This window comes from Cuculus canorus, chromosome 7, assembly GCF_017976375.1.
Source record: "Cuculus canorus isolate bCucCan1 chromosome 7, bCucCan1.pri, whole genome shotgun sequence".
In the NCBI taxonomy this organism is placed as follows: Eukaryota; Metazoa; Chordata; class Aves; order Cuculiformes; family Cuculidae; genus Cuculus; species Cuculus canorus.
The window spans coordinates 6324454-6396265 of NC_071407.1; the positions used below are offsets into that span (position 1 = coordinate 6324454).

The window sequence follows — 71812 nt, forward strand, 5'->3', positions numbered from 1 at the left end:
GTTTTGTTGGAAATACTGTGGGAAATGCTTGTCTTCCTCATGTGGCACCATGTCGGTGTCTTATGTTCAACTTGAGTGGCTCTGTTTAACTTAAACCCCAAGATTATTTTTTCTCCACTTTGAACTAATGACAATTTATAGGGAAAATGTTAGTTTCTAGGTGCACTCTTGCATATGATCTCTTTTCTATTACTTTGGTCCCCAAGAACACCCCATTTTTCCTTTGATCACCATTTCATTTGCAGAAATATCACAGGTGAAAATGTGCAGAAAGTTCTTTTATGAAAAAAGCTGGTGGGGAAACATCACTCAGCTTGAGGAGTGGAACTGTTGGATCTTGGAGACACTGTAGTAGCACAGGTAGAAAATGAAAAGAAAACTTTTGGTAGGAAGACTCTCAGGCAGATGCATGCTCAGTATATTCTCACCACCAACGCGTATTCAAAGTGCCTGCTTTTTATTCAAAAGGCTTGCTTTTCTATTGCATAAAATCAGACTGCTGCAGTCAATCCAGGACACTGAAAATCAGAAGTTCAGTCACAAAATGCCCAAGTGGTATCAATAGTTGACTAGGGTTTTTTTTACAGTTTCTTAGAAGAAATAAGACACAGTTGCTTCAAGAGGCTTCTTATCTTGCCTTCAAACCTGAATTCTATCACCCATTGTGCCAATTTTGTTTTACTCAAGCAGCTGCGACACTTTCGGTAAATCATGATGAAGGAGAGATGCTCAAATTTGCCCACTTTTTTATGCTGGTTGAAATGTTTTTTTTTTACTATTTCTGTAACTTTGTGTCTCTGAAAGACAGGCATTTTAAAAGCAAAAGCTGATAAAACCTTCCCTTGTACTTCAGGTTAAGTTGATTAGTGCCCTAATGGAAGGCACCAATCATTTCTCTTCCCCAAAAGACCTGCCTCAAAACATCTCTGTCCTACAGCCTAGGGCACTTCGCTGCAGGGAATGTGTAGTCTAATCTCTCGCTGCAGGTGAAAGCAAAGCAAATAAGAACCCTCCAGAAATTACTGTTGCTTTACCCCTCCTACAGAGAGAATGAAAGGGGAAAGTGCAGTAAAAATAAACAAGACATGTATGATCCTGAATTATGCTAAATCTGAAAGAGCTGTGAAGTGACTCAGTCCTATGCTCACAAATAGCTTTAAGAAACCACCTTGTCTTGCTATTCCCCATGTAATTTTCCTGAGGCAGTGTTTGGTCATGTGTGAAATAGCAAGTTAGTAATAAGCACTGTTCTTTTATAAAGAGGAAAGGCTAGAGCTGCAAAACCATCCTCTCTGAGCAAAAGATGACATCCTTTTCAAGACTTCTGTCATTCCAGGTGTTCTATTCCCGGAATACTTAAGCAATTTAATAGTTCAGGCTACACACATAAAAATATTTCTGCTTTCACCAAGGTAAAAGGTTCTTGGGAAAGTATTAGGTTATGTTTCAAACAGTTAAAAAAACAACCAACCCAGTTAAGCAGGATTTTATGTTGTGAGTTGAATATCTGTTATTTAGTAACAGAAAGGTAAGCTTTTGCCTGGTCAATCGGTATCATTTTGCTTAAATGATCACTTAGAGTTTGTGAAATCTAGCACCGCAATATAATGGTTGGCCAGGTCTTAGGACATAAACAAAGATATTTTTCCTGCAGTTCCCAGATCAAGGAGACACATAAGTGGGAGTGGAAAAAAATGCTTTAGTTTGGGAAACATGCTGTGGGAAAATTACTCAACGTGATTTGAATGTCAGAATTGGAATGTAACAACTGGTGTAGCCAGATTAGTGCAAGAGAAGGCCAAAGGCAAAAAATCACTTTTGTCAGGGTTCTCAATTAGGTTTGCCATGCAGAAACAAAATTTATAGTTTACTTCTTGTTGATTGTGTTCTTAGAGAAAATTTCAGCTACATAAAGTTAATTTTATATATCTATGATAAACTAAAGCCTGGAGACCTCATATTTTTAGTGAGACTGACTTTTTCAAATGGTCCATATTGCCCTCAGCTCTCATATTTCTTTATTTCTGTCCCCTGGTTGGTTATTCGGAGGGATAGAAAGCAGCTCTGCATGCTGAACCAGATGAGAAGAAACTCTTGTGTCTGTCTTCCGCAGGGAAGCTGGCAAGAAGTCCACTGGCTTGACATAAAATAAAGTCATTATTGAAACTTGAAATATCTGCAAACACAAACCTAGGTTTATCTTTTTTTATAACCAGAGTTCCCACACATGCTGATTTTTAAAGTTTTACATCTGGATAACATCTTTGAGTTATCCAACAGAATTTAGGGCCTGTATACAGTAAATTAGTTGTTTCATCTGTGTTATTTTTCAGATAAAATCAACCCTTAGATAAAACAGCAGCTTTGCAAATACAGTCAACAAACAAAAGCAGAGAACTAAAATTACTGCCCTTACAAAATGCATCCTGATTCACAGCAGGTGTAGGGAAGTTTGCATGGTTATGGCAGATAATTACTTGTGGTCTGAATATGGGAGAATTTTGTTCCAAATTCTGTCATTCGATATTCCTAAATTAAAAATGCTGGCAAATTCCTTTGGATAGTTAAGATTTTCCAATTTGTATGTAATACAAGTATGTGTAATTGCTTGATAGATAAATGGTGCTAAGTTTGCAAGTATAAAAGTTAGTTTTACTGGTTTTAACCCAGTAGTGCTTTCTATTAGAACAAAAGCCTCTTCTTGTGCTCATGTGAGCAACAAGTTCAAGGGAAAATTTAGGAACAGCTTGGGCTGAAATGCCCTTAACTTTTCAAAATCACAGTGATAAATATGATATTTGAATGAGAAGTCATTACAGAGACACAATGTGCTGTATTACATAGGAGAGAGTCACTGTACTCTTAATGAATTTTGCATTTGTTCTCAAGATAAGGGAGATGAAATAGAAGAAATAATTTGTCTGGAAAGGAGATGAAAGTATACCCTCATCATTTCTATGTACAATCTTATCAGTCCGTTTCATGGCTACTTGCCACCCTCAGATGCTCTTAAGATATTGTATACCAAAGGCAATACTGCTGACACCGAGCTCTGCAACTGCCAAACTGCATATTCATTATTGTTCATAGTCGTGTGAGGTCGAGTTCGGTCACTGCAGACAGAAAAACTTTTGTCTGGATCTTTACTCCCTCCTCAAGCCTTTTTTGGTTTCCTAACTTTTGTAGCACTCCCTGGGTTGAAAGTTTCTTTTTAAAGAGGATGCTGTGTACTCTTTTGTAAACATATCTCCATTATGAAAAGTGACATCATGGGAATCACTAGAAGCGAGCTGGGAGCACAGACCGGGGTAAAGGCGATGGAAAAGAAGCCTCCTCATCTCTTCTCCCTCCTCCTCCCCACTTCATTGTCTAGCAAACTTTGTTGCGCTCTGTTGGAAGCAGCCCGAGGAATTTAAACATAGAAAGGACTAATTATTATTATTTTTTACAAAAAAAAAAACAAAACAAAAAAGGAGTTCTGCCAGCTCTTTCTCATTTGCAGGCTGCTACGCACGATGCGGCCAGCAGCTTGTTCACACAAAGCCAGGGTTCCACTGATTTGCCATCACATGCAAATGAACGCCCTGGACTCATTGGCATGGCAAACACCTCTGTTTAAGAAGTTTAAAAAGATGGATTGCAAAACTTAGCCATGCTCCCGCTCCTACTGAGATCAGTGGCAAGCCTCCCACTGAATTCAATGGAAGCAGGATAGAGTCTTCTCTTTTCTGCAAGCGAAATCCAGAGGTATTTGAGTTTTTCAGAGTGCCTGTAGTTCTGAAAGTCCGTTCCTTTAGTGCATTCCAAATTTTTTTTCCATTTGCTTGATTCCATGGCAACACAACATCACCACCAAGCTCTCAATACTGAAATGAGATTTTACTACTAAGCCTGAGGATTTATGTAAGTGTATCCTGTAAAAAGATCTTGCTGAGCTGCAATTGCTATCAAACTCAGTCTGCATCGTTTACAGATGAGTGACAAAATTATCTCTGGATTTATTTTATACTGAGCAAAGAATTTATGAAGGATAGAAAAACAAGAAAACTGCTTTACAGTCCTACCAGAAACTACCACTGAGGCTTTAGTTGTGATTTTTGTATTACTTGCATCACAGAAATAACTACTTTGCATTCTGAAAAACAGACCAGTGTAAAAGCATGCAAGGAAAAAACATATAAAAAGATCCATATTAGATTCTGAAGGTACTGCAGTTCATCTTTTATAGTGGGAAGCAAAGCAGACAAGCTTGCTTTACACTTGGTGGCTGAGAGGTTGCTCTGAGTTACATTGCAGCCTGCTGAAACTGAGTGCACTGTTTGATTCCCTATTTTTATGCGTGAAACGGGAGGGAGAATCAAAGCCATTCCCTAGCTGGAGAAGGTAAAGTTGCCCGTAAGCAATATCAATGGTTCTTTATAATGTAAAGTACTTACTAAGAACTTTCCACGTAACAACACGAATGCAATGGAGCAATGAAATCAGACAGCACTAATAAAAAAATTAACTGGCTTACGTTTCATGGACTTTCTTAGACTCTAGATGTAACCATTCACTGCCATCTCTGTTACATTCAGTTTTCACTTTATCCAGTTGTTGAATTTTCTCCCCAGTATGATTTCTGAAATCAGTTTTGGCACTTCGCTCACAGGTCTGTGTTCTACCATTGCACATCATCTCATTCATGCAGACAGACCCATCCTAGAAGCAACGAGGGCTGCAGAATTTTATTGAGGCTTTGACTACTTTTGTGATCTGCTCTTTCTGCAAAGAGAGTTACAAAAATACATGATGTAACACTAGATTTCACTTTTCTGAGTGGAGCACTGAGATTCCACTTCTGATGCTTCCGATGCACCTAGGACAAACTCCATGCAGGATCAGAGGCAGATGTCTCCTTCTCTGGCCTCCACAACTCCACCAAGTCAATGAGATTCAAGCAAAGCTGAGATGAGGATGTAATAACTGAGATCACACAAATCTGACAGTAGCATTGTGACTCTCTGCTGGCAAAACCTTTATGTATTTTCTTTCCATATAGATGGCCTCCCAGGCTAGGCTCTGATCAGCAAAGCAGTTACAAATCCACTTAGCTGCAGTAGACCCAGATGAAAGCAGAATCTGCTCCCTCTTTCCTGGCTGACCTCCAGTAAATCAGTTCAAGGAAAAGTTGATATTAAGTCAAAAGCTTTGTTATAAAGCTGGACAGTTATGGGCTTCTATTTAAGAAGTGGCCAGAGGTTCTGGCTATGATGCTTTCCAAACCCAAAACTTGAAAGTAGGTGTTTGGCACTGATGAACTCTCCTTCATCAGAACTGACACAGCGACTGCTAATCAAATTTGAAATTTGTGACCCAGACGATGTGAAAACCGGAAGAATACATCAGTATGTGAATGTGCTGTAAGAAGTACAATTAGAGATTGTCCTTCTTCTATATAAAATATGATGCCCTACAAACTGATGATGTGCTCTACACTGTGCACAAGTGCCGCACTGTATATTATGCTGAAATACAAACTTCGTTCTACATTTCACAAGAGCGCATCTTAATGTGATTTGAAAAGTAGATGTCTGATATTCCGAAGTCCACCTTGCAACAAAATGGAATAAATTTTCTTGCTACATAGAGGAAAACTCACATCCAAAATTTCTTCTGACTCATGAACTGCATAACGCTCTTAATAAAGCATCTGCTCTAGTGCCCCAGTGGCATTGACCGGGAAGCACTCAGTTGTGGGAAGCAGGGCAACTCACCTGTGCATGTAGCGGTTTGATTTTTTGTCCATCAAATCACATGCATTTTCTTTTATGTGTGAAAAGTCTTCGTAATTCTTACTTAACAATTCTCTTTTGTAAATAATTCAAAATGACATCTAGAAGTGTGACCCCCTTGGAGGAGAATACCTGGTTGGGTTACTTAAGTTTGTAGGCAGGCTATTTCCATCAACATAAATGATGTCACTTCCATATAGAAAGCTGGGAAGGGGTTCTTTATCAGGGAGTGCAGGGATCGGATGACGGGGAATGGTTTTAAGCTGAAAGAGGGGAGATTTAGATTAAATATTAGAAAGATTTTTTTCCTGTGAGGATAGTGAGGCCCTGGCACAGGTTGGCCAGCGAAGCTGTGGCTGCCCCATCCCTGGAGGTGTTCAAGGCCAGGTTGGTTGGGGCTGTGATCAACCTGATCCAGTGGGAGGTGTCCCTGTTCATGGCAGGGCAGGTGGAACAGGATAATCTTTAAGGTCTCTTTGGACCCAAATAATTCTATGATTCAATGATTTTGTCACTTTATTCTGGTGTTGCATTAAGAAACAGGGAAGACTTGGACGTTCAAAAAAACCGTAGCGCTAGCCTTTCCATAGATCTGTAACTCAACTCAAGCCACCAACCTAGAGGTGACTGTCCTGCTCTAGCCCACACTGGCGCAGCCCTGCCTTGAGTACTGGGAGCGGTTTGGGGCACCCAAGTAGAAAAAGGAAAGCTACTGGAGAGCATCCAGAGGAGGCCACAAAGTTGGTGAAGGGGTTAGAGGGGAAGCTGTATGAGGAACAGCTGAAATCAGTTGATCTGTTCAGCCTGGAGGAGACTGAGGGGAGAGCTCATCACAGCCTGCAGGTTCCTCACAAGGGGAGAAGGAGCAGGTGCTGAGCTCTTCTCTCTGACAACCAATGACAGGATCCAAGGGAACGGCAGGAACGTGTGTTGGGGAGGTTTAGGTTGGACATTAGGAAAAGGTTCTTCTTCCACTGGGTGGTGGAGAACTGGCACAGCCCCCGGGAAGCAGGCGCAGCACAGCCTGACAATACTCAAGAAGCATTTGGACAATGCTCTCAGACCCACGGTGGGAATGTCGGGGTTGTCCTGCGCAGGGACAGGAGCTGCACTCCATGATCCCGGTGGGTCCCTTCCAGCTCAGGACGTTCTATGATCTTTAAATAGCTCCAAACCGCCAAAGCCAAAACATACTCTCGCCCCATGTTTGTTGATACGCAGGAACCTCTTTCATCATTCGCTCTTACACTCGGCAAAGGGCAAACTGGCACGGCGGCAAGGCCGGGCGGATCGATACTCGTCCCGAATTTTCCGCAACTGTTCCAATTCCAGCCGCTCAGAGCCGCCGTCAGCGCCTGCGAGCACCACTTCGCCTCTCCTTAGAGCAGAGCATCCCGGCACCGCCCCGGCACAGGGGTCGGCGGTGGGAAAGGCTCTGCTTAGCGGCTGCCCACGGGCTCGGCGGGCACCGACCGGCGGAAAGCAGCCCGTGGCGGTGCAGAGGAGCCGCCGGGCGCTCAGGAAGTCGCGTCAGGAGCGGCGCAGCCGCGTGGCTCTGCGAACGGGGGCGGCAGCTGCGGAGCCGGCGGGGCTGGGGGGGGCAGCAGAGCCCGCCGGGCAGGTAGGGGCCGGCGGGGCAGCAGCCGCTGCGGAGCGGGGCGTGCGGGTAGGGGCTGGCGCGGAGCTCCGAGCCGGCGGGGCAGGCGGAGTCCAGCGTGTGCGTAGGGGCTGGCGGGAGGCGGGCAGTGGGGCAGGAACAGCTGCAGAGCGTGGCGGGCGCGGAGCTCGGAGCCGGCGGGGCTTGGGGGGCAGCAGAGCCCGCCGTGCAGGTAGGGGCCGGCGCGGAGCCCGGGGCCGGCGGGGCGGGGGGAGCAGGCGGAGTCCGGCGTGTGCGTAGGGGCTGGCGGGAGGCGGGCAGCGGGACAGCAGCCGCTGCGGAGCGTGGCGTGCAGGTAGGGGCGGGCGCGGAGCTCGGAGCCGGCGGGGCAGGGGGAGCAGCGGAGCCCGCCGTGCGGGTAGGGGCCGGCGCGGAGCTCGGAGCCGGCGGGGCGGGGGGAGCAGCGGGCGCTGCGGGGCTTGGAGCGGGCGGCCCGGATGCGGGGAGCCGCGTCCCTGCGGGGGCTGCAGGGGGCGGGGAGGGCGCCTGACTGCGCGGCTTTGAAAGCTCATCGTTGCTCGGCGGTGCAGGCAAGGTCACCTTGAGCACAGCTGGAGAGCGCGGCTGTGAGCCCGTGCTTTGGGTGCTTTCGGCGTTAATTTGCATGAGCGCTAATTAAAAAAAAAAAAGAAGGGATTAAATGTAAGAGCTAGCAGGAAAAAAAAAAGAGGAGAGCTTCTGCGCTGAGGCTGCGTGAGGAGGAGTGTGTGCGTGGATGTGACCGTGTGTCCCGTAGCAGCTCGGGCTCCTGTGGCCGGAGCTCTGTCCGGGATCTGCGTCTGCTCAGGAGACGGGTGGAATGTTGGACTCAGGTCTCAGGCCTTGCTTTTGCCCATCGTAGCCCACGAGCTGGAAGAGTCACCTGTGCGGGCGGCTGTGCAGTGGCTGAGGCGGCGTTGGTGCCGCTTTGCGGTATCTCTAAAGGATGAAGCCACGATTCCTGCTTTGGTGGCTCTCCGGATCCAAGCTGTTGGCTTTGTAGACTTTGGCAGATAAGCAAGAAAGCGCTAAGTTCTTCTAATACGTTTGGCCGCTGTGCTTGTTATGTGAACCCTAGAACTAGTGAGAGTTTCAACTCCTGTGCTGCTTTTTAATGCTATTTACATCAAGAACATGTTGAGATTTAAGTGTGTGCTTTTGTATGGAGCACTCCTTCCGCCGAGGAGTTTGCAAACTGACTGTTTTGCGGATGACACTAAGCTGTGAGGAAGTGTGGATCTGCTGGAGGGTAGGGAGGCTCCAAAGGGATCTGGACAGGCTGGACCGCTGGGCTGAGACCAATGGCAGGAGGTTTAACAAGACCAAATGCCGGGTCCTGCACTTGGGGCAGACTTGCAGCTGTGCAGTGCTACAGACTGGGGGAAGAGTGGCTGGAGAGCTGCACAGAGGAGAAGGACCTGGGGGTAATGGTTGACAGTGACTGAACATGAGCCAGCAGTGTGCCCAGGGGGCCAAGAAAGCCAATGGCATCTTGGCTTAGATCAGAAACGGCATGATCAGCAGGTCCAGGGAGGTTATTCTCCCTCTGTACTCGGCACTGGTGAGACTGCACCTGGAATACTGTGTTCAGTTCTGGACCCCCTCACCACAAGAAGGATGTTGAGGCTCTGGAGTGTGTCCAGAGAAGAGCAACAAAGCTGGTGAGGGGGCTGGAGAACAAGTCTTATGAGGAGCGGCTGAGAGAGCTGGGGTTGTTTAGCCTGGAGAAGAGGAGGCTGAGGGGAGACCTTATTGTTCTCTACAACTACCTGAATGGTTGTGGAGAGGAGGGAGCTGGGCTCTTCTCCCAAGTGACAGAGGACAGGACAAGGGGGAATGGCCTCAAGCTCCACCGGGGAAGGTTCAGGCTGGACATCAGAAAAAATCTTTTCACAGAAGGGGTCATTGGGCACTGGCAGAGGCTGCCCAGGTTGGTGGTCAAGTCGCCTTCCCTGGAGTTGTTTAAGGAATGGGTGGATGAGGACATGGTTTAAGGGAGTGTTAGGAATAGTTGGACTTGATGATCCAGTGGGTCCTTTCCAACCTGGTGGTTCTATGATCCAGGGACATGGTGTAATGGTTCACAGGAGTGGTTGGACTTGATAATCCTGGTGGTCTTTTCCAGCCTAGTGATTCTATGATTCCATGACTACAACTGGATCAGATGCTTAAAATGTATTGAGATAGGATTGGAAGAGAACATTAATGACATTTTTTGATAGGTAATAGGTGTCCTTGGGAAGCAAATCATGAAAGAGTAAGATCACGGAGTGCAAGAGAATAGTAAACTTTAGAAAGTGGGTGCAACGTGTATCCTTGGGGCTGAATGGTTTAAACCATGCAGTGAAGAACAGTGGGAAAGCAGAAAGGGACTGTACTGAGCTGTAGTGGGAAGAAGAGCAGGGAGGGAAAAACATGCAGTTGGATGATTGGCATGTGTTTAAGGAAATTAAACGTGCTGCTTTTTTGATCGTGCTAAAATCATGCTGATTTCTGATTGCAGTGAAACTTCTTCAGAACCTAACTTTTACTGAGGGGTATCCATCACTAACATTGTGTGTGCATCTGAGTTTGTGTGTGTACATATACGTGTATGTTATTATTTTGCAGCTTCTGATCTTCAGTTCAAGTCGTGTGTCATGGATGAAACTGCTTTGTCCCTTGGAACAATAGATGTTTCCTATTTGTCCACCTCAGCAGAGTGCAGCATCAGTAGATGTAAGCATTCCAGTGAAGAATGGGTAAGTAAAAATTGTGAATATGGCTGGCTGTTATGTACCTTATTTTTTCTTCAATTTGAAGATGAACTTTTCTTCATTTATTTTGAAGAATAAAGGTAAGGCATCATCTCTCTCCTGCTTGGTTGCAGCTTGATTGTACTTTAATTTGAAATGGAAGGATGACCCAACAGTTCAGTGCTGTGCCAAAGACTAACATTCCTAGAAAAGAAAAACCTTCCTATCAGAAACTATTGGTAGTCTTACAGTCTTCTGGTGTGATGTTATCAATTGTTTTACGTAGAAGTAAATGTGCAGAATCCCATTCTGTAATAGACTGAGGTCAAACAGAAACTCAAATAGAAAGCTTATTGCTTTTCTGAAGGATGTAGTTTGAAGTGCACAAGGAAAAAGGAGCGTAAGGATAGAGGTGTGTGGTCACGTAGCTGTCACGGCTGGAACTATTCCTGCAATGCAGGAAGCAGAGAAAATTTGGTGGATACAATTAGGAAGCCCATTGAAAGTCTGTGTCCTCTGTTTAGTGAGTCTTGGGATATGGAGGCTACAAAGTGAGCAGAGAGGGCTGGGTGGTGCGAAGGAGCCACGTGGGAACCAGGCTGGCACTGGTTGGTTTGGAAACATAGAGGAGGAGTTTGAACTTCATACAGAAGAAGAGCTGGAAACTTGGTCAGGCTGAGGGAAATGACAGCTGTCCTGTCAGCTGGCTTTTCTGTCTAGCTGAGCGTTGGGTACGTGGGACAGCAGGCTGCGGGAACTGAAAGAGCTGAGGGAGAATGGGATAAAGGTGGGCATGGCAAAAAAGATGGGAAGGAGATTTTGTAAGAAAGTGATCATTCGGGGCTTGGAGGCGAGTGGAAGGAAGACAGTGTTATTACAAAGTTGATTAATTTTGGAGGTAGTGTTATGGAAGGTGACAGAGGAGGGATTGGGCTAGGTTTAGCATCCTGATGCTTGTTCATTTCAGATGGAAGACTTAGTCTTGGGATAGCTGCCAATTCATACCACTTGCCAGAAGTGATATGTGCACATTTTAGTTTTCAGTCATCCTCAGCTTTGCTTTTGACTTTCTGGTTGTTTCTCACTGGGCTGGCTTTCTAGCTGGGTATGTGATGGTCTGTATTTGTGTTTTCTGACCCTAACACTGGCTTGATGTATTGATTCTACTCTGCTTCCCCTCCACTTAAATGTGTTATTTTATACATATTTCAGTTTATCTTGCCATCATTTCAATTTTGTTTTGATTTGTTTCTAGAACTTTTCTTTTATTAAAAATTTAGAAAACGTCAATCCAGTGTTCGTTCTCATGCAAGGAATAATTCAGCAGGTTTTAATGGGAACAATCAATGTCTTTGTAACAATTGTAGTTAAGTGTCTTTTCATTATGTCCTAACAAAGAGAATGTGTTCTGCGAATGCACTTAATTCAGATTTTTTTGTTCTGTAATCTTCTAAAAGACAGCCTAACACTGGAGAAGGTGTAGTGGTTACTTTTTCATAACGCTTTGCATGAAACTGCTGAAAAAGAGCCTACAGAGTTAAAAAAGTTAATATTTTGTGTACATTCAGTCTTCTTGCAGTGTTACAGGGTAATGTCCAGTTAAAGCTTAAAATGTTACCAGCCCCCTTGTATTACTGAGACTGTAATTTACTGTTAAGTTCTTCTGTTTTTCTTAGCTGTCTCTTTCATTGTTGTTTCTTTTCAGAGTTATTTATTTTAAAGTTTTGTTTGTCAGCAAATGTTGCAGTGCTTTGGGTATGTAAGGACAACACTGTGATTTTTCTGGAGAGAATATAATTTATTTTAGGAAAAAATATTGGAAAAATGTCTATTTTTTTTTTCTAATGCAGTTTTTTGGGGGTAATTTTTCTGTGTGTATCTAGCAACTCCTCTAATTCAAAGTTTTCACATACCCAGCATAACACGTTTTGGGATATTTACACAGTGGCCTTTTGTTCCGCAGGGAGAATGTAACTCTAGGCCCCCTCTCTTCCGATCTGCCACTTTAAAATGGAAAGAGACTCTGTTGAGCAGAAAAAGACCATTTGTGGGACGATGTTGCTACGTATGTACTCCCCAGAGCCGGGTAAGAAGATTACGGACTGGATTATGTTTGACAATAACGCATATTTGCAGTGTAATGAAGTTTCAGTAGTTTTTGTACTTTCAGAATTAAGGTCACAATGTTCTAACTTCATAAAGGAATATAGTTTTCCTCCCTTGTTGGTGGAACTTGAAGAGATCAATCCTGTGCTTGAGAAGGCAGGTTGGTTTTCTGCACCCAGCTAATTCCTGGCTTCTCTGCTCAGCCTGGAGACAAGGAGTGCCAGTTTGGATAGTAGGGATATTTGTCTGCTGGGAACAGTGTCAAGACGGTGGCTCGAGAGGGATTGTGCAAGCTGATTTAAAATGTGAACTTTATTGAACTGCGCCGGGCAGGCTTTCCATAAGCTAAAGATGCAAAATGCTGATAAATGGCATAATACGGTTTGTAACCAGTTCATCATGTAATTTGGCTGTGTGTACACCACGGACTCTAAAATTCACTCAGTTCCACCTTCACTAAGCACCATGGTTGGCTGAGCTAGAGTGAAAATTTTCTTGTTTCTTTGACCAAGAAAAAGTTATTTCACTTTGTTCCTGTGCTGGAACAGAAAATTGCAGCAGTGACATATAAACGTGGGGTAGAAATCCAAATGTGCTGTGGAGGTTGCACATGATACGGGTGACAAGACACGCAGTTGGATAAACTGAGACTACTTCTAAAAGACTTTTAAGTGTTTCAACTTGTAAAAAGGTGTGTAGGAATCTTCAATTTAGAATGTTATACATTCAGTAATTAGTCTGTAGTAATTAGGCTGATCCTGTCAAGTTGGGAATTTTGTGTTAGGAAGAAAAATCTTATTCTGTACCTTGCCCATTTAATAAGGAACTAATTACCTGTACTGAGATCTCACTTAGTAAGGGGGCATGACCTGATTAAGCCCTTTATTGCCTTCTGCCACAAGAAGAAAATGCTGTCCTTGGAGCAGGTGATAATGAAACATCCTGTCATTAGATGCTAGATGCTCCACTTTTTTTTGAGCTGCCTGTTTTCTGAATTCCCTTAAGGAAAAGGGGTGGATAAGTGAGACAGAATTCCTTACGTGAGTTGACCAGCTAACACCTTGCTGGTACAGGGAGTGGGAGGTCCTGCTTCTCCCTCTTCTGTTGCTTCTTGCTCTCCTGGGGGCTGATCAAGTTCACAAACCAAGCAGAAAACTGCCTGCTTGATTTATTCATTTAGCCTGCCTGTCTTAGTTTTCTGCCTTGCCTGAATAGTGTTGGCTCATTAAGAAGTGTGATGAGTGCAAGAGGTGGTGTAAGGTAGGAGTAGGGGCTAGTGTTCAGTGGGAAATGGTAGGATGTGGTGGTGGGAGCTGGGCTGGGCTTCCTTCTCTCCGTGGGGGGGAGATGCCGTTCACTTGGTGTCACAGAACCACATCTTGACATAAGGTCGAGGAAAAGTTAAACAAGGAAACGCTACACCTTGAGGATGAATTTCACAGGGAGAGGTTATAACCTAACAGTTAGAGCACTAGAGTGGACTCAGGTGTTCAGTGGTACTTTGCTGATTTTTCTGGCAGACCAAGAACGAGTCATTTCACTTCTCTTTGCCAGAACATTTAACGTAGCTTTAAATAAAAAACAAAACCAAAAAAATAGCAGTAAGTAGTCAAAGAAATTAGTATTACCTTGAAGTTTCCTTTTAAAAGCGTAGAGCAACAGTTCATTGATTGTATGTACTACACAGTTACGCTTTAACGTGGGGCAAAAGACTGTGTGCTCCCACTGTAGTGTGTGATTTCTGCTGGGTGTGCAAATAACAGAGGACCCTCATGTATTTTAATTTGTGGCAAATGGTGATCCAAACAAATGTGACCCTTATCTGATTCCCATTGCAAAATTGGTAGTAAGGCTATTCTGCAGCTGTGTAGTTGCTGGTAACAATCTTTCTACTTCGTTTTCCTATTTTCTGCCTGCCTTGTTACGCACAGTCCTGGTCTTTTAATCTGTAATTCACTGTTGGAATGATACCAGTTTTATAATTTAATATTTTGGGCAGAAAGAAACTAGCCTCTCAGTCAAGGTACCTACTAGGAATATGGAAGATTAAAGTTTGGGCCTTCCTGCCAGGCAATATTTATTCATCGAGAGTGGAACTGCTCCCAAACTCATCCCAGAGCAGTTAGTAGCCTGTCATGTAGAGTCTATACCAGGGATACGGAAGGATGGATTGAGTTTGTTGTTCCGGCAGGGATGGCATGTGGAGATTTGCCACCTAACCATGGACGGATATCTTGACCCTTTGGCTGCTGTTCCGTGATGCTCTGCTGGCAAACTGGATGTCGTAATTTGAGCATCAAAAGGCTCATGATTTTACTAATGTTGAATGTGGCTTATTAAAGTCTTCTCGCAAAGATAAGCTTGTTATTATGACAAGTCCTGGTTTAAATTACATCATACTGTAATAAAATATTTTGTCTCAAATAATACAAGCATTTCTGTATGCAGTAAAGCTAGAGAATACTTCAAAAGTACCAGAGTTGCTTTCTTAATTTCATTTTCATTTCAGAACAGTTTTGGTGTACTTTATAGCAAGTTCAGCAATTATCTGCTTTGGCTTTTGTGGAAAACACTGTATTATCTTAAATATTGTGATGAATGCAACGACGGAACTGTTCTTATGTAATGAAATAATCTACCAATTGGTTTTTTTTCTTGGTTTTACAGGATAACTTCTTCAATGCCAGTATTCCCTCTCTGGGTCTGCGTAATGTCATATATATCAATGAAACACATACAAGGTAATGTAGCTAGTCTTTCTTTTCCTTTTAAAATTCAATGTGTTCTGATCTTACAGCAGGGAAATTTCTAGAATAGTCCAAACTGACTAAATAGATACTGGTGTCCTGAAGTGCAGGAATTGGTGCTGACTTCAGAAACGCAATGTACTTGTTAAATCCAGCTGTATGTTTTTGGGAGCTGAGTAAAGTCCTTTGGGGTTATAGGCAAGGAGCTTAAGGGTCGAACCTGTTTCACAAAAACAAGAGCATATTTAAATCCTTTCTCTTTTAGTGCAGTGGCAGCGTCCATGGCATAATGCTGAGAGACGCCATTTGTTCCCATGCTTAAGAATGACTTCAGGCTGCATTTTAATTTACTGAGCAGATCTGGCTCACAATTTAGGCATTGACTGTCATCATTAATGACAATTAAATCTGAACATGTCTTCTTAGACTGTTTTTCCTCTGCCTCTGTGGGAGAGCACAGCTCCTGAAGGATGGTGTAGATGACCTAAAGATGATGATGAATGTTTACTCTATTGGAAATATAACTTGTTCTGGGATGAAGATCCTGAAAGTACACAAAAATCTTTATTCTGTTATTTGGGAAGTTCGTAATGCTTGCTAAGGTTTTTACAGTAGTCATTAGCATAAGCAGATCCTGTAGTGTTTGTAGAGTCAGAGCTAACAAAGAGAGGCCAACAGCCTGAAAGAAATGAGCCCAAGTGTCTGAGTGGAAGAAAGGCAGCATTGTGCTGTGCTTGAGAGGGAGGAAGCTAACGTTAGAGGCTGTTCTTTCTTCAATTTGAATTAATTATGTTTTTTTAAAGGTTGAGCTTGTAGTTTAGAATACAGAAAAATATCAGAAATAGTGTTTAACGTTTAAAAAAAATTAGTTTCAAAAGTCTAGTGCTTGAATTATTTTGAATGGTCAGAGTTACTTAAATTAGAAATATAAGGGCAACAAAATATGGGTTAATGAATTATTCTGAAATAAAATGCCTTTAGCTCACAATGTCATTATAGTCTGAAAACTGACAGTTGTAATTAGGTTCTGAGGTCCCATGGGCTTACATAGTCACAGTTTCTGGGCCTTAGAAAGCAAGAGGGATTCTCTTTAACTGCTAGTGTCCTGTACCTGTGCTGTGAGACATTACTACAGCTGTCTTCTGAAGTGGGAATATGTCAGTTTTGTAATACATCTTGATTGGGTCTATTCTGTGTGGTTTGTATCTTCTATTATTGCTACACAATTAGAAAACGGCTTTTTTAATTACGCTACGTTGTGTCTAAGCTGTAAAACAAATGTAGAAGCCTTTGGGCCTTGATGGTCCCTGCGACAGCTGTATGCTGTTGTGATGATGTGTTCATAGTTACCGAAATTGTTGTTGGAAAGAAGCATGTCCTTCGCTTTTTAGAAGAGTCAATAAGGCTTTCAAACTCTGATGGCAAGGGGAAAATGGAAAAGCAATTAGAACAGAGCCACCGATCTACTTCCCTGGCAGCATGAATAGCAAAATTCTTTGTCCTTCAGGATGGTCTCAATGTTTGTATAACATCAGACTGTGCCGACGGCTTCTGCGTGTGCACTCGTTTTAATTATAGCGCGAGTGGCCTGCGCGCAGATGGTATGGCCTTTTGCAGTGTAAAAGTTCCTTCTCATCTTTCCTAGCTGGTTTTAACACAAGTATAAATTTACTGCAGTGTGGCAAGGAGGTTTAGCAGCCAAGATCAGTAACTTGGGTGATGCAAGGAGTGAGACTGGCAGTGTTCCATCATTAATATTGCTGCCCACGGTTCGTTTTGGGACACTTGCTGGAGCGTCAGCGATGCATTGCTCTGCCAGTCCTCAAAACAGGTTTTTGCACATAATACTGAGCGCTCCAGCCTTAGGAATGGCCAGAACTTAATTTCTTCTTTCAGTTATTAGTTCTGCCCCACCACATCAGCTCTGCTGTTTGAGGATTTGCTTTGTGGGGTGACCTGCATCACTGGTGGCTTTTCCAGTCCTGCCCTGGCAAGTGAGGGTGGTGTGTGAGAAGAGAAAGTAGTAATTGAATATTCACTGCCGGGGCCTGGATTTTGTCCTTTCTTGTGCCACATGCATCCTCTGATGTTAGGAAAGCTGTTCAAAATGACGTTTTCATAGGTAATTGTTGCTAATGTGATCCATGAGAGTAGAGGACAGGGTTAATTTAAAAAGAAGAGGCTGGCCAAATAAGCTGAGATGCCTTACGTAAATGTTTGAAAGCATAGAGAGGTTTACTGATTACTTAGTGGTTCTACTTCTGTTAAAACTTGGCAAAGAGAAGCTACGTAGGAGGTGCATAGGTCTGGGTGTTTGAAAACACTGGAAAGGAAGACAAGATTACCAGAAAAGAGTTCTGAGTGTTGGTGGTTAATGCAATTGTAGTCTCAAGTGTCTGTGCGAGTTTAACCTGTGCGTACAGCGTGAGCAACTATTCCCACAGGGCTCTGTGCTTGTTGAGGAATTTGGCAAACCTCTTAGCTGCGCATTTATGTTCCGTGTGGAATGTCACCAAATCAGAAATGGGCATTACCCCTCTGTCCTCCTTGCTGACCTGGGAGGTTGGTCCAACAGGCAGACAAAATGTGTATGCTGGTTTATAGCTACTTCCCAATGATACTATGGATTTTTTAAGGCCAGTATCACTCTGAATCGCAGTAGTGCACACCTCGGTTGAGTCAGCTATTTTGTGCTAGACATCAGTTATGTCATCTGTAACATTAACACATTGATGTTTTATTAGAAGAATGTTAACACATTGATGTTTTATTAGAAGATGCAGAAGCTTTTAGGCAGCTCTTCAGAGAAATTTACTTTTCTGTCTTAATTGTGGTTTTAGGTCTTTTTAATATTTTCTTTTTGGCAGTGAAATGTTTTGAGGGTCACACTCAAATGCCTTTTATATTTTTGCAGGTACAGAGGGTGGCTTGCAAGACGCCTTTGTTATGTCCTTTTTGTGCAAGAGAGGGATGTTCATAAGGGTATGTTTGCCAAGAATCTGACAGAAAACGTTCTGAATAGCAGCAGGTAAGATAATGCAAAATTAAATATTTTTTGTATGACTGATGCATTATAATTTGAAATAAGAGTTTGGAAACATCGGGTTTTGAAAATCGAGGTCTTTAAAATATTAGAAGATACACTATCTTCAGCTCAGCCTTTCAGAACTGTAGCTTGCAGTGTCTATTTGTATAAGAAAAATGAGGAGATCAAGAATTATAAATGCCCAAATGAATGATGTGTAGAGGGTGGACAGCAGACAGTGCGCAGAAAAATAAATTGCTACATGGGATCTCTTCAAATGTTTATCTAATTCGTATAAATCATTACCACTAAAGTCATACAGCAGTCATCAGAAATTGTTGCTGTTTCAGAAATAATAAGAAAGCAGCATTTCGAGTACCCTGAGTGTACACTAAGAGCATGAGACAAACCTGGAAAAGGCTACAGAATGAAATACCCGCCCTTTATTTGTGGAGCTCGATTTCTGTTTCATATACTGCATTTTAAGTGGTACCTTGAGCCCTTGATTAGCACGATTAAGGTATCATTTTTCACTGGACACAAAGAAATTCAACCACATGCCCACTCCTTGTCTACTTTTGTCAGAGGCCACACACTGTTAACATTCCTAACTCTCCTGAATGTTTAATGTTCGAGTCCCATCTGAAGATGATAGTGTTGCTTTTGAAAAGCAAAGCAGACCATGTTATGCTGCAGTTATATTGTGTTAAACCAGGTAATCTTTAGATATGTTTTAAGTGGGGAAAATAGCCCTTATAAAATTTAGTTGCACTTTGTAAAACTGAGAATTCAAGGGGGAAGATACTGTAGAAGTGCAAACAGAAACTGCATCAATCTGTGTAATGAAATAAGTGAAATTGCTATAGCAGGAAAAAGAAAATATTAACAAAGATGAGATTTCCGTGAACTGTGTACATATTGTTTTATATGGTTGACTTTGAGTGCATTCATCCATCATTCTACCATCATTCTATCATCTACCTATTTAATCAGAGCTTTATTACATTTAATATATTCGGAGTACACAATACTTCAGTGTGCTTGTGCTTTCATGCCTGCAAGTTACTCCTGTAACTATATATTGTGCATTCCTAGCAGTTGTTGTCTGTGTCTTAAACTCCTCTGTTCCATGAATATCTCGTACGTTTTACCTTTTAATGTTAGAGTCCAGAAGGCCATTTTAGATGAAGCTTCTGAACCAGGTGCTTTGGGTAGTTTTGCTGAGGTGGATCCTAAAGCTATCAACAAAGTGAAGAAAAAAGCTAGGAAAATTCTCCAAGAAATGGTAGCAACTGTGTCACCTGCTTTAATCAGGTAAGAAAAGCAGCTCATCAGTATTGTCAATGGGTAGAAGGACAGCCTATCTCTCTCTGTGTTACACCGGCAGAGCATGTAACACATTATTCATAAATAATGAGTAGTTATTCTAAAAAAATAATACATTATTCATGAAAATGCCTTTTCTTATGTTAACTAATGAAATGGCAGTTATTCTTCACTTTCAGATGCAGCAGAAACCCGCTGGCTTTTCAAGGCATGAATCTTATTATAAGATAAAACAGGATGTATTTGTTTTTTCTTCTGAAACTGGGCTTGGTGCTAACACTTAGACCAGTATTAGTATCCTATGTTGTTTTGGGCTGATCTGAGCAAAACCAGCCAGCTGCAGCATCTTGGACTGCGAAAGATCTTTTTTCCAGTACCCTATTGAATATCCAAACCTTTATTATAAATAGCTCAGAGAGGGGTTTAGAGAAAATCTCCTAGTGTGGCGTCTGCTTCTACCTACCAAGGATGAATTTGTCTCTGCCATGTTGCTATTCCCCTTCACTGATTTCTGTGATGAAAGTGCTGTATTTTGTTGTAACTATATTAACTTCTCCCACAAGGTAAGATACATGCTGTCACCTAACATGTCACCTAACTAGCTTAGATATTGTAATTGGTCATAGGACCTCCATTAAGGTGGTCTCTGCCCTTTGAACAACCTTCAGTAAGGCTGATGCTAACAAGTTTTATCTCATGATTGTAGGAGGCTGAAATGTGGTTACTAATAGCTGGTAGGCAAAACCTTGTTAAGCAATTTGATTTTATAGTAATTTTTATTAATATAAAGTAATAAGATTTTATGGCTTTGTCTTTAGTCATATCAAAGCAATATAAAAAGGAGGCAGCAATTAATATAGCTCTTTGAGTTGTGTTTGCTCTTCCTTCAGGTTGACTGGCTGGGTGTTACTGAAATTGTTTAACAGCTTTTTCTGGAATATTCAGATCCACAGAGGTCAAATAGAAATGGTCAAAGCCGCAACAGAGGTAAGGGAGAGTGGGAAATAATCTAGTAAGGCAGATTTCTGATCTAGTTTCTATTATTGTTTACAGCCTTTTTTTAGGAGAGTTCTGCTGTGTCTGTATGATATCAGCTAGATCTGTCTCTTATCTGTGAAACGGTATTTTTAATTGAATATAATGCTCTTGGAATTGTGTAGCTTAAAATCCTATGTCAACTCCAGTTTTGTCTTTGTTTCAGGATCAATTTTTAACTATCAGGTTGAATTATTATCTCAGATAACCAGCATGCAGCATTATTTGCACTGAGGCAGCCAGTATAGCTGTGTTTAGTATTTTTCACTTACCTTAATTTGGAAGAAAAATCCTTAAGAAATAAAATGTTCCTATTTCTTACTAGTAATCTCTTTGCAGTCCTTCAATATTTATTGAAAGTGATCAAAATAAGTCCTAAATTCTACCAGTTTCTTTACACTCAATGAAATTGATTCATGTGATTATACCTTAGAAAGATGGATTAGATAAATAAGTGAAAAAAAAGGTTCCTAATATTCAAACAGAATATTCTTTCAAATGGAAAGAAACAGCAGTACTTTGGTGGCACTGATTTGGCCACATGCCTTTAATTATTTGATTGTTGTCTCAATACTGTGTGATTGAAGAAACTGGGAAAATTATCATTGTTTATTGTAATACATACAACTAAAAATCGCAGTCCTTGAAAATTAAGAATTACAGTTGACTAAAATGTTCTCTTTGTCACAGCTGAGTGAGAACAAGGTATAAACAAACTGAATGATGATATCTGTAAAATACTATCATCTCTGATAATAGACAGTCTCGATGGATTTTAGACCAGGAGTAATATTGCAGATCTCTTACCAACTATCTTCTCTCTTTTTTCCTTCTCTCGCCACCATAGATGAATTTGCCTCTTATTTTCTTGCCCGTTCACAAATCCCACATTGACTACCTGCTCCTTACATTCATTCTTTTCTGCCACAACATCAAAGCACCCTACATTGCTGCAGGGAACAATCTCAACATCCCCATCTTGAGGTAATAACCTCTTCTTATTTGAAAAAGATTGAGGTGGGGGGATCTTCAGGTGACCTATGGCACAATGTATCTTATGTCCAAGTGCAAGATAATCTGAGTATTATCGGGCCATTATGTAGAGCTTCTTGGGTTCATATTAGATGCTTAGAGAGAGAGCATAGCAAAATCTTTCTGAGAAATTCTGTCATAACATAAGCAGCATCAGGAAGGATATTTCCTTCTTCCAGAAGTCTCAAAGTGGGTAGGTGACTAAAGAAAGATAAGAAAAGGTGTTTGGAATGGTCAAGACTTTTTTATGAAGGTTAACGAGCTGCCTAATGGTCAGTGACAGTATTGAGTGAATAACACTTTGTGGGAAAGTACTCCAATTTGACCTCAGGTTTGTATACTACAATTAGTTTCTTGTGGCTGAAGAACCAAGGAAGTCTTTTAGATAGTATTTTGCCAGTGAGACAGAATAACTAATTTCTGAAAAGCCACTGGATGTTGGAGGAAATGATGAGGAAAGAAGAGGGATACCTTGACTTAGAGGATGTTTCCCACTAGAAAGTGCTGGTCTGTGATGATCTCAGTAAGAAAGGCATTCAGACTATAAAAAACCAATTAAAATGCTATTTATTAGGGTAGCAGTATAAAGAAAGACTAACATAGGTAATTTAATGTCCCTTGAGATGCTGGGAACCCTGGGTTGTGCAGTGTCCAGTGAGTCTCTGATGTGCACAACACACACTGCAAACCCTGCCCACAGAAAGGGTTATCATATTTTGGTCAATCGAGCTAGTATAGGTTTTTCTTACAAGAAAACAACACATACATCATTTCTTCTGTCAGGCAGAAAGGATGTTCTCATGAGAACTTCTTGCTGCACTGTTAGATAAAGACAAGACCACGCAGGTGGCATAGTTGCTGGTTCCCAGTGAGAGCTTCCTGCGGGCTCCTGTTAGAATTAGCTGGCTGAGCTGATCCTGTGGCCAGTGGATATGTGCAGCTCAACACGACCACTAAGGCAATGCTGTACGTGCAGCACAGCACAGACTTGGGCCAGCTCAGGTTAGATGTCACGCGAGTCACTGACATCTCAACATGTAACAGTCTGCTGGCCAGGGTCACTGCAGAGGCTAAACGGTCTGTCAAGGAGGTGAAATGGAGCAAGACAGTGTAGAGAAGCCTGTTTCTTATGTTAGACAGTAACATTTGTGTGGTCCCATGGTGTACAAATATTGTAATACACTTTAGTCTTTGAGAATTTCAGTAAGTTTAGTTCATATTGCATGCTAAGAATTTTGTAGCGGACATTTAGTTTCCTGCAAACTAAAATAAATGAGCGTAATTCTTTTTTATTCTGTAGCACATTGATCCGCAAACTAGGAGGATTTTTCATTCGTCGAAAGTTAGATCAGAGTCCTGATGGTCGTAAGGACTTCCTCTACAGAGCATTGCTCTATGTGGTATGTATTTCTTGTCTTTGGTTACATAGATAGCATTTAGATCCGGTGGCGAGTAGAAAAGTGACCTCCATTAGTCAGAGGGTGTTTTTTTACTCCTTTGAATTTGTCTTGGGTTTCATGCAGCAAAAATGGGATACATTTATGTCTCAAGTCTTGAATGTCTGAAATAACAGACTTGAATGCCCAGCACCTTTGAGGATGAGATTTTTACCTTGAGTGATCCGTATTAAAGAAAATGGAAATAATACTCTCTGAATTAATGTTAAACTTAAGCCATATTTCTCTGATTTTTACTGGGCCGTATCTGCACTGATTCTATTAATAGAAGCCTCTATTTACAATGGGTATATGTAATCCTTTGTGCCATTCAGTATAATAACTGTATTTGCATGTTGGAAGATAGCGTGTGCTGAGGAACCAGAAGAGACTTATGCAAATCAACTAGATCAACTGTTGCTAGAAATGCTGTTCTTGTATATTATCTTAGGTTCTGCTTGTATATTCATGCAAATTCAATTGCAGTTTGGTCTGGGTTTGTGTCAAGCATCAATTGCTTTTGTTTTTTTCACAATTGTTGATGCCAGCTCATGATCTTCCAATGCTTTTAAAAGGAAATGGTTGCTGACAAGATATTTCAATTTGCCAGTATAATTAGATATTTTTTTTTTCCTCTTTTCCAATCTTTCTGTATTCAGCACATAGAAGAACTGTTGAGGCAGCAGCAGTTTTTAGAAATATTCTTGGAAGGCACACGGTCTCGAAGTGGAAAGGCTTCTGGAGCTAGAGCAGGTCTTTTATCTGTGGTAGTGGATGCTCTCTTCTCAAATGCTACTCCTGATGTCCTAATTATACCAGTGGGAATCTCCTATGATCGCATAATTGAAGGTCACTATAACAGCGAACAGCTGGTAAGAGCAACCGAACAACTTGTTTTGCCTAGGGGATTTTCTGTTTATGTTCAGGAAAATATGGTACATAGTTAAATTATGTCCTCGTTGAGCATACTTGGTGTTTGTGTTGAGGAGCGTAGAACCACGAATCACAAAATTTCTGCAACAGGGAGTGCTGAGGTAGGGGTGGCGTATTTCTAAATGCAAATTCATAACATAACAAATAATATATTCAAGTGGATATATACAGAAAACAGTAGTTCTGTAGATTTACTTGAAGTTATAAAGTGTGTCAAAAGATTTGTCCTTGTTTTGTCTGCTGCTGCTTGTATTTTAATTGTAAACATAACCTTTTAATTGCAAATTGGCAAAAACCCAAACCAGCCATCTGTGTTTTCCAGGGCAAGCCTAAGAAGAATGAAAGTCTTTGGAGTATAGCTAGAGGAGTCTTCAGAATGCTGCGGAAGAATTATGGGTGTGTCAGAGTAGATTTTGCACAACCGTTTTCCTTAAAAGTAAGTTTGACATTTGGAAGAACCTTCTGAAGTTTTGACATTTTTGGTGTTTCAGTAGTGGGACACATTTATTTTTTCTCTTTGTGGGTTATCATCACTAGCGTTATCTGCTGAAGTCCATTCCAGTGGGACAAAAGTATCCATAGTTTGCTGAAGGCATGAGTCTTCAGACACATTTGTATTAAACTGAAGTAGGCTCAGAGTTGGTATAATGGTTTGTGTTAGTTTTGAAATGGTGCACATATTCTCACTGGGGTTCTTTATTAATTTCTTTTAACAAACAGTGTTTAAAATGATCCTTACACCATGTTTAAGTTGTTGAGATATTTGGAGTTGAAGGAAACAGAATACTCCGGTTTGAGTAATTGAATGATTTACACTATTGAGGAAGGGCATTTATCTCACTAGATTTTTTTTAAACTGAAGCAAATTAGTAGCTATAAAAGTGTCATGTATTGTAAAAATCTGCATATTCTTTGAATGTCATAGTTGATTATTAGTTTACAATTATTACCTACACTAGTTCACCAAATGCTATCGTGTAGTTTCTTGGGGAATGGGGTGCCTCTTCTGTTTAAATTTTCTCTTTGCAGAATTATACTTTAATTTATCTGCATTTGGCTAATCTGTGTTCTGCTGCAGTATCGCTTACTTTTAGGGTGACTTTAATAAGATTAACTACTGTAACAACAACCTACTAGAACATTATTCAAATTAATTAGGTGTTCTTTCTGCCCTACTTCTCTCGGAAAAGCAGTAGGCTGGAAAGCTCTGAGGGTTCAATTACCACAGCATGAAATTATTGCGACTGTCTGCACTGCATTATAATTAGCATAGCTGGGAAGGATATTAATTCGCTTCCAAAGGAGAGGGCTTGGGTCACTTCCAGGCTATTCTTGGTAAGGAGTTAACAACTACTCTTGCATCAGTATAAGGAATAGAAGGTTATCTGTGCTCTTAATCTAGTGAAATGCTGATCACCCTATATCTTCCTAGCAACCTCAGGTCAGGTCTCTTATGTATGTGTATTCATTTTTTCACTCTAGAAAGGTAAAACCATAACATAAATTGTTTAAATATGCCTTAACCAAGATTTGCAGATGTGTTACTGTGTTTTTAAATGGTTATAGTTGTGTCACTGCAGCTTTTTCCAAAGGAGTTGAGCTTTGGGGGTTAATTTTGGGCATCTGCAGTTCTGTGAGCACAGACTTAGAAGCAGAAAAGAGTGAGCTGGCTGGGAAAGTTTTTTAAGCAGCTTTCCTGGGAGGGAACTGTTTTCCTGACCAGCAGGTTAAGTGGCTCTTTAGTTTCCCACATCAGTCTTTTTACAAAGACTCAAAGAACATGGTGTCCTGAAAATAGAGTAATGTAAATGCTAACCTGTAGAGAGAGGCGTTTGGCTTTTGAGAAATCTGGGATTCAAGAATTCCAAGCATGTGGTACCCTGCCAGCTCCCTGCGTGCTTTACTTTGTGACACTGTGAGGGGTCTTGCGACTGGGCTTTGTTTGCCCACGGAGAAGTTCTCCCTATCCTGATGTTTGAGGAAAGGGGCAGCAAGCAAGAATTAGAGTCTGTGTTGGTTCTGAAAGGGTCTTACGTCTTCAGTCTCATTCATGTTAATAAAGTCAGTTCTCATTAATTCAGTCATGGAGAAGCTAGTCTCAAAGGAGTTGTTCTCAGCAGGGTGCTGACAAGGGTTATATTTTTTGTTGTCGCGATGTTTCTGATGAAGTAGAGATTCCTTGCTGTGGAAAGTTTGCCTTTTCATAAAATAGAATCATAAGTGGATAAAATGTTGCAAACTTTTAATTTCTGCGACCTTGTTACTGCTCTTTTAGTGAGCTCTATTTCTAAGCACAGTTGCATTTTTGAATAATTGCGTTTTTCATATAGTAGTATCAGTTGACTACAAAAATAAGGTGGAAAAAGTACAAAAAATAACAAGTTGTCTCTTAACAGGAATATGTAAACAGCCAAAGCCAAAAACCTGTGCCTGCTCCTTTTTCTTTGGAACAAGCTTTGTTACCAGCTATACTTCCATCAAGGTAAAGATTTTTCCGGTGTTAGAGGAAGGGAGGACAGGTTGGGATTGGTTTCTTTGCTTGTCTTTTTAGTATTCTGCATTACATTCCAAGGAGCGCCTGAACTCCTCAACATTAATGTAATTGTGTATAGGAAAACTGAAAAGTTATACATTTGTAAATGCAATTTATTGCAAGATTTGCATTATTTCTCAGGAGCTCTGTTTGAATAAGCTCAATGATGCTTTCCTTTTCTTTTCATTTTAGTCACCTCTGTTGCTTAAATTTTTAACTTTATGAAATAACTTAGGGAAAAAATGACACAATGAAAAATGAAGGATTTGGTTTTAAACCTTTTAAACGTTTCAGGTGGATATTGGTATAATTGCAAAACAAGGAGGGCTTGTGAGTGAGTACCTTTTGCTCAAAGAGGTGTCTGTCACTCAGAAGCGCTGAAGTGTTTCACAAGGGATAGATCTGCATTTGCTACACATACACATTTTAGTTGAGGTGTTAGCTTGACTTGTACAAACCTGTGTCGTCCTAGTAGAGACAAAGTGAGTCATTTATCTTTAGAAAGTTCTAGGTCCTTACAAAAGACCGGCTCTAGTTTGTAGAGAGGCTGGTCTAGAAACTTTCTTTGAGGCAGATCTGCTATATTTGCTATTGTCCATATTCATTGAAGGGAAAGGAACTGTGTGGTGCAAATGAAGTAATGGCAGAGCCAGGAGCAGCCATAGGACAGGGCTGCAATTTTCGTTTTGGTATTCTTTTCTTGGATTGTTGTTTAGCATGAAGAAATAATCTGGAAAAGTTGGCAGATATTAACGTTTGTGTGGAGCTTGTTATGCATAACATTCTTGTGCCTTTACCAGACTACATAGTGGTTTTTTGTTCTCTGGTTCCTTTAGTGCATATAAAAAAAAATCAGTTTAGGTTATTTTGTGTTTTGATCAAAATCTAAATGTGGTAATGTGAATTTTTATTCTATATTCAGACCTCATGATTCTGTGGATGGAGGTGCAGAGGCCTCACTGCCCAACTCCAGGGATATCACCAGTGAGCCCTTCAGAAGAGAGCTGATAGCCAACTTGGCTGAGCATATTTTGTTCAGTAAGTGTTACAGTATCACTATCGGCTACCTGTTTTGTTTTGCTAATTACAAGTAATAACATGCTCTTTGTGGTGTCATGCTTGCCCATTCTCTCCATTCAGGTGATCATTTTATGACCTCAAATGCTCTCTTGACTATTCTCCATCCTTTGCCTTCCTTCCTCATTCTCAAAGTTTAATAAACTCTCTTTGTGGTTTAAGCTTTTTATGCTGTTTGTTTTGGTAACTTTGTGTCCCTTGGACCAGTATACTGAACTTGCTGTACTCTGAAGTGTTTGTTTGTCGTATTGATTCACTGATTTCTTATCACTTCACGTAAGAAGTTATTTGCAGTGTCTTAATGGCATTATTTAAGATGGTGCTCATGTGCACTCCTCTGGCTGCATGGACCGGTGTTGCCAGGTTTTATGGGTTATGAGGTGAATGCTTCAATCAGATCTGTGATTTGTGGTACAAAATCGTACTTACCTTAGTAAACACTTAAGCTTTATTCAGGCTTCTTACTTCAAGTTGCTTTAATTTGATTACTTTATTATTGTTGCTCTGGCAGACATAATACACTTCGTATTTCATTCAGAGAGTACAGTTGTGTGCCAATATCGATATTAATTTTTTTTAGATGATGTACACTCTTCAACTTATAATGATGTCTAAACCTCTCGGGTGCTTAATAAGTTTATCTTGTTTACATCTAGCTGCAAACAAGTCCTGTGCTGTGATGTCTACTCACCTTGTTGCCTGTTTGCTGCTGTACAGACACAGGCAGGTAAGGCTTCCATGCTGCTTAAATAGCCAAACATTTCTTTGGCCTAGTTAATTAAAAACTAGTATGCATTTTACTATTGCATGGTACTAATAAAAGAAGAAAAATGTATTTAAACTAAAATAGCTTTCAAGGGGTCTCGGTGCTAATATTGTAGTTAGTAGCAGATGCTTGAAGATAAGCTGTTATCAATGAGATGATAATAAATACTCATGTAGAAACAAATTTTTGTAATTCAAAGTATAGTTATGCTTTTTAAAAAGAACACATTGTTTAGGTTCATTGTATTAAGATTTCTTCTTGGTCTTAAACACACTCGCGGTATGCTAGCAACTCTTATTGTTTTCCAAAAATGGTAGTTTTCAAATGTGTTGTGCTGTTTCTTGGTACTAGAATATTATGCCAAGGTGTCAAAATTATAGTGATGTTTAACATGTGTGTGTGGTGCATGGAAGAAACTTCTATTCTCCTACGAGTGTGTTTAGCATTTTTTCTGAAATTCCTCCTGCCTCTAATCTGAAAATTTTTTATTGTTCATAAATCAAGAACAAATGGAAAAATATTGGCCAGATATGTAATCTTTTTAGTCAAGGACAGTATTAGTGTTGCATCAGTCCAGCCTTTTCAAATTTCCTAAAATAATGGGATCAAAGAAGCGTTTTACAATGTGATATGAAGCCAGCTTGACAAAAAAACAAGAAAAGGAAGTGCATGAGGAAAAGCTTCTCCTCAAGTCCCAAACAATTGAAGAAAAGTTCTGTTAATTACAGTATTCCCAGATAATTCATCATTCATTGAAATATGATATCTCTAACGTGTTCTTAAATAACAACTCTGTCTCTGCAGGTTGTGAAAGAAATCAAGAAGTAAGCCAAAAATCTTGGCTTCTCAAATAGCTGCATGGTTTTAAATTATGACTGCATATATTTCAAAACCTGTGGATTATTTTTGCAATATCTCTGAAAAAGAAAGCATGTCTGTCGTGCTTAAGATTTTTGAAAATCAATGGCTGGTTTATGTGTTTGCTATATAGATGGTTATGTGGTTTACGGACAGACTCCTGCACAAAGAAAAAATGTTTGCGATGTGATTTTTATTTTATTTCTAGGGAACTGATCTTTCCAGATTGGTAGAAGATTTCTTTTCCATGAAGGAGGAGGTCTTAGCCCGTGACTTTGACTTGGGATTTTCAGGGAACTCGGATGATGTTGTCATGCACGCCATCCACTTGTTGGGGAACTGTGTAAATATCACAAACACTAGCCGAAACAACGAGTTCTTCATCACTCCCAGCACAACGATACCTGCTGTCTTTGAACTCAACTTCTACAGCAATGGAGTACTTCATGTATTCATTAAAGAGGCTGTTATTGGTACGTGTTGGGGTTTACCAAGGAAACACTTTCTTGTGACTCATGAAGTCAAAGTATCTCCACGACCACACAACCCTTTCTCCCTTCAGCCCATGTTTAGCCTAAAAAAAACCCATTTTAAAGTAAACTTTTTTTGTTTGTTTGTTTGTGGAATGTTTCCAACTCCTTTTTCCCATCTTTCTTTTAATTTCTTGGAAGTATTTGTGTATAGGTCATTGCCACGGTCAAGGCACTATCAGAGTTTTGAACAACATGGCAAAACCTGTGCTTTTTTGAATATTTTCATGAGGTTTTGTTTTGATCTGCCATTAGTTGGATACAAATGGAATAGTGGTGAATCCAATCTTTATTCTTCAATGGCACTTGTAATGCTTGGCTGCTTTTGGGCCTAGAAATAGACTAAAGTTTTAAGTTTCCATTGCTATAAGGCTCTTTGGGCAAACAAACTTTACTCATGTTTGTTTCTCCTCTAGCCTGTAGTCTTCATGCGGTTCAGAGCAGGAGGTACAGAAATGGTACTAATGGTGCTTCTCCCAGTTTGATCAGTCAAGAACACCTGGTCCGGAAAGCTGCCAGCTTGTGTTATTTGCTTTCTAATGAATTTACTGTATCTTTGGTAAGTAAGTGCATTGGTTATCCACGTTTCAAATTTTTGTTCTGCTGGTAGCTCTGTGTGTTACTTTAAAATGATACTTCTTTCAAGTGCCACAGTTCTGATGTGTTGGCTGTGAGTACAGTCTGATGGTAATCAGTATCAAGAGGTTGGATATAATTTGGAAAATGAAGATAGAATTGTTCCTGCTTGCTTCAAGAAAATGTCTGAACGAACATAGTTCCATCAGAACCATTCATCTAAAAGATGTCTGGCCTACGGTAACACATGAATTAACTTGGCAAACTCCTGTCACTACCTTGTTTCCTTGGCAAGGTACGACAAAGTCAGTCGATCTGGTTTTGGGAATACATACTGTGCATGCCGGGTGCTTGTGCCAAGTGCCAAAGCAGGTGGTGCTGGCGTGAGCCTGCGGCCTTTTGGCTCTGCTGGTTTTTGGCCTTTCCTAAGAAAGACAAACTGCTCGCTCTATCTCTGTCAGCTTCCCATAACTAGAAGTTGGACTTTTTTAATGCCTTCTGACGGATTTTATGTTGCTTATGTCATTAGACAATCACAACCATATCTGCATTCTGCTCAAACTATTAAAATGGGGTTTTTTTTAACTTAAATACAATCTTTGAGAGTACCCAACTCACCTGAGTTTGCATAGATGATTGAAATTATACTGGAACTAAGGCTCCAGACTCTTGAGATATTCTTGATTTGCATAGGAGTGCAGTAGTCACAGTGTGCCACACCTAGTGCTTAGTGGCAATTTTAAACATGGCCTGACTTTGACTTTGGTTTTTGTTTTGTTACAAAACACTGAAGTGAGCTGATGTTATCTCAGTTTTCAAACACGCTGTATACTCACAGCCTGTGTGCTTGCAATGTTAAGCGTTAGATATTTCTTTTCTTGTGTGTAGCCATTCCTTAGAATTCTAGAGATTCTTGAATACTAAATTCTTAAATTTGCACACCCATTTCTTACATGTGCCTTCTTAAATGAAGACTAAACCAAATTTAGTACTTTTGTCTGGTTAGTAATATAGGTCATGTAGTTCTTTAGTAATCACATCCTTCTTTTTTCAGAGTTAATAATTAACTATTATTTTTTTTTAACTCAGAAAATGTGTGCTCAATGATTATGAACAATGTAAAATAGGGTTGTCTTTATTTATTCAGAGTTTCAAAACACATAGACTTGTTTCTTAAAAGTGTGCTTCCCTTTAAATTCCAAATAATCTTGATACTACTATCAGTTATTTTAGTTTTATTATGTTTTTATTTCAGAATTGTTAACTACTTAAAATTTTATTAGAGTCGATTAAAAAGGGAGAATATTTAATGTCGTTTTGTACTAATGTAGTCATGCATTTCTTAAAAAAACTTGGACAAATTATAAATATCCAATTTCACTGTATTTTTTTTAACATCTGCCGGGATAAACATGAGTGTTACTTTGGGTTTATGTTGATAAAAGTTTAATAACTTGTTTGAAAGGAGTAATACTGCTGTATCTAAAATGCTCATACTGAACAGGGAAATGGTATTGCTCTAATGGGTGTGACGACTGTAATTTTTTCAGTACATTTCTTTTATTTTGTGCAGCCTTGCCAGGTGATATATCAAGTTTGCCATGAATCTGTGGAGAGGTTGATACAATACGGTATTCTTCTGGTGGCTGAGGTAAGGTGGTAGAGACCCTAAGTGAGCCTTGATTCTTGTGTTTGACTTTAGCTGTAGGTAGTTTGTGCTGCTTAATTTTGAGGCTTGTTCTAAATATATGCTGTTACTGAAAGCTTTTAACAACAGCTCAAGGACTGACACAACTTCATTCTTAGTTTTATAAGCATCAGTCATCCTGTGAATGACTCTGTGTGCACTTTCATTCTACTATTAAACCTACTAAGGAAGGCACGTATTTTGTACTGACTTGTATAATGGGGATTTATTTTATTATTGGAGCCCTTTCAAAATGTAGCGGAGCTATAACACATGGAAGCTTACTTTCTGCTCCAGAGAAGGCAGTAGCTGAGATCTTCTGTCATTCTTTAATCCTTTTGTATCGACCTTGAAACTATTGGAGACCTCCTCTGCTGGCACAGTTTATGGTTGCAAGGATGTGCTGGTGCATAATCAGTGCAAACACTATAATCAACAGTCATTTCAGGACTTCAGACAGGTTGGAAAATGTTTGTAGGGGTTTTACAACTTCTTTAAGAAAGGTATCTGGCTTCTGCCCTGTCTAATTATTTCAGTTTACTGCTGATGTTAACGCATTGATAAATTTCCCATTAAAATTTGAGCTTGGTTTTTCCATGTTTGTTTTTTTTTTTTTAAATTCTTCTGCAGTGGTTCTAGTGTCTGCTTCAAAAACTAAGAAATATTTGTAACACATAGCGATCTCTTTAGAATTTCTTAAAACTTCTTTTATGGCCTTTTCTTCATTCAAAATAAAGCATTCGATCAGAGTTAAAGATTGGAAGGATGCCATTCTTCATTTTCTGTAGAGGCATTTTTCTTTGTCATGAATATTATGACAGTAATCCCACCTATGAAGCGTCTGTTGTCCATTTGGTTTTAATCTTGCCTGATTCTCATCTCTAAATGGAATAACTATATTGGAGGTCTTTCCTTGGGACATGGCACCAGTGACCTTCGAAAAATCTTTGTGTTCTACCACTTTCAGCAAAACAATTAATGGTGAATGATTGACACTAAGGCTTCCCTTATTCTTTCAAGTGTGTATTTGCTATCTCTAAAACTTTTTCTGAGGTTGTGTTGTTGAAATGGAATGTTGCATCATACATTGATCAGTCGGGTGGAGTATTTCTGTTGCATCTCAGTTACTGTACACCTGAAATTCTGACATACCTGCATTGTTGCGTAACAGGATGAAATCACTATTCAAGTGCATCTAGTATGTATATATTCGTCACTTGTGCTTATTATGTCTAGTAGGTTACCTCACTCTGCCCTGGCAAGGGGACTGTACAACACTTTACAAAGCATTTCACTAATTAATGATTTTACTAAAATAGGTTGCTTTACTAAATAGATAAAAAGCAAACTACAAACTCTTTCCCCTGACAGTATTCAAGTTAAGAAATTCCACGCACTCATCTCCAAAGCCTGAAGAAATGTATACTTATGTAAGCCGCCTACCTGCTAATAAGTATAAGTGTAAATCCGTGTCTTGCTCTGAGGGCGGATTACCGTGAGGTGTTTGTGGGCTAAACTTGGATGGTGCTTGTCAGGGTGATTGGTAGAAGGGAATTGCAGTGATGCAACAGATGGAGGAGTCTTAGTGTCTCAATGTAATCAAGGTTTAAACCATCCGGGGCCTTTGTGATTAAAGTTGGCTCATTCTGTTCCAACCAATATCTCATGTGAGGTAAATACAAGAACATCGTCATTAGAGGCATAAGTTACCACTTCCAAATAGCCACTTGTGTCATTGTGCATTAGTTGAGATTTTAGCTATTGTAATATAAAACCACGGAGTTTACTACTCTGTCTTTAAAGCAATAGTAGTATGAAGGTTAGCAGTATCTACATTCAGGTAGCATCTCAGCTTTTTATCCTAACTCAACTGAAAACATTTTCTTGGCAACTGCTGCTGTATGGCCTCTGGTAGGAAGGTTAACCAACCCTTGCAGATTTTCACTTTTCTTTAGTTTACCTGTCACTTAAACCCAGTCTTTCACCAAGTGTGTCTTCTCTCTGTTTTATTCAACCCTGTCTTTTGTTAAATATTGTTTAATGAATGGACTGGTTAAATCAGATGAGATTATAAAATAAATCTGTTGTTTACCTGGATTTGGATTTTTTACCTACTTACCACGCTGTCTTTCAAATTTAAGCAGGATGATCAGGAAGATGTTAGCCCCAGTCTTCCAGAGCAGCAGTGGGATAAAAAAATCCCTGAGCCATTATCTTGGAGAAGTGATGAGGAGGATGAAGATAGTGATTTTGGAGAAGAGCAGAGAGATTGCTACCTGAAGGTAATATTATCCTAAGGGTAACAACATTGAAGCCTGTTGAAGGAGGTGCAAACTACTTCACTGGTTTGGGAGTGATAATGATAATTTTTGTTTGCTGGTTCACAGCGTTGGTCTGTTGTATTTTGCTACAGTCAGTTAAACATTGACTGAATTATTTGGGCTGCTGTTTTGGTGTGTACTGTGTTGCAGGTCATTTCTTGTTTCTGCTGACCTCTGTCACTTAAGCTCTTGTTGTCCTTTCTTAGGTGAGCCAGTCTCAAGAGCACCAGCAGTACATCACTTTCCTGCAGAGGTTGTTGGGACCTTTACTGGAGGCATATAGCTCTGCTGTCACTTTTGTGCACAATTTTAGTGGTCCCATTGCAGAGTCTGAATACCTTCAAAAGTTACACAGGCACTTAATAAGCAGAACAGAGAAGAACGTTGCTGTTTATGGTATGTTGAAGTGGTTTTGAAATTGGATTTGATTCATTCTGTTCCTCGTAGCGCAGTGCAGCCCAAATTCAGTTGCAGTTGTTTATTGCTGGGTTTTTTTTCTTGCAGCGGAGAGTGCTACCTACAGTCACGTGAAAAATGCAGTGAAAGTCTTTAAGGAAATTGGGGTAAGTGTTTGGTGAACAAACTGTTAAGTTTCATTTTAATAATGAACACAATTTTGACCATGTTCAGTGTCAGTTTAAAATCTGTGAATGAATCTATGTAAATGTATTGTGAGTTTTGAGCATTTTGCTTTTATTAAAGCTCAGGGCTGTGGGAGAAGAGCACACGTTGCAGAACAGGGCACTTCTTGCCCCTGAGAAAAGCTGCCTAGATGAGAGCTAGATGACTAGGCATTTCTATTCACAGCAAATTAGGTTTCTCTGCTCTACTCCGTGTCCTTATTGGACATCAGTGAAAAAGTTGGAAGGCTGAGAGCGTGCTCTGTGCTTAGGGACAGCTAAATCCACGTTTGAAGGCTTACTTAAATCTTAAAAAAGTATTAGTTATTGAATTTTGGCTTAGCAGTGATCGATGCTCCAGCAGAACCATCCTAGTAGACCCCCAGTGCCCACCATAAGGGAACAGATTTTCTTTAGAACAACAGATCAGTTTTGTACTTCACCACTATCCTTTCAAATTTTAAGCCACCTGTCTAGATTTTGCAAATGAAGAGTTTCTGACATCAGAATGACATGGCTTCCTGAATGCCAGAAAGGATTTAGCATTATAATTTTGAAAGCATCAGAATTTAGGCAGAGTATTGCTAGATAAGGGTTTTGTTGAAGTCTTTGTCCTTGAATTCTGCTGTATTAAATAATCCAACAATAGCAAGCCTATAGTAAAGCCTACATTAAGGGTACCTTCCTGTGAACTGAGAGCTATGAAGAAAGCACATATCAAATCCATCATTTTAATTCTAGTGTATACTAGCTTTGGAAAAGTGGAACTAGGTGGCATCCGCTGAGTGTCTCTTCAGAGCATAACATCTGAATTCTTGTTTAGAAAGTGCTTACGCTTTCAGTTCGGCTCCCTTTTGAGTGCATGTTTTATTCCCCAGTGTTAGGAGCTGGCTGTTTATCATACACTTTCTTATTCCTCAGTTTTTCTTCCTTCTTCCATACCACTTAAAGAACTTCGACACTGAGTAAGTTGTCATGATATCTAAAGGCATTGCCATCCAAACCTTCCAGAAAGGAAAAAAGTCTTGTAAATAGAGCAAATTTAGTATAGATGATAAACTTTTAGTCAGAAGAAAGGAGGTTCCTCGAATATGGTGATTCTTACATGTATTCATGCTGTGCTTTAGGTTTTCAATCAGACGAAACAAAGAAGAGACACCATTTTGGAACTAAGCACTGCATTCCTACCTCAGCACAACAGGCAAAAACTACTGGAATTCATCATGAGTTTCATGGTATTATAGACCACTTATAGCACCTTAGTCCAGGAATATGAAGACGGGTTTTGAGACTGTATCAAAGCCTGGGGACATTTCTGCTAATCCTTCAAAAGCGTAAGGTGCCACTGTCTGGGTAAGGCCTTCTCTGACTTGAACTACTGGAAGACAAGTGCCTTCTTACGTATGCATTTATGGGTTTCTTACAGTCCGAATCCTGCTGTAATACAGCGATACTCAGATGACACTTTGGATACAAGTAATTAAACATGTTGCAAAAAAACAAGTTAAATGGTTAGAATATAATATCAGTGTTAGGTTTTAAATATACTTTTAAAGACTGGAACAGATGCACAAATGTATTTGTGATCTGTAGCTAACCCTGAGAACTTGAGTTCAGTGGCAACACGGATTGTGGCATAAACAAATAACTTTCATTCCGATTCAGTTTTGTTGTTTTAAATAAATGGTTTAAAAATTTTGCTTAGGCAGGATATGTATTTCATGGATAAAGCCATAGTTTTTCATAAATGTTAACATAAATGCCAAAATTCTAATGAGAATAACAGTTGCAGACGTCTGAGAATAATGATCATGTAGCAGGTGATTGTGAGAAACGTTGTTAGCAGGCATATCTTGCACTGTTAAGTTGTGTAGTGCAGTGGTAAATTGCACTAATCACTGCTGTCATGAAGAATGTGAAAGCAGCGTTCTTGTTTTTATTATGGCATCTGTCATTCAGGCAGATGAAAGTCAGGAGACAGTTGCTTGAATGTGAATATCTTGTAAAATCATAGAGTACTATTTAATTGAAAAAAGCTATTAAGTTGTTGGGTTTTTTAAATTAATAGGATGTCAGGTATTTTTTTTTAAGTGGAGTAAACACATGATTTGGTGAAATAACTTAATTTTGGCACTAAAAATTTCAGCAATAACTTTTGCAATTCTTTGGAAATTAGTGTTCATATTCTTTTCTGTTGCTGAGCAGACCTAAATTGGCACGCAGTAGTAACCTCTAGAAACAGAAATATCATAAACGATGTACTTTTGACTCTGGTCTAACTAACTTACAAAAAAAAAAATATTCACAGACAAAATTGAATGATGAATAAATTCTATCCCATGTAACAGGACTCTGGTCTTGCGATTTGATCCTTTTGCATGGAGGATTTGCACTGTAGATTTCATCTTCTCTTCGTGTGAGTGATCAGAGTGCAGCCTGTGGTCCTGTATTTTAGTATAGCTGATCAAGCTGAAGCAATAACTTGGTGGTATGTGAAGCTGATTTGCTTGTGAAATGTTTTTTTTCTCATTTAGATTGCCTTCTATATGAGGGAAATAGAGCATTTCGGTTACTGCAGTGTTTTCTTGATTCTTGCATCCTCGTCTTGTGAGCAGACCCCCCCCCCCCAAACATGTAATATCTGCTGTTTAACATAAATACAGATGAGCATACTTGAATCCCAGCATTTGCACTGTTATGCCAGCACAAAACCAATGCACACAATTTGAGTTTGTGGCCAAGGAGTTTGCATTTCTACTGCACATTTGTCAACAAGAATATTTCTGTACATTTTTTTATTAAATGCTATTAATATTTGAAACCTGCAGTTTATAGTTTATTAGCATTATACTGTTAGCACTGTGAGACTTGCGTGTTTTGTCACTAAACCAGGTGCTCTACAACACTAAAAGAATTTCTGAACCAAAGCTACACTAATACAGATAGAGACTGACCTGAGAGTCGCTTTTGTTCTTAACGTCATACTGCTGTCTCAGCAGGATGGTGACTACATCGCACATATTTTGTTTTGTGAAGTCAACTAGCTGTTTAGCAAATAGTTTTGTCTCTCATTAGCTAACGTGCACTGTTTGTTAACCCGAAGAATGCTCCATGCAACGGTTGTTGCCGATGGCTTCCATTTAATGTGAAGAAAAGACCAGGTGCTTCTGAATAAAGAGGTCTCATAGTTTACTGCATTTCAGTAAATCTGAAGTGTACTAACAGCTAAGATTGTATGTAAAAAGACTTCTAAAGATGAAGCAATATGAAGCAAGCAAAACTTGAGTCATTTTATTAAGAATGTTCTGCCAACTGACATATTGGTTACCATAAAACCCAGGAGTGCCGTGGGTCACTGGAGCGTTCTGGGTATGTGTTGCAACTAAGATAACTTAAGGCTCACATTAAAAAAAAAACCAAAATCTAGTTAAGATAAATCAGTGAGTGGGTAGGATAATAATGCATGTGAGTATGCATTAATGAATACATTTAGTATGCAGAGGGAGGGGGCACCTCTAAAACTGGCTTGGTTTTGTACGAGAAAAACTTGCATGTAAGAAGTCAGTACTATGAATCATCTGCCACTGGAAGCCTTTGCATTCTACAGCAGGTGTGGATGTATACATATATATGCAAGCATGTATATTATGATGTACAACTATACTTTTCCTTGACAATAAAGCACAGAATATAAAAGTATGAGGCTGTAACAGTCAAAAACTAAAACAAACACTTTTGCACTGTATTTACACCTTCAGTGTCTTCTGATTTTATTAACGTCTCATGATTCCCTTGCTGATAGAGTGCCAGGTTGAGTTAATTTGGTAAAGTTAACCAGTAAAGAAAGAACTGGCCCTGAGTCACCACAGATGTATTTTGAGACTGTCCTCTAATAAAGACTTGCGTGAGTCTCCTAATTCTTAAGAGCATATTACTCAGGTGTGCAAGTCTTTTTGGGCCAGGACCTTTCATGGTAGGAGTAACTCAATCTTTTCACATGTATCCTATAGATCTCACATTTATGGAGTGATGGAAATGTAGAATTCCACTTCCCACAGTGCTGCAGCTAACCAGACCCCCAGGGATCGTATACTTATTAATGCATTCACTTTCTATTCACAATAACACTGGAGGCATACCTGCCTTCTCTTTGACAGTATAGGGCTTTATTCACCTGTCTTTTAATAGGAAGCATACACGCAACACATGCATTCAACTGCCTGCCTGCTCCACGGAGAAGTATCAGAATCACAAAGTTGAGGTTGAGCTGGGAGGTGATGTAAGATGCTGTTGCTCTTGTGTTTCTGTGCTAACGAGCCTGATACTGCTTCCTCGAGAATGTTACCATGTTTTACCTGTGATGTGTAATGCCATGTCTGTTGTAGAAGCACAGAGTGTGCTGGAGTCATTTTAATAAATTAAACTGTTTGCTAAGACGACATTTAACAAGCTCTTCTGGTGTGTTTTTTTTTGTTGTTGTTGTTATTGTTCTGAAATAACCTGCTAAGATAATTAATTTGATAACTTTGTCTTCTTCAAAGTAGTTTCTGAAATTAAACTATGAAAAGACTCTGTTGTGGTTTTATCTCTACCAGTGCATGTGCTCGAGAAGAATCATTTCAAAAGGGGATGGAGGTGGCATCCTTAGACGCTGTCTGTTTGTCATGAAGTGGAGGTGCCATTTTGCTTCTCTGTTTCCCCAACTGTGCAATACTCTTTTGCGTGGATTCCTCTTTTAAAGGCTCTAAAAGTTCCTCTCTCTTACAGGGAGGAGTGGGTCATTTGGGAGTCTGGGATGGCTTTGATGCTGCGGGCTGTCCCTTCGGTGATTTCAAGCTGACCTGGAGTGCAATAAGCACCTGTCAGCAATTCTGTCAGCATCTCACAAATGGCAATCAATTGAAGTGGGACTTTTAATATAATAAAACCTGCATAGATGATCATTACTTAAATTGAGAAGGAGAGATGCTGTTTTACCCTTCAGGAAAAAACCAAAAAGTTGCACTCAGCTGATTCTTGAAGAGGCCTCCAGCAACATTCATATGCAAGCAAGGCTCAATTAATTGACAACTCTAGGCTGAGGCAGGAAACTGAAATTCAATTATTGTCAATAGCTTGAGTAAAACCCAATTCTTATTGGTGATGACCTTACATGTTATTCTTTCTGTAAATGTCTTTCTATTTCTCAGTCTTTTAAAATCCTAAATGTCAGATAAAGCACTTATCTCCGGTTTTTGCTTAATTCAGTTTTCTTGTAATAAAAGCTTGTCAGGCTTATTTAGAAGGATCACTTGATTTGACCTCTCCGCTTAGTTCTCTTTTATGGTACGCCAAGCTTTCAGCGGCCCTTCTGTTTTCGAGCTAAGGTCAACATTGATCTGAATTGCTGCTTGACATGTTTTCTTTTCAGTCTTTTACAGATGTTTATTGCACTTTGCATTTGCTGGGTGTGATGTATTGTCCTTATTAATTCTTCTGTAAGTTGGCCCACCTGTTAATATAATTGTCCAAAAAGTATCCTACTTGATGCTTTTATTAGAATAAGGAACTTTCTGGCTTTGGGGAGGAAACATACATGGAATAACATGTAGCAATGAACATGCTGGAATTCAGACCTGAGAAACCATAAACCCCAAAGAGACTTTTAGATGTCATCTGTCATAAAGCATTGACGATTACAGAAAAACGCTATTTAATTAATTATTGTATAACTGTTAGTTAGACAAATACACATGTATGTAATTATGCAATGCAAAATTTCAATAGAAGATGCATGGGATAATTGCTATGAGTGATTTGCATCAAAAGGATGTTCTCCAGCGTACTAATAATATTGGTTGTTAAATTGATAGTATTTACGGTCCCTTGGTCTCAAATGTTTTACAGAATGACAGTCTCTGACAGCTGAGGAAACTGAGACGTGGAGATCAGATACTGCGCTTACGGTCATGTGTGGGTTCAGTGACACCTATGAACCTGTTCTTTTGTTCCTACTTTACATGTCACTTCTGATGCTGTCTTGTATTTCCATTAGCAACTGCTGGGAGTTGGAGGAAGGTATATGGGTACTAAGTAGATTTTTTTTTTCTCCTTAAATCATAATTCACGGTCCGAATTGAAGAATTATGGGTTGCAAGAATTACTGTTAGTAGTGGAAATAATAATACAAGCATCTGTTTTGAGTCTCATCTATTTGGTATCTTCATTAGTGATGCGGGGAACTGGAGAGAGAGTTTACACTTGTAGACTGCAAGGTGTGGGAGAGCCAGATAGAAACTAGAGCGGGACAACACTGGAGGTTGTCATGGTCCCAATGGAAATCGTGGGGTTTGAAAGATCTGAAGGCAAAAAGAAGAGTGCAATTAACCTGGGGTGGTACAGACTATTACAGCTGGGAGAAGAAAAAACAAAATGTGCAGGCACAGGGAGAGGAATTAAACTGGTTCTGTAGCAATTCTTTGGAGAAAACTCTGATTTGCTGGCAGATCACAAGCAGAACATGAGTCAAAACTGGCATGAAAAGGGCAGATGTCATGCAAAGATACCTAACGTCTGCAATGAATGACAAATAGAGGGCAAAACTTCCCAGTCCATTTGATAAGATCCCAGCTGGGACACCGTGTTCTATTTGCAGCAAGACATGGGTTAGATGGAGAGGGGGGGGAAAAAAAGGGGTTTTTTTCCCACCTTGTGGAAAAGAAGAATGTGGATAATTCCCTGGATATGCAAGTACCCATGTTGGATGTAAGTAGTGAATTTAGTGTTAAGTTGCAGTGAAAAGGATGGGATTAGATACTCTCATATCTTTTAACTGTAAGCGTAGAGAAGCACTGAAATAGTGGCCTGAGTGGGCTGATATTTCCCCAGTTCTGACAACTGAGTCCCCATCCCTGCCGGTTGTGCCATGCTGCGTGGAGCAGAATGGACAGGAGGTAAAGGTCTACCTTCCCGGTCTGGGCATCTTTCCTAGGCAAAATAGAAACGGATTTGTGCAGAAGCAGCTTGGTCAGGCTGCTTTCACTGGTGGTCTGGATGGCTCTTCATCCCAGTCTTGAGGTAATTATATTTATGTAACATAAATTATACTTTTTGTTTCTACAAATACTTTTTGTTTCTTCTATATGAGGTCTTGATTAAGGCTGTTCCGTAAAAGTGTTTTTTTAGTGTCAAAGAGCACGCAGAGTGCTAGCAGTGATCAAGAAAGGAAACCAGATAACATCACTGTGCCCCTGTGTTCTGTCTCTTGAGTGTTGTGTGAGCATTTTCATGGGGAGATGTGAAGGAGCTTCCTACCTCTGCCAACAGAAAAAATCACCCGTGAATGGAGAACTCATGAGGAATTCTGCCTCTGACATTTCCACCTTACAGATTGTTCTTGGCAGATTACAGTAGCAAATTACAAATTAACCCTGAAATCTATTAACGGATTACAATTTAACTCTGACTCTGCTTTGTAAATGCTGAAAGCCAAGTGATTTTTTCCTGAGTTTTGGGTTTACCACTGCCTTGACTACTGTGTTTCCTCAGGAGTTCAGACCCCGGTGATTGTATCCACCCAAAGAAAACAAAAACATTTATAAATGCCACGAAATTGATGGTGGTACTATTTTAGCGTAATGTGATTTCTTTGGAAGGCTTTCCAGGATAACCTCCAAATACATAAGCGAGCTCTGTACTGTGCGATGGCTGCAGTGTAATTGGTACCCAAGAAGGTTTGTTAGCAGCTGGTTGGAGGGTGTCTATAAAACAAATGGCTAATGCTTTTGATTTATTGTTCTCCTCCAGATGAGGCTGATGGATTGGGCTTGTTCCCCAGTTAAGCATTTTGCATATCTGTGCAAAGTTTTAGAGGCTCACCCTATGGCTGTGTTTGTTAATATAAGTGTTCTCTGAGTTTAGCTGAAGCCTAATTTTAGCAGTGGTGCTGGCCGTCTTTCTTAATCAGACTTTCTCTTGTCTCTGCAGGATGGAGAAGGCCAATTAAACTGATACCTGTCAGAAAGCTGTAAAAGCCCTTTTTCAGCATTGATATTTCCCCTTCATTAAATTGAATTGTCATAATTCAGCACCAATGCCTACAAATCTCTCTCTGTCTCTCTGGCTGGCCGTTTATAGCCTCCAGTTTCTTTTTCCTGTGTGCTACAGGTTTAGACCCTTGTCATCCTCAACCATTCTGGTTCCCAGGTCCTTCGTAAAAGCAACTCTTTTGTTGGGTGACTCAGCTTTCTCTTTTAAACAGAGCCTCCATAATATAAAAATAAGGTCCTTAAAAATCCAGAAGTGATGATTAAATGGTATTTTTTTCTATCAGAAAATCACGTCTCCTTAAAAATCAATGTGTTACGAAGCAGGTATATTTCTGTCTGTGCTTCCTTATCTTGGCAAGGTGTTTGTGGAATAATTAAATCTGAATAAAGACTTTGCATGTGGCTTTGTTCAGTTTGGGGTTTTGAAAGTGAGGGTGGAACAAGCTTTTGCTGAAATTAGTTTTTTTATAAAAACTTTGAAGAAGACAAAGGGAATTGAACTGCTTGTGTTGTTTCATTCATCTGCCACTGAAACTTCATTCATCTCCTCTTCTTTTGGATTAGCTGGATTTTTGGACTAGCTGGATTAATGCAGTAATATTTGTTTTCCTGAGTAAATATTGTGATTTTGGAAAATGGTCAGCCTGACTCAATGAGATGAACTTTAAGGCTGTGCTGCTGTTGTCAGTATATTATGTTCTATGCAAAGAAATTATGTTTTGAGGAAGCCATACTACAGGGCACATTCCTTGAGCAATATTTTTTAAATGCCCAAAAGAAATCATTGCATGAAATAAATTATATGTTCCCTGTCCCTAGGAAGTGGGGAAGGTCACACATGTCTGTGCTGGCATTTAAATAATACTTAGACATAACGTGAATTAATTCTAGTTCTAAATTTTAGAGCTCCTCCAATCTTCCCTCAACACTGTGGATTCTATCCCTTTTCTTCAATTTGTTTCTCTCTGTCCAAGAGTCTGGCAAGACTGTTTTAGGTATTAAGAGAATTCTATCTCTTTCCTTGCTGTAATCATTAACCTGACTTGTAGTTTAAGGAAGTCTGAAGCGAAGCCGTGTAGAAAGATTAGAAGGTGGTATTTCTGGGTATTTCCTAACTCCCGAAAGTTAGGAGAGTGAACCAGGGCAGAAGGTTGTGTGTGTGTTTTTGTCTTTTAATTGGGTTATATAGAGTTATCCCTTTGCTGATGCAGAAGGCAGTAAAAATGAAAAATGTTGGAACCAGTGACACGTGTAGTTAATTTTCTGAACTAAGTAAATTAAATACAAATTGGTTATTAATAATTCCAAGCAAAATGCTACGTAAGAAGTAGGAGCAGCTTGTCTATCGTTTTCAACCATTAAAAGATTAGTCTGAGCAAAGCAGTCCAGGGATGCCTTATGTCTTATTAAAGCCCCACTTCATTTATTAAAGAATCAGATCTAAAGGATGCAACAGGCTTGAGACATTGCTGTTGGAAGAGCCCGGTGTGTCGTGCTTTGTTGCAAACTCAGGATGAGCTGAAAGGTGAGTTCCTGCAGGAAACTTGGGGTATGCTGCACCTCCTGGAGATAGTCTGGGCACTTTCTTGGGTGTTGTTGCTGTTGGTCATGTGAAGAGGTGGGAAGCTGAGAGGGTAGAGGGAGTTGGAAAGAGGGTTGTGTGCTGGAAGAGGATTGGAGGGATGTTGCTCACACGTGGGGATACAGGACTCAGCTCCTACTTCTGAAAGGGTCTCCAAATATGACCCTGTGAAGACCACATAATGCTCTATGTTTGTTAAGAAGTCCTTCAGTGCTCTGGAAGTGCTAGCGTGGTACCCTGCGGTAACCCGAGTCCTGGGAGCAGGGCTGGAGGATGCTCTGGTGACCCTGCAGTGCTGCAGGTGTTAACACAGTGCTGTGCGTGAGGTGCAGCTCTGCTCCGGCCACCTCTGCCCCAGCTCTGCCCCTGAGCAGGACAGGGGGTCCCTACCCCATGGCAGCGATGGAGCCTCTGGCGCGCAGAGGGCTGCCAACGCGAGCAGGTCCTGGCCACGCAGCAGCAGCACAGCACGCGAGGAGAAATGACGGGAGAGAAGGCACAGTGAGGCTCCAAGTCCAATGAGATCAAGAGTGATTTTCTTCTTCAACACAAAAAATTCAGTTCTCCTCGTTATTGCCATGTGACTATAGCAATTTCCACTGTCTGCGTGGGCTCAGGAATGGAGATTTCTTTCCCCAAACTCATTCTCTTGCAGGGGTTAACCTTAAGGCTGACTGCTCCCTGCTGTGTAAACCACATAAAGGTTTATTTTGTTTGAATTGCCTAAGAAAATATTCTTTACCCACTGTTTGCCTTTTGCATACGGACTGTGAGGTAAGAATTGCCTCTTGGGTGTATCAGGGCCACAATAAAATGAAAGATATGTAGTTGCCACTTATGTCCACGGGTAGAAAAATTTCCAGTAGCTGGAAAACAGCTGGGTAAGAATTTTAGCCCCGCTATTTTTAACCTTTTTCTTTAGAGGTGTTTTGTCATTTCAGTAGTAAACAGACACGGGTGAGCTCAGCTCCATCCTCAGCGTGTCCAGCAGATGGTGGTGGAGTTTCATCTACAGCTGCGATTCCCACACCTCAGCCCCCAGGCTGTCCATTAGAGGCAAAATATCATTTTCTTGTCAGCCAGATGCAGTGTTTGCTTAACATGGAAAGCGCTTCGTTTAGAGCTGATTTTTATCTGTTGCTGTGACTGATTTTTATAGTTGCAGGAGTCAGGCTGTGTTTGGCACCTGACACAAACATCACCAAGTTGAAAACCCACCTCTAATGCCTGTGGGCAGAGCCGGGTTTACATTGCTTCAATAGCAGATTTGCATTAGGAGAGAAGCTCTTCACCTCCCTTTCCTCCTATAGCCTCTGGTCCAGACCAGCCTCTGGTCACTAAAGAAACAAAGCCACCACTCTCAAGTCTAGACCTCTCTGTGCCTCAAGTCTGGAAGAGTCCCAGATGCAAACTCAGACTTCTGGGTTGCAGCTCCATATCTCCTCACCCTCCCACTCCAATGCCCCTCTACAGCTGTAGAATGCAGAGAACTGTATCTTCTGTGGTTGAAAGGAGAGGCGGTGTCCTTAGGGTGTTTTGGATAGCCTGGAAGGGCTGCCAGGTCAGTTTGTCCACCTTTAGATATAAACCTTCCTCTTGATGCTGGAGGGCAGCTCCAAGACTTCAGATGAATGTAGGTGCAAAGTGTCATCACTGCATTACTACATCTCCTAAATATTCTGCAAAACATCACCAGCATTAATTTAATCTTAAAATATTCTGCAGGCCTTTCGTTGTCAAGATAACCTTCTTGAACTCGAGTGTCCCAGGAAGAAGAATCATTAAAACAGCAGTGAACAGCCTAATTCATCAGTACACAGTGTTTTTTTGCTCAAAAAATTGATGCATTATTGCAAAGCAAGTTTGAGCCTGCCCTGAATAAAAACTGAGGAGCACTGTGAGTTTAAGAAATCCTTCAGGGCAGGCGAGATAGCGCCGTTCACTTTACCACACAGCACCCAGGTATGGGATCTGGAGGGGGAGGTGGCTGGTGCCCTGCTGAGCCCCCTGTCCTGGTGCCCACATGGATTTGTGGAGCCTGGGAGATGTGATTCATGTGCACTTCTTGGCAACAGTATTGACAGTGACAAATCCTGCCCTTCCTCCTTCCCTGTCCCTGCTCAGTTTCTTCTGGATACCCATGTCCTCTGTTCCGAGGTGGCTGGTATGAGGCTTTACTGCGAATGCAACTGGATGAAATTTGGCAGCTTCTTCCCTCTCCATCCCCTTTTCTTCCGAATTGGTGCTTGGGGATATGATTTAGTCATGGACGGGTACTGCTGGAGCTGATGATCTCATAGATCTTTTCCAACCTAATGATTCTAAGAATTCTTTTCCTGGTGGATTCAAGTCCTAGTCTGGCTCTTTGTGGAGCACCACCGGCCACTGTCAGCATGGTGGAGAGAGCCAAGGTGGGGACAGGAACAAAATGATGTAGAAAGATTGAAAGAAGGGTAGGAATACTTTACACTAGTGTTTTACAGGGCTTATCCTTAAGGCTTTAAGCTTCAGTGGGAATTCAAGCAATTTTCACTAACCCAAAAAGCAAGGTGTGGTGAATGAAGCAACAATGACAAGATCTTTAGGTCCCTTTGGTCCTCCAGCACGATGTCCACAGCTGGGCTTGAATCTGAGAAAAGAGCAATTGCCTTAGAGAAGGTTTAAAAGGAGCACAGTTCTGGCTGCCAACTCACAAACCATAAAACCAAAAGTTTGTGCTGGAAGAGGCTGCGTTTAACTCCCTGTGCCTGTCCTCTGCAGGGTGGCCTGATGAGGGGTTTGATACTAATACTGTTTTCATTATTCTGCTGCTAAACTGTTTGGGATCAGAAATTGGTTCCTTTAGTCTAAACGACTCCTGCCTTAAACTGCTTATAAGAAAAATCATCACCATGGCACGAGTAAAATGAAAAGGTTTCCTTCTGTGTTTGAATTATTAACTCTTCCAGCCTGGGGGAGGTTTATGGATACAAACACAGCCACTGGAGGGCAGCTGCAAAACTGACAGCTGCCTTTGTATCAGTTAATCTGTCCCGGAAAGATTCTTTTCATGCTTATGTTGTTACAGCAAACATTTCCCTTTTGCTTCTCCACATTCCTTTTCCTCTCACCTTGGTATTCGCAGATCCAGCAGCTTTTTGAGAATCTGGGATGGCAGCTCCCTCTGCTCACCCGCCAGCCAGCAGCAGTGCAGCTGATGTTATAGCAGCAACACCGCTCTTGGACAAACAACCACTCTTCCCCTGTCTCCAAGCATCTGCTGCTCAGTCAGTGCCCCAAGTCCCCCCCGCTGCCCCCACGAGAGCTCCTCTCTCCGTAACCCAACAGGGCCTTAAGGGCAACGGGAAATTTGGGTATGCAGGAGGAAAAGCCTTTTACAGCTCTGAAGATTCTTTTCTGCGTGTGTGCGTGAATGCATCCCGCAGTGAAAAGAAGGACACAACTATCATGCATTCCATGGTGAAGGTTGGCTGCAGGATGTCGCAGGTGATGCTGAACAGCAGCGGACACACCAGAAGCAAAGGTGTCCGGCCAGTGGGACCGGTAACCAACACCATGTGGTGGTGATGCTGCTCAGGGGTCTCGCATGGTAGTCAGCCTGCTTTTGTAGGCTCAGCAGGAAAGGAGTATGTAGAGACCCTATTGCTCTCTACAACTCCCTGAAAGGAGGTTGTGGAGAGGAGGGAGCTGGGCTCTTCTTCCAAGTGACAGGGGACAGGACTAGAGGGAATGGCCTCAAGCTCCACCAGGGGAGGTTCAGGCTGGACATCAGGAAAAAATTTTTGACGGAAAGGGTCATTGGGCACTGGCAGAGGCTGCCCAGGGAGGGGGGGGAGTCCCCATCCCTGGAGGTGTTTAGGGGACGAGTGGATGAGGTGCTGAGGGGCATGGTTTAGGGAGTGTTAGGAACGGTTGGACTCGATGATCCAGTGGGTCCTTTCCAGCCTGGTGATTCTAGGATTCTATGATTCCAGGGTGGCACACAGCAGAGGACAAGAGGACTTGACAGTGTGTGAAAACAAACCCAGCAAAACAAAACAGTGGAGACTTCTCTGCACGCTTCCAAGGCTGAAATAGCCCAGCACTGGACCAGAACCAGACTGGAGCTGCTCCAGAGGAGGAAAGGGAAGTGCGTGAGCGCCAGGCCTTCAACCACAGCACGGTGCTGAGGCACTGTGGTTCAGGATCTGAGTCCTGGTGACCTCTTGACTGGATACAGAGCAGGGATGCAATAATTTAAAGGGCTCTGGGAAACAGCTGAAGACTTTGCACTATGAAACAGAACAACTCCTAACTTTCCATTTTAGAAACAGCTGCTCCACTGCCCCTCAGTGAAGGCTGCTGGGGCGAAGGGGCTGCATCCCTGAGGAGCTCTGCCTGTGGGGCTGCTGGGCTGCTGCAGGAGGGGATTGCCTCAGGTAACGCAATGAATTGTACCATATGCCATTAAATCATCCCACATTAGACAAATCTCTGCTCTGGATGACTTCCTTCTTCTGACATGGTTGAGTGGAGATACAAACGCATACAAACACTCTCTTTCTCTTTAATTTTCCTCTGTGTGGTAGATGAGACCTGAAAAAAACAAACACGCGTTTCCCTGTGGGCTATGATGTTACTCTGTCTGGTGCTTCTGTTTGCCAGCTGTAACACATCCCTTCCAGTCCGGTGCCTTTGCTGTTGTCACTGTGATCCCCATTGCGTCTCTTCGGTACTGCCCTGCAGCAGGGTGGGACGCTTTGTACTCTGCTCCAGCCTCAGATAACAGGTTTTTATTTCTTTGCTGGCACCAATCGCTCTTTGGATGAGAGGCATGGATAGAAACCAGATATAGGCAAGAGGCCTCGAGAGCCTCAGTCTGATCTACTCTGCTTGGGGCTGTGCTTGGCAATTGTAAGAAATTAGGTTCTTTAGACAGCTGGCATGGCTTTTTCCAGACAATTTCCACAAACTTGCACCAGTCAGAGTAACTGCAGATGTAATAACGCTACAATATCATCACTGCACAGTTCAACTCTTCTACTGTTCAAGACGCAGCAGCCACGTGGCTGAACACTGGCCGCTCAGTGGTTTCAGATCAGCTCCTGCTTGTACTTCCATGTGTCCATGGGAGATGTAAGCCCTGTGGGAAGATGCGAGATGAAGTGATGGTTCGAGGAGACAGGACGCAAATTCACAGGAAATACTATTTCATTGGTTTTGCTGTTCATGGGATGCTGTCCTTAACAACTATAAAGAGATTATCCTCTACTTTTAAATTCCCTGTGTTATTGGCTTCCAGGCATTGGCTGTTTCCGCACAACCCATAGGGGACAGAATTGCTGTAGGAAAATGCAGGGGAAAAATGAGCCTTTAACTTGACCTGCAACACTAGCGACCTTGAAAAATTGTCAGTGTTTTTGTAGAGCTTTTATATCATCACCCTTTTCAACTGAGCATCCTGAATGCTTTATAAATATTAATTAAGTATCATATGGTTTCTCTGAATTACATAAGGACGGAATTGCCTCATCTATTAGGAGAGACGATCCAGAAGCTGCTTAAAAATTTGAGACAGCATTAAATGGCACCAGCTCAGTGAATAAAAACATTACACCTTTCTGCAACTGCTGGGCAGGAGAAAAAATTAAGTGGCTGGACTCTATCTTTCCATTTTTACAAAGAAGTACTATTGGATGATGAAGGGCTATATGAGGACCTCTCCTCCTATACCCTCCTTCTGTTTCTCCTATTGCTTTGTGGGGAGATCTTGTCTCCCTGTGCAAACTTTATCTAAGATGAGGGTTTCAGAAAGGAAGCAACCTAAAAGGGAAAAAGGTTGGAAAATCCTCAACCTCTCTCCCAGCCCTAAGACATTTTTGATGGCCGACAGATGCCGACTCTGGGAACCGATGGAAGAGAGGGTTGGACCAGCAGGATGGGGGTACTGGGGGAGTGCAGCCGTTAAGGGAAGTCTGTGGAGCAGCACAAAGCTGGGAGCAGGGCTGGGGAGCCAGGCATGATGCGGAAACTTCGTTATACAGCAGAGCAGAGTGATTTAAAGGGCTGTTGAAGCTGTTGGAGTTGTGTCAGTGCAGAGGGGATGCTCCTTGTTTGGGAAGGAATTTCAAGATCATTCCTAGTCACGAGGATCACAGAGATGAGCTAAGAGTGAACTGACTGCCCATTACGTGCGAGGTACTACATAGATTATATACCGCACCCAGATGAAGAATTTGAGTTTGGCACCCAGTTCATTAAAAAGTTTAACTCAAAGTAAAGAGTAGCACTTAATAAATGTAGAGAGACATCAGTTATTTACTTGAATTTCCGAACTCCTACTGAAATTATTCTCATTTTCTCTTTCAAATGCCTGAGAAAGCCACTTGATAAATTGTTTCTCCAAAAGGACTTCTCCAGATGTGTGTTCTAAAGCCACTCTGGATTAATGGTTTCTAATAAGATGACTGCAGACAAGAAGAAAATTAAAGTATAGTGCAAAATATTGTTTGTGTTGGAAAATTCAGAGATATATCCTTTTTTTTGTGGCACACCAGATACAAGAAGGCAATCTTGGAGTGTTCTAAAATTTCTCTGAGTACAGAAGATGTGTTAGAGTTGTTATTTATTTCTCAGTGCCACTAACTGACCTTTTATATAGAAATTAGTTACAGAAAATGACCCGCATGGCCTGGGGGGTGTCAAGCTGCTCATGCACCAACAGTGCTTGACCAGGACATAAAGCCAACTACACCATAAGCTACATTAGCTGGAGCCCATTCTTCCCCTCTACTAAGAACTTAAGAGGCCACATTGGGAATAACATATGAAAATCCACCCCTTCCATCCTTGAAGGAAAGGCTTGCTCTCAAGACATAACAGACACGAGGTTCAACAAGGGAAATCCCTATCAGATACCAGGAAAAAAGTCCATGGTGAGGGCAGTGAAACCCTGGAGAGAGGGCTCAGAGAGGATTTTGAATGTCTGTCCTTGGAGGTGTCCAACACCAAACTGGAAAACTTCTGAGCCGCGTGTCCTAAGCTGGCCGTGCTTCAAGGCAGGGTGAGGTGGTGTTGGACCACTGGACTACCAGGGGTCCCTCCCATTCTAAATAATTCCATTATTTTGTTTCCGTTGGGAACTGGAGCAGACCTGCAGAATCCATATTTTTCAGTTCTCTAGGCCATGCTTAGACAAATTAACAGACACGAGCAGCCTTTGAGACACTAAGGTTTGTGTTGCTGTAAGAATTATGATGATTTCTTATTTTAATTCCCTTTTTCACCACATATGAATTCACCCCTGCTGAGTTTTAATCTACTGTGAATTTTCTGGCTTTGTTTCCTGCAGAACTCCTTTTGAAGAGCCGTTGTAAAGAATTGCATGGACTTTGAATAGAAATAAAAGGTAATTGAAAGCATATAGATCTGTTAATCCTAAGGGTCTCAGTACTATCTCTTAATATAGATCAGTAAAATAAGCAAAATTAGAGCAATGAGTTACAGCACAGCTGCAATGAATCTGTTATTTGCTCATGCAAGGCACACTACATGAAAACTGATAAAGGAGGAAGGAGGTGAAAGAGAATTTTTTTTTATTTAAATAGTCCCAGTTTAATAAATTCTCAGCACTCTTAGCACGATAACCCAATCAATGACTGGCTCTGTGAAATAAGAGGGTTGACACTGTTTTAATGCATTTCATTTTACAGCAGTTGTTTTCCTACACAGAATATTTGTACAGGAAAACTAACAATATTTGATCAAGTGAAAATGAAGTTGGTTATATAGGCGGATTTCTCCGTGTTCATCCTCCGTAACAACCTGTATATCTTGGGAAGGCTTTTTTATTTATTATTTTTGTCTCTGGCAGTACTATGTAATTAGCATCAAATAAACACCATTCTCTTGCCTTTCCAGTCAGGAATAAGAGGAGTACAGCAGTACGTTGCAAAGGAACAAATGGCACTCAGAGTAAAACACAGTGCTCGGAGCAGCTCAGTTTGCTTATAACTGTCCTCATCCAAAGGAGTTTTTGAAGAGCATTATTAATTTCCACCATAATGAAGGAGGATTTCAGCAGTGATTTCACCATTTTTCTTGGTTTCAATTAATGGTTTTGCTTCCAGGTAAAATAACAGAAAATGTATAGATATTCACAGTAAATTCTCTTAATTTTTTCCCCCTTTTTGTTTTTGACGTTACCTGCTCCCCTTATGGCTGACAATGTGTCACTATTGTCATTAAAAAACATGGGTTTGTTTTTATAGATATGAACCATAAAAGAATTTGCTTCAGGCTTCAAATTTGGTTTCTAGGGTCTTGCTCATGAGATCCTATAAAACATTTTATGAATTCCTAAAAACATGGTAGTCTCTTCCCCAGCTCTTGGATTCAGTCTGTTGAATCACCATCACAAAACTTTACTAAATATGTTAATATTAATGTAATAATATATAAATAATAATACACTTTTATTAGTGAATTCCTTACAAAGCATATTATAAATTTGTTATCAGAGTTTCTTTATAGCTTTATTTCTGGTTATCACGTATGAAAAGGAGAGCTTGCTGTTTCTGCTGCTTTAGAAATCAATTCTTGACTCGGATAATTGACACATTCTCAGGACACTCTGAAAGGTTATTGCATACTTGTATACTCACACAACTCTTACATTTCCCTTACTTCAGTCTCTCCATCTGCTTGTTTAAAATGTTTCCGGAAAGACTTAGAATGACATGAACTAGCTGGCAGGGATCTTGAAACAGTGCTGCTGTACCTACAAGATCTCCCTGGGGAGGATTTCAATTCTGCAGTCTTCTCCAAAGTGGGAGTCCAGTTTCCAGAAGGACATGAACCCAAGATTTTAATTTGCTTAGAAGAGCAGAAACAGAGAAAATGATCCGTAGTATTGTAGAGTTAATAAACACAACTCTTGACATGACTCTGTTTCTGTGAAATATAGAAACGCAGGATTTGTCCTGATAGGAGAAAACCTGATCTGTGTCATCCTGCCTCTGACAGCTGCCAGGGACGTGTGCTAAGACATAGGTCTAAGAAACTCCACACTTAAATAACTTGAGCAAAGTGGAATTTTATTTCCAGATCCCCGTGCTTACGGCTGAGCACATAGGCTGAAACACAGGATAGCTTTTATTGAGCAATTTTCTGTATCCCTCAGTTTTGTGGCATCAAATGATGCAATAAGTTTTAAAAGCTCATTAGCATTTGCATGAATCCCTTCTGCCCCTGACAAACTGACATGCATTTCCTCCGCCCAGCTTGCGTTAGGGTCCCAATTCGCATTAACTAGATTACCTCCTTCCTTTCGTAAGAAGGTCTGTTTCCCTTTCCGCGTGCCACTTGGTATTTTACCTATTTTATTACTTTATCTTCCCCTCTTCTCTTTCAACTCTGTTCCTGCTCTTTTGGACTGGATACTGGGGTGACCATCAGTGTATGCAAAACAGATATTTAGCATGGAATAGGATTTTTGATAGCCTGTGGAGATATAAAGTTTAAAGATTATTGTTTTTTGTTTCTGAGGGTGAAATATATTGTGAAATTTGTTGTTTCTGACAGTCATCTCTTCTCACAAACTGTGTTTTAGTTGAGGTGGTCCAGGATCACACACTGTCCCAGACTGATGAGGAATATTTTTAAGCTAATGTCAGTACTATCATTTACTTCTTCAACAGAGAGGGATTCAGGTGATGATGGGAAGTGAGACTCAGTCGGTCAAAGGAAGCATAATAGGAATCAGCTCTCCCTCAGTGATGAGATTTGGGTGGCGTGGATTTGCTCTGCTTGTGACAGCTTTGTGTGTGCAGGAACAAAGAGTTCCTTCTAATCCCCCTTTGCTGTGACCCCATAAACCAGGATGGTGTTATACTTTTTGCTTTCATAAAGCAGCGTTATTAGGAAGGAATGAGAACTTCCTTCAAAAATCAAAGTTTGAGTTCGGAAAACCATTGTTCTCTGAACCCAATTTGTGTTTCATCAGTCTAACCGGCTGCAGAAATCCCTGTGCTGCTTCCTCACAACAGGCTGCAAGCGAAAGTTGCAGAGTCAGATCCCTGCCCTGCATCACGCACAGCGCTATCAGACCGTGCGCTGAGTACCTCTCTCCCACTGGCCATAATACTGCCCTAATTAACTGAAAGGTTTTTTTTCCCCGACTTGTTCAGAATTTAGGTACCTGGGTCACCTTCCTGGCTAAGCCACCCAACTGATGAGATCAATGACTGTAATTGTCCAAGCAGAGAATGCTGCCAACCATCCAGGACATTGGAGGCACCTGACACCCTTTTTCTTGCAAAAGAGCTTGTGCGGCAGAAAGATATGCGAGAAAATTATTACTATGTGTTCCGTAATAAATCTCTGTTTGGGTGTTTTATGAAGAAAGCTGGTTTATAGCTTTCTTTCAGTATTGCTCAATTAGGGGATCATCTGAAAGAACTGACTGAAATGACCCTGGGAGAGGGAAGACATGGGAGAAGATTGTCACCTGGAGAAGGAAGAGGGCAGGAGGTGAGGTTACTGTCAGTGGGACTTTACAATACCTCTCTGCTAAAGTTAAAGAATGCGTCACATCACATCTCAAGTTTGCCTTCTTACTGAATATTAAAAACCACCTACATGAATCATATGAAAGCTGTGTCCTCTAGCAAGGCTTTTGTAATTGCTGGCACCAATGGGGTGCTCTGTCCCTGAGCACTGTCATTTACTTTATCTCCAGCTATACTTTACCTGGTGGTAGCTGGCAGAGAGAGAGAATGGCCAAAAGTGATAAACTACTGTGTTGGAGAGTCAGTAAACCTTAGCCACAGAGCACAGGAAAGTGATTTAAAACTTTTATCCCTTAGCTTCTGCTAGCACATTTTGCACATATCATCCTTCTTCGTGCCACCTTACAGCTGTCAACTGCAACACAGGACCCAGAGGTGATACAAAACCCACCTCTACAAACAAGACATGGGACTAACAAAACGGTACAAAGAAAACTCAGGTGGTCATTGCTAGTAGTAGTAAATTCACTCCAGCAGTAGCTGTAAGTCAGTGCTTTTCCCCCAGCATTTCTTAGTAGAATCTTTCCTTGGAAGGAAATCTTAAGCATAGAAATGAGGGTAAAATACTTGACGGTCGCTCAGGTTTTTGAGCATTCAACTCCTTCTAAAATTAATGGAATTTGGACCTAAAAATTCCTTATGGGGCTTTGAACATCCTGCTTGACTAATATTTAAGCTGCTTAAGTTCACCACAGACTCCCCAAAGTGAGGACTGGCAGGACCTCCTCGGGGCTGAGATTGGAATACGAGCAGCCAGCGAGAGGGAAGATGTGCTCCTTCCTATATATATATATGAAATGCTTCACTTTCATAGCTGCTGAGCCACAAGAGTTACAAATCTTCAGGGGTATTGGCATATCTTCATTTTCATATGTTACTGAAGTCTTCACTTAATTATCTAGACAATCATATCTTAGTGATGATTTTCCCACCTATCAGCAGCTCTATGCCACACATGTCCTTGTCGTTGTCTGCTATGGAAATTTGCTCAAGGACTAAACCTTCTATTTTTAACTCTGGCAGTGCTTAGATGCCTTCTTCACCCGAGGACCACCCTGTCTGCACTGTAGACAGTGTCTACACATAGCAAAAACTTGTGTTCATAGAAACATAGAATGGTTTGGGTTGGAAAGGACCTTAAAGATCACCCAGTTCCAACCCCCCTGCCATGGGCAGGGACACCTTCACCTAGATCAAGTTGCTCACAGTCGTATCGAGCCTGGTCCTGAACACCTCCAGGGATGGGGTGTTCGTCGTAGTAACTGTGGTCTGCAAGCTCTGGTCCCAGCTGGGGGAATTGGTGGGCGTTAATGCCATTAGGGGCACTGGGGCAATTATTAAGGCCACGTTTCGTGTAAACTTTCACCTGAGAACTCAGACCAGGAATATTTAAGTACAAACTGGCAATGTTTTTGTAGCTTTTGTGAAATCTACTTTGAATGCTCAAATTATTGGTTAATATTGAATACTCTTGATTGTTCCATATGGTGCCTGCTTTGAAGACATTGTTGAACAGATTGTGTCTTGTCTGGTTTCCACCACTGGAGGCTGCTGCAATAAGAAACATGATGTTCAGAACCATTGTAGCACAACTGAATCAGCAGAATAAATCCTGGGAAAACTTTTGCAAAGAGCATGGACTTCGATCTCCAACCTGAAATGTATTTGTTTCTAATAGCTGGTCTGAGAGGTGAATTTATTCTTGAAAAAGTTTTGTAATATGACTGTGAAAGATTGTATTCCTGCAGATTTCGTATTGATCTTCTGTCATTTAGGGTTTTGAATTGATTCTTTTTGCTACTTTTAGAAAATCCAGAATTGCTACTTCCAGAAAATCCAAGAGCAGAAGAATGCAACAGCCCTAGGATGGATAACGCTAGGACGGATAATGCAGGGTCTAAATAGGACTTTTAAAACCAGTAAATTGTTTGATCTATGCAAATATGTCTCCTCATAACAGAATATTTCTTGTTGCAGCTCTCTTTTGGGAAATCTTAGCATTAATCCTGTGATGTTAGAGATGATCAAAACACTCACGAACAATTTGAAAGAATTTAGCACACTGTGATGAGCCATACAAAATCCCCCAGCAGGTGATAGCTTTGCATTCTATAGAAGGATATGGGAATTAAAGTTCAGTGGCTGAATTGTTCCTGCCCATTTGCAGTAGGGACTCAAGTGATGGAAAAATAACAGGAAGCAGGAATCTGTGAAGCACAGCTGTAGCTGCACAGGAGTTGAGTGGAGGGGAGCTTCTAACTACCCAACCACCTTTCACACCCCTTGATGGATTTTTCCTAATGCCCTCCCTTTGAGATGAATTGTTGGTGTTTTGATGAAGCCATGGATGGAATTTTACTAAATGTTTGGTAGTATTGAATTTTCAGGTGGGCTCCGGTGTGATTATTTGTGTCAAGGAAGCTCTCCTTAATTACAGTGATGGGAATGCCAAGCATAAGCTTCTTTATTGAAGACACCTGTAGTATCTGGAAAGACTAGGAAGTTTTAAAAATGTTAAGTTTAAAAGAAAAAGAAGAAAAGAGTCAAAAAAATTTTTACTCAGGAACTTCAGAAAAGAAGTAAGTTAATTAAAAATTGATCCTTCCACAAAAAAAAATAAAAGAGCAATGTTTCTAGAAGATGGAACAATATTAAATAGCTTTAAGTAGAATGAGATGAAGGGAAATGTATTTTGTTTTGGGCTTTTTTTCCACACTAAAACTTCATTTAATTATTAATGAAACACCATACATCGAAAACGCGGCTTTTTCTTTGAGGCTATAATTAATGCTGAAACATATCTGATGATGTCTTCTTGCCCGGCACTCGACAGTCACTTACATGGCTTTCCTGAGATGTTGGGAGAGCTTCTTTTTATTGAAATGTCCCTGTGTTAGCTGAGTGGTGAAACACAAGTTTACTTGTTTAGTGCCTGCAGCTGTTGGGAGCATCTCTGAGCCTTCTCTTATTTTCCAAGAAGAGGAAAATTACAGGTACAGGAGAATTACTCTGTGTATCATTGTCATCACAGGCTATTTATTGCCATTTCATAGCAACCAAAGGTAATCTTTACTTTTAATTTAGCTACAGTAGATTCCCATGTACAACTTAATATTTTAACGGGAGCTCACACTAAATCTCTGCGGTGATTTCCTCTGCCTCGTTGGGCTTAAGACTTTATGAAGATTTAGGTGATTTGTTTCAAAAATCCATCCCTTTGTGGACTGTTAGGGTTTTGTGATGGCAATTACTTTCAAAACTTACAATGGCAATTGCTTTCAAAAACAATTTCGCACTTTATTGGGAAAATAAAAAGGAAGCCGTTTTAGATACCATTTAGAAAATAATGTGGACGGGAATGATGACTGAAGATTTGTCCGTGATATTTTAAGCATCAAATCGGTCCTAGTAGTCCTTTAACAGCAGCAGTAGGAAGTGCCACTGAAGGATTAAACAGACACGATCTTAACTTTCATGACCTAGGACTGAATGTGCGGGTGCAATGACTTTAATATATGTTTGTTTAGTACTTTCAGAATAAATGAGCTCTGTATCTGTGTGTGTAGTCTGAGTTTGCACAGCCATATATTTTTTTGGTGATGAGTGTGGATCCTATCTACATCCAACAGGAAAAAGACATTTTCTTGCCCATGTGGAGGCAAGTAATCATAATCACCAATATGTGAAATGTGATAGCTTATGGTCTATGATGTCTTTCGTAGAAGAAGACTCAGCCTGAAAGATTTGAGTCTTCACCTCTATTACAAGTGCTGCAAGGTCCAGGTACACTGAGGTGTGTTATTTATGGTTTGATCTGCTCCACATAAAATAATGACACACACAGGATTTAAATGTGTCCGTTGAATGTTAAATTATCTACATCAAATCAGCCAATATGTAGGCAACTTGGTGCATTTCTATTATGTCATCAAAACATCACACTGCATTTATTATAAGTTCTGCAGCAGTAATAACAGACAAAAAAAAGCACCACATTTCTTGAGCAACACATAGTGTGTCATGACTTTCTTTATAACTGATGGCACTGGTGTCAGTTTTGCTGCAATATTAACTAGTTTATATCAATTTTCAATTCTATTTTGTAGTTAAAAAAGTAAACTGCAAATTTGCCAAGTAATATCTAGAACACAAAATGCCATTTAGTAGAAAAGGACAATAAAATTACTGTACAGCTTCCTCTGTGTTTGGTTTAATTAGTCAAAGAAAATACTCTGTGGAACATAAAACAATTAATTCTGGCTAAGAGACAAAGATGAAATATTTAACTATTCTATTAGATAATTGCAACAAAAGGGCACAAGAAGCTGAAAGAAAGAGATAGGGGAAAGCTAGTCTCTAAGCACAGGGGAAACTTAAATGGGAAGTTAAACAAAAAAAGAGAGTTGGGTGGGTTGAGCCTAGAGAAGAAAAGATTAGTAAGAATATTTTGGGGGCATTTAGGATTCTATTGTTACAGCAAGATCTTCTGTGCATAATACATGGAGACCAGTCCTGACTAAAACCAGGTTTAGTCTGATATTATTAAGATACTTAATCTACACTTTACCATACCAACAAACTCATAAACAAGCAAGAAAACGTCTTGGTGAATAATAAGAAGACCCCCAGTCACTTTCACAGGTGAACTTGAGCCTTAATCTGAACTCACAGATGTCAGTTCAGCCTTAATCTGAACTCTGGCAACAGATGGTGCATGAGTTCAGGGAGGTTTGTAGGCTCCTAGCAAAACTAGATCATTTTGAAAGAGTTCCCAGGTGAGGTTAAGAAAAGATGGTTTAGAAACTCTCATGGTTTATTTAGGACTAAGGCCCAGGAAAATCTGTGGAAATGCTTATGTTGCCTTTAGTGGACTTGGAAGGACACTCAAAATATTTCTTCTATGCAACAGGTTCATGATACCTAAAAAACACCATACAGCTTACTATGAATAGCTAACTCTTGGAAGCAAACCTGGAGAATAAGGATTTACACAGGTGAGTAGCAGTTTACCCACTGTTTTTTAACTCTCTCTCATGCCTGGACCTTAAGGGCAAAAGTATCATCAGATCACATAGTCTGACCTCTGTCATCCAGCTGTGCTTGTTGCACCCCTCACTTCCAGCTGATCAGCCAGCTCATTCCTCTCACCTGCAAAATGAGAACACCTCCCACCCACTCCAGGTGAAGGTGAGTTCCTGCCTTAATAAGGCAGAACACCGAAGAACATAAAATATGAAGGAAGAGGCTGAGTTTTAAGGTATAAAAAAAAGAAAATACAAACCTGTCTCAAGAGGAGAAGGTGGCCTGTGGACAAGGCCTGGTTGAAGGTGGGTGTTCCAAAGGATTCTGCTGTGAGGTTTGGCTAAAATTATGACACAGCTGGAGTTTAAATGCTTAAAAACTTTACAGATCTGAATAGTCTTGGTCACTTAGAAGCTACTGACTTCTGGAGGTGTGTACTCAATGCTTGCAAAGTGTTGATGAATGGTCTAGGCATAAATACTGTGTTTTGGTTAGGTGATGGTAGAGGAATAAACCTCGTTTGTATTAGATCTTAAGAAAAAGTAACTGCTAGATTTTACTACTGGGATAACTTGAAATGATGAATTTTGGTACTTACAAGAGTAACTAGCAAAAGAGGGGTGTATGCTTCCTCCCTGCAGAATACGGGAGATCTAGTTCTTTTCTTCCTTTATCGAAGCAGTAATTTCTACAGAAGCTGTCCTAGCCAGTAGGTGGTAATACCTGTTTGGAACACTCTTTTCTTTGGATTGCGTGAACTGAAGGCTGTGGGTGGTGTTGATGTTTGTAACAGAGCTCAAGACAAGCCTGAAAGGAAGATGTGGCAAAGCTTTCAAGCATTGTTTTGTTTGTTTTGTTTTTTTAACACAAAAGAGATTCTATAAGTAAAATCTATTTGCCTGCAGGATGTGCTAGGGATGTCATAGGAAGATCTAGCTGTCCCATATCCTTTTATTCTTTCAGACGGGAAAGTAAATTGTTACAAAATTTGTCAAAGGTCTGTTTTATCTGAGGCTTACAAAGAGATCTGCAGCAGTGTTTCTATTCAGGGATGCAAGTCTTTACTTCTATCTTAAGTATAACTTGTTTTAATTGTTAGATTAGCACTTCAGCTGAGATTGGAGACCTTTGCTTGGAAGGGGTGAAACGTTGGAATGCAGAGGACAAACTTTGACCTGAAGACCAAGAAATTAACTGAACTGTTGAATACTATCCACTGAACTTGGCAGAATGAAAATCTAGTTTCGGAGTGATGGCTGTAAAGTGTCATACTTTAAGACATCAACAACAAAGAACATAACAAACTACTATTTGAAAAGTGAAGGTGAAACTTGATGAGTGCAAATTACTTAATTAGCGATATCATGTCTATCATATGATAAACAACAGCACAAAATTCCTTTCCCCTCTTGTGTGCTAGAGGGTCCTCTTTTCCTGTCTAGGGATTTGTGAGTCATTAATTTATAGCAAAATAAAACCTTTATTTTGTCAGCATGTTATTGTAGTAGCCAGAGGATTTTGTTGAACTCTGGGATATAAAGAGCTAAAACTTGTACCCAAGTTTTAGTTTAATAGAATGTAATAGGCATCTTTCAAGTGGGTTCAATTTGACTGTTCTGGTAATTATAAGATGAAAGGAGATATGTTAAACACTAGGCATAATTGATTACTTACTTACATTCATTTGTAACCTGTGGAGCAGACAGTGGGGTACTGCAACATGCAGTAGAGTCTTGTAACGGGGTCTCTGCAGTCTATGATAAATGGAATGTGTTACCCAGGGGAGTGGATCCACTTCAAAGTGAGGAAGGGCAATTTAAGGAGAGTGAGGGAGGAAAAAAGGATATTTTGTATGTGTATGTGGTAGGGCTGCATTTAATCTACTATGTATCAAGTGGCCTTGAAAAGAAATAAATCAGTAAATTATAAAAAAAGTCATCCTTACGACCATTTCAGGAAAATGCTGTGGTAGGCTAAATAGGAAAAATGAGGTATTGAAGCGAGGCTGACTTGAATGGAAGAACTCAGTATGAATAATATGTTGTTTTGGTTTCTAACCAATACCACTGTGTGAGTAATGATCTTTGACTGGGTGAAGACCTTATTCAGCAAGCAAACTTTGCAAAACAGAGCAAATGAGTATGTGCTCAGCAATAAACAATGCCTAAGCGATAAACAAGTGTCGCACGAAAGAGAGGAAGCATGTGGGATATGGCTGATGCACTTGAACAGGAAGCTTGATTTAAGTATGGATAAGAGGCTTGTGCAGCTGCTGGGGGAGAAGTTCTCCTAGATCTATTGCCATCCAGCTGAGGAGGAGTATATCTTGAGCACCATCTCCTTGTCACACGGTGGGGATCTGTATCGTCCTTCTGCTTTGTCTAAGCCAATGGTCACCAGAACAGTTACATATGTGAGTGGGTGGAAGGAGGGCAGGTTTGGGCAGATCCCGCTCTATTTCAGAGAAGGATATGTAGTAACGGTAGCCTGTTCAGTGCACATCAGTTGACTGCGAGTTGAAGAAAATGTCCTTACGGGCAGGTAAGCTTAGGCCCAGATAACCCAGGTAAAGATGGGGAATGCATCTTGCAACACCTGTTTGTTCAGCTGTGTGTGCTTGGGAGGGCTTGAAATGTCTGTGATGCTTTCAGACACAGGTTGGAGGTGTCCTGCAGGAAATAGCCAAGTCCTGTGGGTATGTCATTAGAGCTGCAGGGATCTCATTGGAAAAATGCAGCTAGTAGAATGTAACAGTGTGGGTAGTTTTATTTCAAAAGGAAATGTGACAAGTACAGATCATTTGTTCTTTACTATCTTGGCAGGTATTTTTAATTTCATAGTATAACATTAAATCTTCGTTGCATTAAACATAGCTGTGTGGGTTTCTTTCCAGGAAGAGGTGACTTTAACTTGCTGAAAGTACTTATTCCTGCCCTATCCATACACAATCCTGCTACATGGAAAGAAATCTATCTTCAGTTTCCGTGCATTACAGATGTGACTTCAGAACGTGTGCTTAATTGAGTATTTCCTTAAGGGATGTTCTAGGTTTATTCTCCACTTCTGGCAAGGATTTGTTTAATGTGGTCTCACTCTTCTTTGTTTCTATCCAGAGCTGCTCAATAAAACAGGGCTTTGCTTGGTGAGCAGTGAGGGCTCTGTTTGATTCTCATTCATTGCCAAAACTAAACCAGGCAAAACGCCCTTCCTTTAGAAGCACGGGGTGTTATATGTTAATCACAGTTGCTCAAACTATTCCTGAGTTTGCAGGAGGCTTGAATGGAACTTCTTGTGTTGTGCAGGTCCCTAATAAACTAAGGATCTGCCTATTAGGTTAATTCTCTCCTTTATTCATTGATACAAACCACCTGTGTAGTTTCTTCCACCTGATGTTCTTAGGCTATCTCACAAATAAGGAGGAAAGCTGTTCATTTTATTCCAGTGAAATAATTCTTTGCTTTTAAAGCGCTGGCAAAAGTGCTCTGAAAGATTTTTAATAAAATCATGCTTTACACTCATTTAAGGAGAATTAACTTGCATGTGAAAAACTTATGATGACCCATGAGGCCTGAACAATGAGGTGTAAGCTGCAAGAGTACCTCGACTCCAAATACAACAGTGCTGGCTCTGGGTTTAACTGTGGGTATCTGTTCCAATGTGTGAGTTGTATCACACTGTCAGAGTGATGCGCTGATGAGAGCCAACCTGCATGAATTTATAGTGACTGGTAGGCTCAGCTGAGTGTCCCTGAAATATCTATGGCAGCCTGAGTACCAGTTCTGCTCAAGCATGTCCAAATCTACGCTGTTAAGTTCCAGCACTCTCAAAATTTTGTTGACTAAAATTATCGTTATTATTATTGCCTCCACCCAAAAATGTCATTAAAGTGGTGTTTCTGCTGGCTTTCAGTCCATTCCAAAGAAAAGTGAAGCCTGCAAATCCATCTGGGATAGCACAAAAGTCATAGTTACTACCTTGATATTAGGCAGCATGTCAGCTCCCTTAATTCTCCAAATCCCCACCTGCAGCACTTCTGTGTAGGTTTATTTCTATCTTTAACAGTAATCTTGATTGTGGGGAAACTTCTTTCCCAGAGTGATGAAAGCAAAGCTGACTCTTGTCTGTAAACTGTTAAAGTCCTTGTGCAGGTGAACCACGATGCATTTCTTCTCCTTCATAAAGGTGTTATGTTGCAGATGCATATCCTGTTGGAGTGATTTGCAAGACAGCTCTGCTCTTATTGCTGACGTGATGTGAAATTTGGTGTGAAAGAAAGGTGAAAATAGGCTTTAAAAAAGCATATCCCTGTTAATCTTCTTTCTGTGGTTTTGGCTTTTCTGTACCCTATGTGCCTTATCTGGCATTATTCTTGTATATACTCAAGTGCAAGATTTGGGTTGCGTATTTGTGTGTGTCTGGGACTCCTAAGCTTTGTTGGAGTTGATTGAGTTTTGAGGAGATGCAGAATCTACTGGAACTTGAGTATCCTTCAGGAGATTAGATTACAACTGGGAGATAATGTTTGATGGCGTTGGAAATGAAGTTTGTGTTCTGCCTGCAATGGGTGTCTTATGTATAATCCTGTTGTATTCTTCTGCTGGGGACTTTATTTTCCCCTTGCTTGTTTTCAACTTAGTGTGTTTGTCTTGACTTCAAGAACAGCTTTTGCTTGGTCATCTTTTTGTCTCTCACAGCTGAGTCACAACTGATTTATAATTATTTAAATACTCTGATTCCAGGCCCCTGGAATATGTGCTATATAACATGCAACAAAACCTCATTGTACGTTTAAGGGACTTCCATACTTAAAAATAAAAGAATTTCGGGTTGGAGGAACATCAGAAGTGGTGGCTGTACAGGCAGGGATAAGATGAATAATCACTGAAGTGCACGCTGGAAGGTAATCTGGAGGGTTTTCTCCTACTACCTTGGCACTATTGAGTACACGAGGCTTCTGCTGTGATGGTCAGAAGGGCCATTTAAAAAGTCATTATTGCTGACACTGGATTGCTCTGAAGAGAGGTCATCAGCCACCAACTGTGACAGCTGGGTTTTTCGAGGGTGAGGCACTGAGTTTTGCTGACTCAGCTGACTGTGCAGGCTGCGGGGACTGATCCCTCCCCAGGTACTTCCAACATTCTCTCTGTGCTGACTTGCTTCAAAGCCAAAGGGATTCAATACAGGGGGATGTTCAAGGATCGTGTGGGTGTGCTCCTTCCATTTAGCAGAAATTGAGAATGGTGGTCTAAGCCTTCAGTAAAAGGCTACGATAGGAACTTCTGGCTCGTGGTCTGGGCTGACAGAGTTCTGCTGGCTTAGGATTTTCTCCCATTGTTGTTCATTCCCTTCAACTGCAAAAGGTTAAAGTGGTGGTGCCTACATTTTGATCCAGCTTACACAGATCTGTTACAGATGTGCAACAGTTCAGTACGAAGATCTTACTTGCACTCTTGCCTCTGCTGAGCCCAAATTGGTCTCAATCATGTTACAAAATTAGAGGGCTTTTTGCTGTTTTCTAGCCTTTAGCATGGAAAATTGGTCGATGGACTGTGTTCTGTAAAGCCTATTTGTCTTTCCTTATTCTAACCTATCTCGTGGGGAATTGAGGTACTTGTCTGTTATGAACTGAACAATGTGACTCAACATTAAGCAGCTTAGTAAACTTTCTGTGTTTCAGGCTAATCTACAGCAAGTAGACAACTGACAGGGATTATTTATCTTTAAGGAAGTAATCATTGTGAGAGGTAGCCCTTGTTATATGGTTAGGCGATTGGTCTTCACGGGTTTTCATCAAAACGCACAGACTTTGCAAATGATGTCCTAAAGGAAATAGTTATTGGCAAAAGAGTTCTTAATTGCATTCCATTTCACATTTATTTTGCATCCTGATTTTTATAGCAAGCAAGTGTAATGATTTACTTCTGAGAAGCTGACATTGTGGCCTGCCCCTTGGGGACTTCTGGGGCAGCAAAGAATTACAGCTGCCATTAAACTTCTTGTAGCAATCACAAATTGAAAACACAAGGAGCCAGGAAAAGTGTCTTGCAATTATCTTTGGGGCACCAACTTGCAAAATGCCTAATTCAATCCTGAATTAGAAAAGAGGTGTTCTGGTGCTGAGAAACATGCCTGCGTATTTTAGCAATATGATTAATTGCTTAGATGTTTTCAATCTAGTGTTGCTTACAGTGACTCTATCCGCATATAGTATTATAATTAGTACAAACAATAACTAGGTGACAATGGTGAAGTCTTTAGCAAGTATGAATAGGTATCTGTTTATACGCCTTACTAGATCTGTGCGTGGGAGATGGTGCAGGGAATACTTAACGGCCTCCAAAGGAGAAAACAAAGCCTTCAGTTTCTATATCTGTACAAGGAAGACTGGTGGTGATGCAAAATGTGGATAATAGATATAAGAGCTCTTGAACAAGTTCTTTCTTGCTCTGCTGGTGGGGATACTTTTTCTGGCAGATGGATAACTCGCATTACTATTATACCTTCCCACTTTGAATGCTGCAGCTATGCCACTGAAAGCATTTTGTACTCTAAATGCAGCTATGGTTCTGGAACTAGGCATAATTATTTTGTAAAAAAAAGTCAGCTGGGGGCAAAGTGGAGTCTTGAGTTTCCTAGCAGTGATAACTTGGACTATTCCCAAATAATGCTCATTGCTTGGCAGGGGTGGTATATCTCAGAGGCTGCTCTTTCAAAACAGCCTTTTTGTAGCGGCGATGTTGGCAAAGGGCGAGGAACTGAGGGGCAGATCTCTGTCTCTGGGATATCAGATAGCCTATGGGCACCAACTTATGCCATAGGTGGTCTTTGGAATATCGGAGCTCCTGTTTGTTGGGCTTTGTCCTGCACAACAAAAGTTTTGGAGCTTGGAGGCTTTAGCTGTGTGTGAGCTACAAGATGGTGTTGGGTGTCAAGTACAGTTCTGCTGCTGACAGATGCCAACGAGGCTTTGTGTATGAACTGCATCACTAGAGATGCTAGAAGAAAAAGCTAGACACAGTGAAATTTAGACTAACTTTGAAATCACACAGCCAGCAACTCTTTCTTATTTTGCCTAAAGGGGTGTGAAACCATTGCTCCTCTATGTGATGGTTTCCCGTTTGCACCTCTCTGGAAAGGCCATTGTTGCTCCCTGCCAGCCTGTGATTGTCGCTGTCTAATTTCTTCTGTGTGGGGGTTTTATGAAGGCTTCCCCTATGCCTGACAGAAGCCACTGCTGGGTGAAACGGTGGATAGACTCTGCAGTCCTGAAGTTGGAAAGAGTGCAACTACCTTATTGTCACTCCATGACCTGAAGCTTTGCTGATTTGTGTGCTTTGTCTTTGCACGAAGCTAAGTGCTTTCTGGAGTAGCCTTCCTGTGAAGGAAGGGGTAAAAAAATCCTGTTTTGTCTATTAAACACAGCGTGAATGAACACTCATGGGATGGTTGGGGGTGTTTTCAGACTGACCTACTTCAGCAATGACTGCTGAATTAAGCAAATTAGTGCATTTGCTGATAATTGCAGTGCAGAATCACCAATGCCTTTTGTGAGTTACTCCTCAAGAGTACAGAATTTACTTCTTGAGGAAAAAAAAAAACCCATGAAGAATAGTAATTACCAATTCCCTGGGTGGCAGCTAATTTTAATCCTGAATATCAGTTGTATAAAAAATACTCAAATGGAAATAAATCTTTAGATGTACTCTGGGAGGAATCTGTTTATTATAGCAATTTAAAATAGAAGAAATAGTAATTAATGGTTTTACCCTTTAAGAAATAACTCTGTATGCCTATTAACTAATTACCCTCCTGACTGCTGATATTAAACTTAATACTGAAACATTGCATTCATATCCACAGCTGCCATTTTATCTATAAATAATTACGTACACAGAAAATTGTAAGGCACTTGCATTATGCATAGAGTACTGAGATTTAATTATTACTTGATTGCATGTAAAGAAGGAGCCTGGGGTAAATAACTCTGAAAGGTAGACTGAAGTGTACAACGGTGCTTCTAGAAAATAAGTATTTTCATACCCCCAGTGATTTAAGCCAGGTTGTGACACTCGATTTCTTTATTTACTTTTTCCATGTTGACTGCTTTCCAGTCAAAAAAAATAAAAAATCAGGCTGTTTTTCTGCTAGAATTTCCCTATTGAAACGAATTAAAATTACCTCTGCTGCTTCCAGAGCAACCTGAGGTTGTTTTCTACGGCTTTCTATGATGTCTAGTAAGATAAATTCCCACCTGAAACCCTTCTCACAGCTCACTGGCTTGTGTCCTTTTTTCACGGGTAGGTTTGGGACTGCTTTATTTGAATACTGCATAATAAGATTTGCACAACCACTAATTGCACTTCAGCCAGCTTTCTACAAAAGGTCATAGAATAGAAGTCCTACCCCCCTCGAGGCAATAATCTTCTTCAGTTTGTAGGAGACATTCTTACATTCTTTAGAAGAGCAACAAAGCTGGTGAGGGGCTGGAGAACAAGTCTTACGAGGAGCGGCTGAGAGAGCTGGGGTTGTTTAGCCTGGAGAAGAGGAGGCTGAGGGGAGACCTTATTGCTCTCTACAACTACCTGAAAGGAGGTTGTGGAGAGGAGGGAGCTGGCCTCTTCTCCCAAGTGACAGGGGACAGGACTAGAGGGAATGGCCTGAAGCTCCGTCAGGGGAGGTTCAGGTTGGATATCAGAAAAAAATTCTTCACAGTAAGAGTCATTGGGTACTGGAACAGGCTGCCCAGGGAGGTGGTCGAGTCGCCTTCCCTGGAGGTGTTTAAGGAACGGGTGGATGAAGTGCTTAGGGACATGGTTTAGGGAGTGTTAGGAATGGTTGGACTCGATGATCCAGTGGGTCCTTTCCAACCTTGTGAATCTGTGATCTGTGATTCTGTGATTCTGTGATTCTTTACTTGGCTCATCCTTCTGGGTTCCACACAAGGATGGTGGTATAATCACTTTTGGCTTCAGAAAAGCTGCATCTTAGTGTGCCCCAGCTCTTACTGATGGGGTTACTAGTTGCCTTCTGATCCTCAGTCAGTTTGTATTCACTGTGGGTTGTTGAACAGGTACCCTGACAGCCTTCAGTTTAAGGGGTTGTTAGTGGTATGGAATGGAAAGCTGGGTTATTGGTGTCTATATGTGAAATCCTGCTCCAGGGAGAGGTCCTGTTTTCAGCTATCTGAGTAGCAGGACTGCTGTAGGTGACCAGTGAGAAGGAATGACTGTTTTTTGGCTTCACTGCTACTCCTTGGCTTCACTGAAATCCTCCAAACAAGGGGATGCTAAGTTCCTAGAGCAAAATGATGCCATTGGAAAGATTTCTGTGAGAGCATCAACCTGTGGAGGCTCATCACTAGTCTCAGCTGGTGAAGTGACATCTGTTTGGTCCATCTTTTAGGACTTTTTATATAGTCAAGTTCAAGTTAGCTTCACTGAGCTGCATCAGACCAGTCACACCAGACCCTGATTATGTCCATGTTAAGGGTCCCTCTAGCACTGTACTCGCTCAAGTGTTCACCTACACCTCTGCTGAGGGAGGGGTCCTGATTTGCCCCCAGCAATCCCCAGTCCTATTTTTCAGCTTGGAGAACTTCCTGAGATGGAAATGGCTTCCATCTATTTATATTACTTGGTGAATTTGTTTTCGCGTTATTTCTGGATGAAACTAACTTCAACATTCATTTGCCCAAGAAGGAATACTTTTCTCCCAAACCTGAACATCTGTTAAGTTGTTTAGTTGAAATAATTGACTTTTTTTTAAATGTGAACTTTTTATTTGCTGTCCTCATCTTTTCATAACGAAGATGACTACGGAGTTGAAAGCTACTCAGAACATTCAAATCCTGAGGCTATTTATCCTACTTTAAGAGCTGACTTGCAAAGGTAGCTGCATGCTAATATGGCTATTGAGCAGTCTGTGGAGCAGAGATCATAGCAGCTGCTTCTCTTTTCAGGTGTCTTCCATTTACTTAACATGAAACTACCTTTTAACTGGGGCTGTCAGAAGCAGAAAGATAAGCAAGGTTGTGGCTAGGCCTTGGGGCCAAGTTTGAAAAGCCACATCTACATCTCCCAGCAGGAGACAAATGGGGACTGACATAGGGTTGTACAGAACATATGGCATAAAAGAAAGTGATGCTGATAACGAGGTACATTTCGCTTAAGACATCTTGTATTATAGGGAAAGAAAAATGTGTGGGAAAAACTGAGTTGGGTATTGTGCAGCATAAATCCTTTAGAAGAAGAAAGAAAGAGAAATCTGTCTTGGAGGACAAGTTGACAAAACGATCTTGTGTCGGATCAGTGCTGTACAGAGTTACAGCATCCTGGAGGATTAAATAGTCTCATCTTTCATGACGTGAAAAGTCCCTCCAGAGAACTGTTGCTAACTTGGAAATTGTACCTTGGATTTATATCCCTCCCATACAGTGTGTCAGCCTAGGTGTTGTGAGTCTAGGCCACTAGTCTATGATCCCTTGAATAGTGGCTTTAAAACATCTTTATTTCCTTGTGTTCCTGGAGAAATCTGTGTCTTGCTTTTTAGGATTTGCCTGTTTCTGTGATGACTAGGACTGATCTTCTGACATATTGAAGGACCTGCATTTGGTTCAGCTGCTATTAGCATTCTTATTCCTGTGTCCTGCAGCCCAGTGGTTTCTACTTTGCACTCCCCAAATGGCTTGTGGTCCTCCAGATATACTCAGTGTGATGTTTCCTTTCCTGCCTCCAAGACCTCCAGCTGCTCCATTACCTCTATCCTCTTGGCCACCTCTGCTCCCACCTGTCTCCCCCAGGTGTAAGTAGGTTACTGCTGGTCTTCTGCCCAAGTTGGGAAAAGTACAGGGGACTGTTCAGAAGGAAACCATGAAACTGCCCCTTTTTTCTTTCCTTCTGTGAAGATGGCAACAGGTTGCAAGAAGAGTCTGGAAGGTGCTGAGGCAGCCGAGTCAGACAAGCAGGTATTTCTTCAAGAAGAGATAACAACCATATTTACGTTAGTGCTCCAGGGGTCTTACGGTCTGTTGTGGTCTCAGTCAGCAGTACAGCTCACAAGTGTTGTTCTAGGAGCTCGCTGCAGGCCTGGATAGTTCTTCCTTCTACCATCCTTGAACTATTGCTTGAGTTCTGAGGATAGCTAAAAAGTTAAAGAAATGTAAAGACATGCTTATAGGAAAAAAAAGTAACAGAAGTAACTAATTAAGAGAAAAATGTTTCTTCTATTCTGTCAAATTGTTATGGTCAGAGCATGGTGGAGGCAGGAAGCTGTGGACAGAGACAGTTGTTTTCTTGCAGGTACTCCTTTCAGTCTGCATAATTTGTAATTTTAAGGTGTATTTCTGCATAAAAAAGTGTTAGCATTTCTTTTCGCACTGTTTATTCTGCTACCTGCTTTGGCTCCTTGATAATGTATTGAAGAGCTTTCTCCATTGTTGCATAATGAGCTGGAACAGGGGCTTGATCTTTGCTACATATGAGTTTTGACCCTTAGGAGGGTGAGGTGTATGTGACTGGAGCCCTAAGGCTTGATGTGAGCTGAAAGGATGTTGAGTTGAAATTAGAACAGTGGAGCTGAGCTCTGAAAAGTATCCTAAAGTGGTCTTATCTGGGATTTGGTCCCATGAGTGCCATAAGTCTTGTTATGGCCTTATTCTAGGCAGCAATTTCCCCCTGCCCCTTTCCCTTTGACAAGTCAATCAAAACAATGACTGGCATGAAGCAGAATTTTCTGCAATGGAAAACAAGTGAAAATATTTCCTAGAAGACCCTGGGAAAAGCTCTGATAGCTTGTCAATGCACTGTGTGTGCTCCCAAAAGCTTTTCTGTGTCTTGGAGAAACAAAATCTGGTACATATTCCTGTTACCATAGTGACAATCCC

General features: G+C 40.9%; 1 protein-coding gene across 6 annotated transcripts; it reads left to right on the forward strand.

Moving 5' to 3' along the window:
• The first annotated feature begins 6876 nt into the window (after positions 1-6876).
• On the forward strand, positions 6877-39202 carry GPAM (glycerol-3-phosphate acyltransferase, mitochondrial). 6 transcript variants are annotated; one of them, XM_054071159.1, is made up of 21 exons: positions 6877-6898; positions 10021-10151; positions 12109-12231; positions 14919-14992; positions 17913-18026; positions 19188-19337; positions 20240-20336; positions 21232-21368; positions 22717-22816; positions 23512-23724; positions 24108-24221; positions 26182-26267; positions 27241-27356; positions 28052-28122; positions 29228-29492; positions 29966-30108; positions 31699-31776; positions 33954-34094; positions 34340-34529; positions 34638-34696; positions 35881-39202. In XM_054071159.1, exons 2-21 carry the CDS (start codon positions 10050-10052, stop codon positions 35995-35997), a joined length of 2490 nt encoding a protein of 829 aa, XP_053927134.1. In that variant the 5' UTR covers positions 6877-6898; positions 10021-10049; the 3' UTR covers positions 35998-39202. The 6 variants fall into 6 exon arrangements, with proteins under 6 accessions (XP_053927134.1, XP_053927135.1, XP_053927137.1 ...); XM_054071160.1 differs by having other exon boundaries at positions 33957-34094; XM_054071162.1 differs by lacking the exon at positions 6877-6898 and adding an exon at positions 7001-7395.
• The last annotated feature ends 32610 nt before the right edge of the window (positions 39203-71812 follow it).

Bases quoted from the DNA above. Each gene is read 5' to 3' on its own strand.
- GPAM (XM_054071159.1), top strand. From the start codon at position 10,050: ATGGATGAAACTGCTTTGTCCCTTGGAACAATAGATGTTTCCTATTTG. The intron at 19,338-20,239 runs GTAAGAAAAGCA...CTCTTCCTTCAG, and splicing joins GTGTCACCTGCTTTAATCAG to GTTGACTGGCTGGGTGTTAC. The intron at 23,725-24,107 runs GTAAGAGCAACC...TGTGTTTTCCAG, and splicing joins ACTATAACAGCGAACAGCTG to GGCAAGCCTAAGAAGAATGA.